Consider the following 72,089-nt stretch of genomic DNA (forward strand, 5'->3'; position numbering starts at 1 on the left):
TTGCTAAAGTTCAAGTGCTCCCTGTCTAAATTGTATTGGTGATTCGTTTATCCAAGATTGGCATATTTGATTTACTAGTATGTCCCTAATTTACTGCACCAGGTGTACCCAGGGCCTGTAAATCAAATGCTACTAGTGGGCCTGCAGTACTGATTGTGCCACCCAAATGAGTAGCCCTGCAAACATGTCTCAGGTCTTTGAATGCAGAGCCTGTGTGTGCAGTTTTAAACTGCCATGTCAACCTGACTAGTGTACCCACTAGCCAGGGCCAAACCTTCCTTTTTATTACATGTAAGTTACCCCTAAGGTGAGCCCAAGGCAGCCCCATGGGCAGGGTGCAGTGTATTTAAAAGGTAGGACATGCACTTGTGTGTTTTACATGTCCTGATAGTGAAATACTGCTTATTTCAGTTTTCAGTATTGCAAGATCTATCTCTCCCGTAGGGTAACATGGGGACTGCCTTGAAATATCTTTTAAGTGTAATTTCCTATTGGAAGCAGATAGGGATATGGAGTTTGGGATCTCTGAACTCACAATTTAAAAATACATCTTTTGGTGAAAATGATTTTTGAATTGTAGGTTTGAAAATGCCACTTTTAGAAAGTAAGCATTTTCCAGAATAACCATTCTGAGTCTCCGCCTGTCTCCTGAATACACATGTGGGTCAGGATGACAGTTGGGCTGTTTGTGTATTCACTCTAGACAGTCACACAAAGGCAGTGGATGTGTTCCCTGCATATCCTGATGGCCCATCACCAGGCTGATGGGTCTTCCCAGCTAGAGGGTAGGGACGAGCTGACACTTGCACCTGAATAAGGCTGTGTTGTCCTCACACAGAGCAGACTCCAACCGCCTGGAGTGTGTCTGGGTCCAGGGTAGGAAAAGGCAGGATCTTGTGCACTGCAAAGGTTTCTCTTTGAAGTTTGCCTAGTTAAAGACAGAAATGGGTATAAGTACTGGACCTCTGGCACCACAAAGTTAGAACCCTTCTGGACTGAGGACATTCTGCCAGGAAGTAGAGTTGGATGCTATAGGAGGGTCTGCTCTCTGCTTGTTGCTTTGTTACTTTGTTGTGCTTTCCTGCTATTTGCTACTTCTGTCCTGGGAATAAAAGGACTGAACTTGGCTTTCTACATCCTGCTTTCCAAGGTTCTCCAAGGGCTTGAGCTGAGCTTGCCTCCTGTTGAGAAGTCTCAGAGTCATCAAAGACTTCACCTGCATGCACCTGCATGTACCTCAGCTCTATTTCTAAAACTCCTGACTTGCCAAGTGGTGCCAAATCCAATTCCTGGGCCCTTGGAAGTGAGCTCTGGTGCAACCAAGAAGAAACCAAGCATATCAACTTTGGAACCGGCGCTGCCGTCCGACTCCGGGCCACTGTCTGCACCGGAGCTGTGGTCCCAGCTGAGTGCAATGACCGCGATCTGCAACATAGGCCCAACACCACTAAAGTGCCTCCGAAGTCCTGCCATAGCATAAGTCCGAAGCGCTGTGTCACCGACATCTGTGACACCCGACTCCAAAGTAACACCTCTGGCCCCCATGGTATGATCGTGACACCGCAAAGCAGACGCTTTGCAGCTTCACTTGCTGAATTCATCTACCCAGCCTTGTCGTAAGGAACTGATGCCTCGCCACCAACCTCGTATCACCTCCCCTGCAACCATAAGGAACCAACGCCCCCCGCCCAGCTGTGAAGAACTGATGCCTCACCTCCCCTGTAGCAGTAAGGAACCAATGCCGTACCAGTTCCAGCGATGTCTCAACTCCCCAACTCAGTGCAACGTCTTTGTTTCCTCATTGGTTTCCAAGGTATTCTCCCTGGGGTCCATGCAACTCTGTGACCAGCCTGCAGTCCCTCAAGAGTGGCATTAGACTTTTGGGAATGACCCCACCAAGACGCCATTGTGGAATTCCAATTTTTATGTGGTAAGGAATCCATCTTGTTTCCTCAACAGTCCAGTGATAATCAATACTAAGACGCTGGCTGTTGTTGAAGCAGATGACCATTGTTTTTCAGATTTTATGCTTGGAAAGCAATTTGATGCAAGTCTTGCTCAAGAGAAAGCACTCATGATATACCACAGCATGCTAGCTCAGCACTAATGTGTTAATGTAGTATCATGACACCTGCCCTTGCCTAACATATTTCTCAATCTTAAAAATGTCCCCAACTGATATTATGGGGAACACATTATTACTTCTATGTACTTGCTTATAATGCAATAATATTGTAATTTGATTGTATATTATATATAAATGTTATGAAATCTTGCCTGGAGATGGCTGGACACATGCCTGGGATACGTGTAATTGCTGAGAAATGGCTTTGTGCTAAATTTTCATTAGACATTTAATGAGACCACCCTTTGTGGTTTGGAGGAATAAACAATCCTGTTATAATTCTGCTATTTAAACAGTTGGATGTGAGGGTCAATTGTTTCCATGTCACGTTATTAAAAAATTATCTTTCTCACTTTAGCTGTGTGGTTTCTGTCTTTGGTCTGGCCTGGATTAAAGGAGACACTTACATCGTGATAGCCCCAGTTGAAGCTATTGTTTTTCTCAGTGGTTTACTAAGCTTTAATCTTTGAAACTTTGTATCTTTACTTGTGTGTGTTAGAATGGTGTTGTTTTGATCTTGTTTTACTTAGATAAATAATGGCTATTTTTCTAAACTGGTGTGGCATACTTTTGTGGTATTTTCACTATGTTGCTGTGTGAGTGTTGGTATAAATACTTTACACATTGCCTCTGAGATAAGCCTAACTGCAAGTGTGACGCTACCAAAGGGGTGAGCATGGGTTATCCTAGCTGTGTAACTCCCTCACCATGAATAGGGTGACAGTCCCTACTTAGGGTGCAAACCACTGCCAACTAGAGATGCCATTGCTAACAACTACTCCTTGTCAACAGCTCACATATTTCACCAGCAAAGAATATTTTATTTGTTTATTGCTCCCAGAGAAATGGATAAAATGTGGGACATTGTGATGTTCTATGAGAGACAGTTATCAGACCCCAGTGCTCTAACTGCTCTTCTGGCCGTAATGTTTAATTAAAGAAACTGTTTCCTGTTTTGCTTGATTCCTCTTATCTCTTGATTTTTAAGGCAAATCCTCATTCAAGCAAAAAAGTTATTTTCCTGCTTCAGTTGTCTAGAATGAACTGATTTGATGACTATGGGTTTCAGGCATGCCGCCAGTGTTGCTTTAGTAAAATAAGTTATTTTCAACCACTCCACAGTAAAAAGCCATAGAACATATTAGCAATCAGGCATACTATCACAGTCTATGCCACAGTGCACCCTATATTTGGTGCACTTGGTGCTGAATATTATGCTGCTCACTGCAGAAAGATGTTCTCCCTCAGAGCAGGCCAGATCTGTGACAATTTGGTTGCCTGCTGTGAGACTGCACTCAATAAAGTTGGAGCCACAGTTTGAAAGTGCAACTCCCTGTTACACTGTCAGAGAACCCACCCACATTAAACAAAAGGTGGGAATCCTCACTAGAGGGGGGTGAGATGTCACTGCACTGTCCTAAGGCACAATGCTTTGGAGCGTCCCTGGAACTCTTTTTCTCCCTTGCCAATGGGGTACCCCTCTAAGGCAGCACACTGACTATGCACCACTTCTAGTGTGGTGTACAATTAGTGTCTCCATATAACCTGTTTCCCCCGTGCCCATATCATTATGCAGGTGTATAAGGTACACAAGTGGTATCCATATTACAGAATGGTCCGCGTAAGAATCTGCTGTCAAAGTGCCCCAGGGGAGATAAATGCCTGGTCCGATCATTTACTGCACACCGGGGTGCATATGCTATATTGGGCAAACTGTTCAAGGAATTAAGGGCCTAATGTATACTTTTTTAGCGCCGCATTTGAAGCATTTTTATATGCAAAAGCGGCGCCAACTTACAAAATATAATTGGATTTTGTACGTTTGCGCTGCTTTTGCGTCAAAAAATGATGCAAATGCAAAGCTAAAAAGTATAAATCAGGCCCTTAATGTTTACTTTTGAGATGTACATGTCACCAGAAGATTGAAAGACTCTTTCATTCTTCTAAATGGTGAAATGAGTGTCACTTGGACACCCATTATGAGTAGCCTCTTAATTGTGATGGAGTCATTAATAGCAGTTACTGGTCCCTCAAAAAGATGAGACCTGTGAGAAAACTACAGATCTCTCTACTTTCACACATAGATGTAAGCTGCTGAAGTGTAAGTCTGGGAGAGAAATGAGGAATTACAGTGGATTAGATCCGGTATTACGGATCCACGTGTTAATTTATTCATTTTTAGTGGATTTGCAGGGTCTAAAATATTATAGGGCAGATTAACCTCAACTCTAAAGTTACCTGCAATCCCTACGGTGATAGCTTTGGGGAGATACCAGTCCATTTTCCTGGATACTCGTAATGAGGGTATCCGTTAAAGTTATAATTATTATTTATGGTGCTACGAAAGTGCAAAAAGCAATGCCATATAGAAACATAATTGTATGTTTTACATACCGGCTAAAACATTTCTTCAATGAAATTACTTCAGAGGCTTTACTAAACAGATTGGGACATATTTTCAGAGTTGCACAAATTCGAAATACGTCATGATTACCAAAAAGTGATGGACAGTGAAATTTACAATTCTCTTTGGAACAACATGTATAGGCATTGATTGATTATTTGTACCCTCTTTTGAAAGAGCTGGCAGGCTGCAGAACCAACATTCATTTATGCCAAGATAGAAAAGAATTATAATTTTTAATTCAAATATGAGCTCTTGTCTGCAAGAATAGTTTTGCAGCACAAGGGGCAGTAATGGAGACCCTGGAGGGCGGCCACGGAATTGAAGGACTCTGCACAATTCTGGCAAGTAGTTAACCACCGTTATTTTTTGGAATATGATAACAAACAGAGCGAGTGTTTGATACCTGAAGGGGTCTGGGTGAAACATTTCACAAAAGTATTTCAGCCTGCAAATGATTCTCATTATGAACAAGGGAATTGTAGTAATTCGAATGTGGTGGCAGTAAATTTGAATACAAATAATTTATCGTTAGAGCTACATGAGGTAATTGCAGCTATTAAACAATCGAAATTGGGGAAAGCCCCTGGTCCGGATCGGGTCCCGGTCGATCTTTTTAAATCTTTTCCAGACCTCTGGGGACCATTAATCACCAATGTATTGATCAGTGCAGTTAATAGTAACATCCCTTCTTCATGGAAATCGGCAATAATCGTTCCTATTTTTAAAAAGGGAGATAGACAAGACCCATTCTGTCATAGACCAATTTCCCTAATAGATTCTACTGCCAAGATTTTGGGAAGTATTATTTTGACCCGGCTTGAGGACTGGGCAGATAAGACTAAACTTCTCTCTTCAATCCAATATGGCTTTTGGCCTGGCATAGGTCCAGTGTAGCAGGCTTTAAATTTACATCTTATTCTTAGTAAATATGTCATGATTAGGAAAGGATCGATCCACTTAGCCTTTATTGATTTATTGAGTGTGTTTGATTTGGTGAACAGAGAGACATTTTGGCAACTTATGGATACAATGGGGGTTGACCAGGATGTGCTTGAATTGATTTAACGTTTATACACTGACCTTACAATCTCAGTTCAATATGGCCAGCGTGGAGAGAGATCTCTTCCTTTTCCATCCTTACGAGGAGTTAGGTAGGGTTGTATTTTAGCACCGTTTTTATTTTTATTATATATTAATGGTCTTTATAGTTTTTTAGTACAAGATAATAAGGATTTCCCTAGGATGGGATCCAGACAACTCCCAGTCCTATTGTATGCTGATGATGCTGTTTTGATTGCCCTCACAGCAAATGGTCTGCAGAATTTATTAGACCTTTTTTTACTTTTATGCAGGATCTTGACTTGGGGGTTACATCAAATCAGCCCGCCTACAATGAATTGAGAATGCATTTTTACATAGGCTGCTTCTGGTACCTAAGAATGCAGCAAATATTGTTTGCCATGAGAAGCTGGGAGGACGGTAAATCGAGGATTTGGTTGGTATTGCCCCACTTTTGTTATGGTTAAAAGTTTGGTCAAATCCTGCGGCCAGCTTGGTTCAAGATTGCATTGTAGATTGTATCCAATCAGCTAAAATTCTGTGACTTACTTATGTTCAAAATTCCTTTCGGACTTTAGGGTTAGAGAACATGTTTACTAATCCAGGGACTATACCTACTAATGCTAAGGAAGTGCTTAAATTACAATATATAGAGTATGCCTCAAATGGCAGATATCAAGAGGCAGCAAAATTGAAAACATTTGAATCCTACGTTCAAATCTCTACCTCCACGGTGATAGAACCATATTTAACTTGGTTTTCGAGCTCAGTATCATACTCTCTCCTTGTTTTATTCAGATTAAATTTGATACATTCTAGAATGGCTTTTCCAAAGAAATTTACCTGGCATAAAATGCTCCCAAACTGCCCTTGTGACAATCTTTCAAAGCAAAGCTTTCTTATTCTGTCCGCTTTACTCTGCACCAAGACAAATTTTTATTTTGACAATTTTACATAAATTGCAAATTACATCTTATCAGGAGGCACTGATTGATATTCAAAAACTCTCCTCAATACAATTGTGCCATCCTGTCTTACGCTTCATTAAATCGCTTCATTAAATCGGCTATGGCCATTAGGAAACAATATGAATTGATTGAAGTAGACACACATTAGTATAATATGGCAATGTATGATTTTACTCTGATGCTGGGCTTTTACCTTTGTATTGTACATGTTTGTATCTTATAGGGTTGTCGGGTTAACTGATTATTGCTTTGTATAGAATTTTGTGACACAGTTGATTGAGGATGTCTTTTGTATCTGCTTTTAATATTTGTATTGTATTTTAATTATTGAAATATTTAGTCTGAAATGCTTTGTACTTTTATGGCACTTGCCGGATAAAGATTCTGTGACTGACTGACTGACTGACCTTGGAGGGACTTACATTATTTCATAAATTTTCTGTGATGTCAATCTTTTGGGAAAGTTTACATGTTCACTTAGACTTGGTTACTTTCAGGCATGATATATGTTTTACCTCTTTAGTACAGACAAAGAGTGTACCAAAGGGAAATGTACATTAACTCTTGATGATAATAATGATAAAACTTGTAAAGTGCCTGAATGCTCGGAGGCGTCTTGGCGCTGTGTGAATGATGCAATAAGAAGTGGTAAGAGAAAAGAAGCATTGGCATAACCAGTAAGACTCGCCTTTGGGGCCTTATAAGCATTTACCCAGAGCTATTTTCTTTGCCAATGTTGTAGGAAAGTACCCTCTTTTTGCCATGGTTACCCACACTTTTTCCCTGATGTCAGTATGTTTTGATTCTGTTCACTCGGATCCTGCTAACCAGGACCCCAGTGACTGTGCTCTTTCCCTCTGAATTTGGTTGCTGGGACTTCACACATCCCACATTTGGCATACTGGTGCCCCCTTATATGTCCCTCGTATATGATACCCTGGTACCCAGGGCATTGGGGCACCAGGAGTTCCCCATGGGCTGCAGCATGCATTATGCCACCCCTGGGAGCCCATGTAAAATGTGTCTGCAGGCCTACCATTGCAGTGTATGCACCCTTTCACTTCAGGTCACTGCACCAGGTCACTATAAGTCACCCCTATGATAGACCCTCTTAGGCCAGAGGGCACGGTGCAGGTACCTGTGTCTCAGGGCAACCCTGCATGAGCAGAGGTGCTCTCACGAGCTCCAGCTCACGTGTTCTGGTCTTTGTGAGTGTGGGGACGCCATTTCACACGTGTACTGGAAAAAGGTCAGTACCTATGTCCAACTACATAATGATAACTCTGGGGCATATTTATACTCTGTTTGCGCCGGAATTGTGTCGTTTTTTTTTACGCAATTCCGACGCAAAACTAACTCCATATTTATACTTTGGCGTTAGACGCGTCTAGCGCCAAAGTCCATGGAGTTTGCGTCATTTTTTAGAGTGGACACCTACTTTGCGTTAATGATATGCAAGGTAGGCGTTCCCGTCTAAAAAATTGACTCCGAGGCATGTGCGTCGTATTTACACTCCCGGGCAAAATTCACGCACAGGAGTGGGTGGGTCAAAAAAAATGACGTCCAGCCGCTTTTGCGCCGTTTTGTAGCGCCTGTCCAGGGACACCCCCTGCCACCCTTGCCCACCCCAGGAGGACACCCAAGGATGGAGGGACCCATCCCAGGGACATTAAGGTAAGTTCAGGTAAGTATTTATTTTTTATTTTTTTGTGGCATAGGTGGGCCTGATTTTTGCCCCTTTACATGCCACTATGCTCAATGACCATGCCCAGGGGACAGAAGTCCCCTGGGCATGGCCATTGGGCAAGGGGGCATGACTCCTGTCTTTGCTAAGACAGGAGTCATTTCAATGGGGGTTGGGAGTCGAAATAAATGGCGCAAATCGGGTTGAGGCGAAAAATTTGCCTCAGCCTGACTTGCCCCATTTTTGGGCGCCCAAGCTCCATATTCCCCTACGCCGGCGCTGCCTGGTGTACGTCATTTTTTTTCACGCACACCAGGCAGCGCCGGCGGCTAACGCCGGCTAACGTCATTGAATAAATACGGCGCCCGCATGGCGCTTCAGAATGGCATTAGCCGGCGCTAATTTTTTTGACGTAAAACTGCGTTAGCGCAGTTTTGCGTCAAAAAGTATAAATATGGCCCTCTGAATCTGAGCATGTTTGGTATCAAACATGTCAGAATCATACACCAGTACTGTTGCCAGTGTTGGTTGTTTGATTCCACGTACTGTGGGGGCTCCTTAGAGGGACCCCAGCATTGCTCCTACCAATTTTCTGGGGGTGTACAGGCAGCCCACGCTGCTGCCGCCCCTCAGATGGGTTTCTGCCCTCCTGCTGCTTGACCAGCTCAAGCCCATGAAGGCAATGGATTTCCTTTGGGAGAGGGAGGCAACACCCTCCCCCTTTGAAAATAGTTGTTACATGGCGGGGTAGACTCCCCAAGCCACTGGTAGGCATTGAATGGCACATCTGGTGCCCTCCTTGCATAAACCACTCTGCACTAGTTCAGGGGCCTCCAGTCACTGCTCTGGTGCAAAACTGGACAATGGAAAGGGGGGTAACCACTACCCTGTACATCACCACCCCAGGGGTGGTGACCAGAGCTCCTCTAGGAGGTCAGAGGCCTCTGGGAGCATCTGAGTGGCCAGGACAGGCAGGCGATGTCACAGCCCCCTCCTAATAGGTGGTCACCTTGCTAGGTGACTGTGGAAGCGATTGGCGGTACAAAGGACTCCAGGCCGTATGAAGGGAAATAGTAAAGGTTTTATTTGTTTAAGAAGGTGAGATGATAAGCAATGGCCATTTAACGTGGTTGCAAAAATATAAAAGTCTGATGGCAATAGTTCCAACTGGGTTCTTCCTCTTTTTAACGTCTCTGTTCTTTCTTACCCTTTTAGGTGTCTTGAAGTGTTGGGTCGCGTAACTTCCCCAGTAGAACCGGAAAAACAAAACACAGGAGCAAAAACAAAAGGTAAGTGCGGTTTTGACGTTCTGACGCTATTTTATTGTGAGAACATGCAGGTGGGGACGAGACTAGTGATATAGAGGAGGAGAGGTATAGAGGTGTGCCCGATAGTGAGGGGTGAATGGGTTTTAGGTGCTTGTGATATTTTCTCTCTTGTGTGCTCAGCCCACGGTATTCTCCGTTTAGTTTCTCTCCCGTAGCTCCCTCTCTTCCACCCCCTCCCCTCTCTTGTCTACCTCCCCCCTTGTGCCCACCAGTAGCTATATGCTGCCGCCGTCCTTGTAAAAAGGACCGTACCTTGTTAAACCATGACCCTTCAGGGTCGTGGCGGAGAATGCTCTCGTCCGTCTCTTGGCTCCCCGACTCGTTGTCCCTGCGGGAGGCGGGATTCTCCTCTGCTCCGGTTCCTCGTTCCTCCGTCCATGGCGTCTTTTCTTCTTTCCTCGGTCGACTCGCGTTCCCAGGGAACTCCTCCTCCTTTCCTCCGTCGTCAGTTTTGAACTCGGAACCCGGAAATCCAGGTACGAAGTGGCCGAAGGCGTTCGCACGTCACCAAGGGAACGCACGAGGGTTCCGGGTGATGTGCACGGAAGGCGCCAGTCCGAAGAGTCAGAAGACGCGGTCGAAGAGACCCGTCTACAGTGACCAATTCCCCTTCCAGGGTTATTTAGGGTCTCCCTCTTGGGTCGGTCCCCAGATTCAATTTGCAAGACTCCAGCAGGACTCCTCTGCAACATTTACTTCAACTTCTGGCTATTGGAACCACAACTGGACTTCACAGGAACCAGCAATCTGCAGCTACAGCGACGACTCTGCTCTGCAACATTGTTTCTCTGGCTCCTTCCAGCAACTGCAACATTTCCCCAGCTGTGCATCCTCTGACAGCAACGAGTCTTCAGCTTGCACAAGAAGGAAGAATGAATCTCCCTTGGAGTGAAGGAATCACTCCAGTGCATCCGCAGGCACCAACTGAAACAAATACCAGTTGCATGGATCTCCTCTCCTCCAGAGCTGCGTGGATCCTGCATCATGGGTGGTGGTCTGGAGTGGTCGGAGAAACAACAAAGGAGGGGCAGAAAAATTGGATATTCGGAGTGCAACTCCTGGTCCCGTGTGTAAGGTTCCCAATAGACAGTAAATCAAAAAAGATTACACATGGTTCCACATAGTACTGTGGGTTTCTTACAAGTAAATGGTTCAATCAGTAGATGAAAACCGAAGTTCTTCGAAAAACTTCGGTTTTCATCTACTGATTGAACCATTTACTTGTAAGAAACCCACAGTACTATGTGGAACTGTGTGTAATCTTTTTTGATTTACGGTCTGGAGTGGTCCCCTTGCTCCTCTGTGCCAGCTGTCCAACTTTGGAGAGGGTAAGTCCTTGCCTCTCCACATAAGACAGTACCCCGTGCACTACATCTCTTGCAACTACCAAGGCTTGTTGGCATTTACTCCAAGGGATCTTTAGGGTCCTTGTAGCCCAATCCCCCAGCACTCTTCCCTGCGATGCTCAGCCCTCTGCGTGCTTCTCCTGCGAAGTGGGACTCCTTTTTAAGTGTGCTGCCTGGGCCTCAATGGGACTCCTCTGCTTGCTGCTTGTTGGTCGTCTGTAGGGGCTGGCTCCTCTTCCTGTGACTATCTTCACTGCGGAGGGTCACCTGGGACTCCCCTCCATGGGTTGAGTCCCCCCTTGACCTTGCTGGTCCCCAGCAGCTCCACATTTCTTTATCCATAACATCTGTCTTTGTCAAGGCTTGTTGGTGGCTTTTCCACACTACTGACCGACTGTAATCATTGTTCCAGCATGGGATGTGGACTGCATCACTCCAGGATCTCTTCAATGCTCCGGTGCTGCACTTCTGACTGTCTTAGTCCACCGTCGACCTGGACCTGCATCACAGACTGGTGGGTAGTGGCTCCTGCCACCACTGGACACTCCAATGTGAACTGGACTTGGTCCCCTTCTTTTCTAGGTCTTTCTCTTTCAGGATCCACCTTTGGTTTCTTGCAGTCTTGTTTGGGTCTTGCAATATCCTTCTCTGAAGCCCTTTCGGTGGATTTGGGGAGAACCAGTTACTTACCTCTCTTCTCCTGTGCTCTAGGGGGCACTCTGTTACTTACCTTGTGGGTTTCCTAGTTCCTCGAGATTCCCTCTACCAATTACACTTACTTGGGTGGGGGCCAGACTTTCACATTCTACTTACTTAGTATAATGTTTGGTCCCCTACCAGGCCTCAAGTATTGTCTGTTGCTTTCATTGTTTTCCTCTTGCCTTTTTATGCTAATTCCTGACTTTGAATGTACATATAATAGTGTGTTTACTTACCTCCAGTTAGGGCATTGCCTCTATGGTATTTTGGTATTTGTGTAAAAATAATAAAGTACCTTTATTTTTGTAACACTGTGTGGTTCTTTCAAGTGTGTGAGTGCTGTGTGACTACAGTGGTATTGCATAAGCTTTGCATGTATCCTTGATAAGATTTGGGTGCTCATCCACAGCTACCTCTAGAGAGCCTGGCTTTGTAGACACTGACTACACCTCACTAATAAGGGGATACCTGGTATAAGGTGATAACGCCATAGGTGCTCACCACACACCAGGCCAGCTTCCTACAAATGTCTTTAAGCTATGTTGTAGAGCAGCGTGGATGCTGTGCAGCATGTTAAAAAAAAAAAAAAAAAAAGTTATAAGCATTTTTGTTACTTTTTATATAACCCAGAAGATATTATGTGCAACTACCGACCCTATAAAAAAACAATTAACAATGAGGGTAGAGGGGACATAAAGAATGGTAGGGTGGAGGCTGGAAAATAGTACCTGAATTACAACACAAGCAGAGGATGCACACTAGGGGAGGACCAACAGATGCCAGATTCCGAGGGAAGATTGCACTTATGGCAATGGAGCACATTGGAGACTGAAGAGTCTGAAATCATTATATAAGATATATATATATATATATATATATATGTATATATATATATAGAAGCGTTGAGTCTAAATATAGAGAATAAAAAAACAGGTATGAGGGTGTGTGTAGAAAGAAAGAAATAAACATGTGAGAAAGATAGACTGTATTAGTATGAGAGGAGAGCAATAGAATAAAAAGAATTATACCCACAGGAAGGACAATGGGTGAAAGAGAAAGAAGGGAGCGACAAAGAGGTAGAAAGTGTGTGTGTGTGTGTGTGTGTGTGTGTGTGCGTTTGAGAGAGAGAGATAGATAGAGGTAGCAAGAGAGAGAATGAGTGAAACTGAGAGGGACACTAGTGTTGGTACACTGATGCAGGTGCACTGATGGTGAGGTGGTGCTGTGCTGATGATGAGATGGCGCTGTGCTAATGCTGAGGTGGTGCTTTGCCAATGCTGAGATGGTGCTGCACTGGTGCTGAGGTGGTGGTGAACTTGTATGAGGTGGTGCTGTTACTGAGGTTGTGCTGAGTGATGCTTCGGTGGTACAAAGTGATGCTTCTGTGGTGCTGAGTCATGCTTCAGTGGTGCTGAGGTGGTGCTGAGCCATACTGAAGTGGTGGTGCTGCACGGGTGCTCAAGTGGTGCTGTGCTGGTGGTGAGATGGTGCTGTGATGTGCAGAGGTGGTGCTCAGATGGTGCTAAGTGGTGCTGTGCTGGTGCTGCACTGGGGCCGGTCGATACTGAGGTGGTGCTGTGCTCATTTTGAGGTGATGTTGTGGTGGTGATTAGGTGCTGCTGAGTGATGCTCAGGTGGTGCTGCAGTAGTGCTGCTGAGTGATGCTGCAGTGGTGATAAGTGACACTGTTTGGTGCTGAAGGGGTGCTGCACTGACACTGTAGTGGTGCTGAGTGGTGCTGTACTGATTGACTGGTACTGAGGTGGTGCTGCGCTAGTGCCGAGTAATGCGCAGCTGGTACTGTGCTGGTGCTGCGGTGGTGCTGTGGTGGTGTTGTGGTGGTCAGTGGTTGCTGAGTGATGCTCAGGTGATGCTGCTGAGTGATGCAGAAGTGGTTCTGAGTGGTGCTGGCTGGTCCTGACGTGGTACTGTGTAAATGCTGAGGTGATGCTGAGGTGGTATTGCAGTGATGCGCTGGTGCTGAATTATGCTGAGGTGGTGCTGAGATGGTGCTCTGCTGGTGCTGGGTAATAGGAGGTGGTGCGGGGTGATGCTGAGTTGGTGCTGAGTGATGCCTCACCTGCGACAAGCTCTGCAGTAGGTGCCAGACATGGGCAATGATGTCAAGGTGCACAGTACACTCAAAGCATCTGAATGCATAGCCTACAGATATTAGCTGGTTAACCCATGGGCATTCTATCCAGCTCAACAGAGGAAGCCTAGGCATCTGTAATCGAGTTAAACTTAGACTCTGAACTCAACATTTTAAACAGGCTGTTGGTTGTGAAAAATGAACTCTGAACATGACCCTGCTTCGATGGAGAGGAGGAGCAATGTGAAGTGCAAATAAACAACCAGCAGGCTGGCTATAGGGAGCCTGCACTTCTCACCATTCCTGAGAATGGAGGATGGCAAGGCGGAGGAGGGAAGACAGGCAATGAGAATTCAACAAAAGATATTTTACCATCAAATATAAATCCTGCTGGGTTGGGAACACATAATGTTAAATTTCCTAAACTTAATCAGTTTAGTGGAGATGTACGCATGATATAGACACACTCATGGCAACAAACGCTATATTTGTGCACATATAGGGGGTCATTCTGTCCCCCGCCGGCAGCGGATGCCGCCGGCCTGGCGGGAACCGCCAGAAGACCGTACCGCGGTCGAAAGACCGCGGCGGTCATTCTGAGTCGCCCGCCAGAAGGCCGCCCGCGCGCCCAGCGGGAAACCCCCTTCCACGAGGATGCCGGCGGAGTGGAAGTGGTGCGACGGGTGCAGTTGCACCCGTCGCGATTTTCAGTGTCTGCCACGCAGACACTGAAAATCTATTTGGGGCCCTGTTAGGGGGCCCCACGACACCCGTTCCCACCAGCCAGGTTCTGGCGGTGGAAACCGCCAGAACCAGGCTGGCGGGAAGGGGGTTGGAATCCCCATGGCGGCGGGAAACCGGCGGGACACCGCTGGTTTCCCGTTTCTGACCGCGGCTGTACCGCCGCGGTCAGAATGCCCATGGAAGCACCGCCAGCCTGTTGGCGGTGCTTCCGCGGTCGTTGGCCCTGGCGGTCCATGACCCCCATAGTGTGTGTACGTGATGACTACAAACACAAGATTTACATTTGGCTACACAAGTGCCATTTCACATGCATACACAGACATGGCGTACTGCTCACACACACTAAATGTATACACATGTATACAATCCTGGCAATACACCGTACCTTGGCAACAATAAACATATTGTATTGCTCTTGGCTTGTCTTGCTGCTTGCCTGGTTGTTTAGCCACAGGAGGGTTGACGTCATCATCTCACTGCTGTTGTGTACACAGGGTGAAGAGAGGGCCTCCTTTCTCCTCAAACCAGCGAATCTCGGAAACGAGAGAGAGACACGTCTAAATAAATAATCAGATACTTGGGCTGCCTCTCAGGTTGCTTATGTGACACCGCGGGTGCCAATGAGAGGCGAGCTAAGCTTCAGGATGCCTTGGAGTTAAAGACTTGCACCTTAGACAGCATGGCAATGAGACTGTTTAGTATTGCTTTATATTGCGCTTAACACTGGGCCCCATGTTGCAATCATGATTAGTAGATGCAACTTGGGTAAAATTATGTTTTTGCTCCAAAGGCTAGCTGCGGGCTAGCACTCCGAATGGAATTAGTTTTAGCTACAAAACACTTCGGAGGTAAGATTCTGCTGTGCTGTGCCAACCAATAATATTTTTAAAAGTATTGTTTGGGATAAGCACCATGGATCAATAAACTTGGCACCCATTCCTACAACTTACACAATCTAACTCTATAGTTATGCCAATGAAAATCAGAAGTTCACTTACAGTTTACCAGCTCGCGGGCAGGTTTGAAGGGGAGGCCTACACTACTATAAAAAATGTAGTGTCGGCCCTACAAATTTAGGCTTTTGGTTTATAATATAAGATAAATAAGGTAAATGGACTTTAGGAAATCTGCCAAGGATCTGAAGGAAAAGTAAATGTTTGAAGCCCCGGTCCACGGTGTCTGAACACTGAGGTTTAGGCGGCACTGCATAGTCTCATGATACTACTTAAAAAGATAGCCAGCATGCATAAATCGAGGCAGTGTTCCAGATGTGGGGAAGGGGCTGGGCTCAATTAAATAAACACACCAGCATGCCAGAGTCCTCAGTGACTGAGAGAGGTCTGAGATATGCTTTTTCAGGGTAATGAACATGGCAGGCATCATACATATGTGAACCGAGGGGGAGGCAGTGGGGTGACACAGAGGCATCAGCAGCTCGAAGACGAGCCCATTATGCACACAGAGGGGGCAGACGTCATTTCTGGCACACCAAGGAACAGCGCACAGACAAAATGATCGGCAAATTGCTACCCTCGAGGTAGAATGCAGACTACGTCTCCCTCTGACCCCCAGCACTCATCCTGTCCCGGCACTGTTATCTAATAGGAATTGAACTTCACTGTACCCCGTTCCTCACGAAGCTGAGAGAACTTGGGCACAGCTGCATCTTGCCCCAGTACTGCGATAATGAGATGCAGATGCCCAGGAATGAGGTGCATCGGCGGAGCTATAATTTGGAACACAAAACTGGAATATCCAGGGCAAGGAGCCAGGAAGTTATGATTAAAGTGCATAGGCAGAGCACTATATGTGGAATCCACTAATGGGATAAGCCAATGTAGTTTATTAAGGGCCAGGGTTGCAAATTGGATCTTAGGAATGTCAAACAACATTTGAGCTGCAGAGTTATGCAAGCTTTTTAATGTATTTAATTAATTTTTGTTCAGATTCAAATAAAGGCCATTACTGTAGTCTATCTTGGCTAAGACTAGTGCAAAGACCACTGTCTTCCATAGATCAGGAGCAATAACCAATCTTCTTTATAGTTTTTAGCATATAGAAAGAGGAAGTGATCATTGCATTCACTCTGTTTTTAAAGGTAGGTTTCTCACCAAGATTGACACCCAGGTTCTTTACCTTCTTAACAGGTGTGGGTAGAACTCCAATATCTTGTAGCTACCAAGAGGAGGACCAAAATGAGACATTGTTCCCTAATATAAACACTAATTTGTTAGAGGAGTTCAACTTCAAAAAGTTGTTACTCATCCAGTTGCTGACTGCCGAAATGCAGTTCTGAAAGGTCTCGTCTGAGATCTGATTGTTGTTGAACAGGGAGACAACAATCTGGGTGTCGTCGGCATATGAGACCAATGAAAACCTAAATGATTTGATTAAACTGGCAGGAGGGGTAACACAGAGATTAAACAAGGTTGAACTCAGGGAAGAGCCTTGAGGAACCACACAGGGCAGAGAAAATGGCTCAGAGGTGAATACCCCCAGGGAGTCCTTTTACACCCTCTCAGACAGAAAAGAGCAGAGCAGTGATAAAGCTGTACCTTTTATCCCAAGCTTGTGTAGCTGGTCAGCCAGAAGGTCATGGTTGACCGTATCAAAGGCCGCAGACAGGTCAAAGAGGATAAGGGCTGCTCTACCTCCTCCGTCCGAGGTTGGCCTGATTTCCTCAATGGCCACAATCAATTATGTCTCAATACTATGGCCACTTCTGAAGCCAAATAGAGTATCACCCAGAAGGTGATTAGACTCTATGAAGGATACCTATTTTTGATTCAAGGCTTTTTCCATGATTTTAGCTGAAAAAGTGAGATCGAAGATCGCCCAATAATTATTGGTGTCTAAGGGATTAAGGTTGGTGTTGGATGTGAACGTGCATGTCTGCATGCATTAAGTGATTACGCGGAGTGTGTCGCGCGAGCATACAATGTGATAGTTGTATTCAGGTGCTCATGCAGCCTGATGCAGCTTTCAAATCATGCATGAGGCACGAGTGCTAGATTGAATAATGCATGCTCATGTCTCGTGTCATTAGGACTAGTAGGTTGAATGAGCCGGACGATTTTGAGCTGGGTTATGATTTGAGACTGTAGTGGTGAAGACATATAGAGGGATTTTTTTCAGTTGGTAGCATTAATTGTGTTGATGTAACTTTATCACTGCTGTATCTCCAATTAAGAATACTTATTGCATGGAACAGTTACTGATTTGAGGGTTCATTTTGGATGAGCACTCATTGGCTTTTGTAACACTGATGACGAGCGGGCAAGGATCGAGGTGTGAAGAGGATTACATCTTGAACATCAAAGTGTATTAAGTTGTTGCTAAGGAAGCAATTCTGCTGTTTCATGGACTGCTGCAACAAAACACTGTATTGGTTGTTGTCATCGACATTTTCATTCGTCTAGTACAGGATTCTGACTGACCACTCACACAAGGAAGTTTTCAAGCGATTACCGATTGGGAGAAACTTGTTTCTGCTTCCTCCATAGTAATGCCTATTGCTTGGTGAGACCTTTTCTGTTACCTTGTGCATTGTGGATGTGACTTATCTGTTTCCATGTCAACTGCTACAGAGGAGGCAATACGGAGCTCTTGGCCACGGTGGAGAGAAGAGACATGGAGTGCTATACTGGTATCAGCAAGCTCTCCATTTGTCAGCGCATCCTAACTGTGACGCAGAGCAATGTGCATACATTTTACAGTATATCATTAGGGTGACATGCACACCTTATACAGTTTGTCACATTGAATTCAGCTTATCACGTTTAAAATGAATTTGTTTCAAGCGCATTCATATGGTGATGAGCACACCATTAAGTACATTAAGTTACTGTGACTATATTTAATAGTTACAGGACAACATTACCATTTGTGGTTGCCATGAATGCATGCTTGTTGACTGACAACAAAGGTGACTTTACTGTTATTCAAACAACAATATCTAGTTCATTTTTAATGTATGCTGCATTGCAATTAGGGCATTATTGTTTCTATAAAGAAAATACTTGAGTACAAGAAAGGAAAATGAGCTACAACTAATGCTTACTGTTGTCCACAATATAGAACAACCAAAGAATAATGATAGCAGAAATACAGAAAATGATATTTATTACATATGTATGTACAACAACAACAAAATACAATGGTCAAAATTAGATATATAAATATTTACATATTCACGACGAAAGACAAACACTTATTTCTTTCAAATATACATACACTCATATACAGTAAATAGACAGAGACAAAGCGTCACACAAGACGAAACAAAAAAGATAATAGAGACATAACAGTGAAAAAAGAAAGTCCAAATTGGCCAAAGTACAATAAGGTATAAACTAAATATACACTATCTCTTTCTGGAGCTTTAATAATATTCGTTTTAATAACATGTTATAACTCAAATTTTGATAACTTCTCCACCTAACTAATTCATAAAGGAAATTTTATTACTTTAGCCCTAAAATTCATCTACTTAATCACTCGATACCTGATCTTCCACAGGAGAGGACCTACACTGCAAGTGCTGCTGTGACCTCGGTCTGGAAGAGACAATGGCTGCTGCGACTGGGGAAAGGGCCCCTGCCTTCACTTCTGAAGAATTGGAGAAAATCGTGGATGGGGTCCTCCCCCAGTATGCGCTACTCTACGGTCCTCCAGACCAACAGGTAAGTACACTGGGAGCATGCTTTGTGGGCAATGCCTGGGTTGATTCGGGTGGATAAAAGATGGTTGTGAGGGGAGCGATTAAGGCATGCATCAGACGACAGATGAGAGCATGTGCCACATGGCAAGGGTGGGGATGGGGGGCCACTCACATCAAGTATGCAGAAGGTGATGATTTTTTTTCTCCCCCTGTACATGTCACATAGGTCAGCGCCCACCAGAAAATCGCTATTTGGCGTGCCATCGCCAAGGACGTCTGGACCCTGGGGGTCCACAACAGACGGGGCACCCACTGCCGGAAGAGGTGGGAGGACATCCGACGCGGGAGCAGGAAGACGGCGGAGGCTCTGCTGGGGATGGCCTCCCAACGTAGGCGGGGTGCCAGTCGTCAATTGACCCCCCTGATGTCCCGGATCCTGGCGGTGGCCTACCCCGATTTGGATGGGCGCTTGAGGACATCACAGCAGACACAAGGGGGTGAATACACTCTCATTCTGGTGACTTTGCGCGCAGTGGAGGTGTCTGGGTGGGGGAGGTGGGCTGTGGGTATCTCTAGGCCAGGGCGATTTCTGTAGGCTAGGCCCCTCCGTAAGGCATGGCCCTGTGCCCCCACCTCTGTAGGGTGGCAAGTACAGCTATTCATGGCCCTGTGTCATCTATGTGTGCAGTTGTCGTCCATAGGCTTGTAGGCCATGTCCCACTGATTGAGTAGTGGACCCCAAGTGCGCAGCGTAGTGCAGGGGGCTTCTGTGTCTGTCCTCTCCGCCAACGGTAGCGGTAATCCATGCACTCAACATGTCTTTCTTTCTCCCCCTCCCCTTTTTTGTGGTCTTCCTGTTCATGTGTGCATTAGCATCATCAGGCGGAGGAGAAGTGGCATCGGAGCACAAGGGAGCTGCATCCCACATGGCCCTGGAGGGCCATGCAACGGACTCTGAGTACACCAGTGGGACGGAGGGCGAGGGGAGCTCCACAGCGGGGACTCGTGCTGATGTCAGTGGCAGCTACTCGTCCTCTGAAGGGAGATCCCTTGTGGTGGCGGCAACATCCGTGCCCCCTGCAACAACAGGTACAGCCGCCACCCAGCGCACCAGCACCACCCTCCCAGCAGCCCTTCAGCGTTTGCCCCGTGCCCGCACACCCAGGAAGGGGGGCATCTCCTTCGCACCAGGCACCTCAGGCCCTGCCCCTGTCACCCCTGCTGCCCTCAGTGAGGAGGTCATTGACCTCCTGAGGACCATCATTGTTGGGCAGTCTACCCTTTTGAATGCCATCCAGGGTGTAGAAAGGGAGGTGCACCGGAGTAATGCATACCTGGAGGGCATTCATTCGGGTCAGGCTGCCCATCAGCGATCGTTCAACGCTCTGGCCTCAGCACTGACGGCAGCAATTGTCCCTGTCTCTAGCCTCCCCCCTCCAACTTCCTCCACCCAGATCCAATCCCCTGTACCTCTGCCTATCCCAGACACACCTACAGACTAGCCTGCACACACCTCAACACCCAAGGGAAGCTCATCCAGACATAAGCACCACACTTCACACAAGCATTCACACAAGCAACATCCACATGCAGACACACCAACACCCACTGCCTCCACTGTGTCCCCCTCCTCCTCGTCTCCCTCCTCCCTCCCTGTGACGTCTCCACTCACACTTGCATGCACAACATCTTCAGCCACTACGTCCATCACCAGCACACCCACCAGAACACTCCGCACACGTGCAGTCACCACCCCCACAACCATTTACACATCACCTGTGTCCTGTCCCAGTGTGTCTGTCACCCCCTCTTCCAAACCACACAAACGCAGGCAGCCACCCACCCAACAGCCATCCACCTCACGACAGCCTCCAGCCCAAGCACCTGCACCCAAAGACACCAGACTTCACACTCCTACAACCACATCCTCTTCCTCCAATCCCATACCCACTACACCTAGCCGTCCCTCTCTTTCCAAATTGATTTTCCTTTCCAAACTTGACCTCTTTCCAACAACTCCCCCACCCCGTCCATCGAATAAGACTGCAATCAGCACCTCAGCCACCACCAAACCAGGACCTATCAGGACTGTTGTCCAAGGACTGTGGAGTCCCCCACACTCAAGGGCAACTAGTTCTCGTAGGAGCCAAGGCACGGCCAGCCCACCCCCGGAAAAACACCCAAAGATCACCAGTGCCCGGCGCGAGAGGCCAAGGACACCAGGGACCAAAATCCCTACCCTGGCTCCGCCTGGAGGTGGGGTGCCACCTGGCACACCGCCAAAGGTGGGAAAGGGCCACAGACGACCAGGGAAGGGTGGGAAGGGCAGCATGCCCGACAAGTCCGGCAGCAGGCCAGCTGCCCAGGAGGGCCCCACCAGACCCATCCCAGGTGTGCAGGAGGGCCCCGCCAGCCACAGCCCAGCTGCCCTGGATGGCCCGCCAGCCACAGCCCAGCTGCCCAGGAGGGCCCCGCCAGCCTCAGCCCAGCTGGGCAATGAAGGAGTGCCAGCCACAGCCCAGCTGGGCAATGAAGGAGCGCCAACTCAAGCACCGCTGAACAGGGCAAGGACCGCTGAACAGGGCAAGGACCGCCAAGGCAAGCACCGCTGAACTGGGCAAGCACCGCTGAACAGGGCACGGACCGCCAACTCAAGCACCGCTGAACTGGGCAAGCACCGCTGAACAGGGCAAGGACCGCCAAGGCAAGCACCGCTGAACAGGGCAAGGACCGCCAACTCAAGCACCGCTGAACAGGGCAAGGACCGCCAAGTTAAGCACCGCTGAACAGGGCAAGGACCGCTGAACAGTGCAAGGACCGCCAAGGCAAGCACCGCTGAACAGGACAAGGACCGCTGAACAGGGCAAGGACCACCAAGGCAAGCACTGCTGAACAGGGCAAGGACTGCCAACTCAAGCACCGCTGAACAGGGCAAGGACCGCCAAGGCAAGCACCGCTGAACAGGGCAAGGACCGCTGAACAGGGCAAGGACCGCCAAGGCAAGCACCGCTGAACAGGGCAAGGACCGCTGAACAGGGCAAGGACCGCCAAGGCAAGCACCGCTGAACTGGGCAAGCACCGCTGAACAGGGCAAGGACCGCCAAGGCAAGGACCGCTGAACAGGGCAAGGACCGCCAAGGCAAGCACCGCTGAACAGGGCAAGGACCGCCAACTCAAGCACCGTTGAACAGGGCAAGGACCGTCAAGGCAAGCACTGGTGAACAGGGCAAGCACTGGTGAACAGGGCAAGGACCGCCAAGGCAAGCACCGCTGAACAGGGCAAGGACCGCTGAACAGGGCAGGGACCGCCAAGGCAAGCACCGCTGAACTGGGCAAGCACCGCTGAACAGGGCAAGCACCGCTGCACTGGGCCCTTCATCTCAAGCACCGCTCCGCTGGGCCCTTCATCTCAAGCACCGCTCCGCTGGGCCCTTAATCTCAAGCACAGCTGCACGGGCCCTTTATCTCAAGCACTGCTCCGCTGGGCACCGCCGTCTCAAGCACCGCTGAACTGGGCCCTTCATCTCAAGCACCGCTCCGCTGGGCCCTTCATCTCAAGCACCGCTGCACTGGGCCCTTCATCTCAAGCACCGCTCCGCTGGGCCCTTCATCTCAAGCACCGCTCCGCTGGGCCCTTCATCTCAAGCACCGCTCCGCTGGGCCCTTCATCTCAAGCACTGCTGCACTGGGCCCTTCATCTCAAGCACCGCTCCGCTGGGCACCGCCGTCTCAAGCACCGCTGAACTGGGCCCTTCATCTCAAGCACCGCTCCGCTGGGCCCTTCATCTCAAGCACCGCTGCACTGGGCCCTTCATCTCAAGCACCACTCCGCTGGGCACCACCGTCTCAAGCACCACTGCACTGGGCCCTTCATCTCAAGCACCGCTGCACTGGGCCCTTCATCTCAAGCACCACTCCGCTGGGCCCTTATTCTCAAGCACCGCTCCGCTGGGCCCTTCATCTCAAGCACGGCTGCACTGGGCCCTTCATCTCAAGCACCGCTCCGCTGGGCACCGCCGTCTCAAGCACCGCTGCACTGGGCCCTTCATCTCAAGCACCGCTGCACTGGGCCCTTCATCTCAAGCACCGCTCCGCTGGGCACCACCGTCTCAAGCACCGCTGAACTGGGCCCTTCATCTCAAGCACCGCTGCACTGGGCCCTTCATCTCAAGCACCTCTCCGCTGGGCCCTTCATCTCAAGCACCGCTCCGCTGGGCCCTTCATCTCAAGCACCGCTGCACTGGGCCTTTCATCTCAAGCACCGCTCCGCTGGGCCCTTCATCTCAAGCACTGCTCCGCTGGGCCCTTCATCTCAAGCACCGCTCCACTGGGCACCGCCGTCTCAAGCAGCGCTGAACTGGGCCCTTCATCTCAAGCACCGCTGCACTGGGCCCTTCATCTCAAGCACCGCTCCGCTGGGCACCGCCGTCTCAAGCACCGCTGCACTGGGCCCTTCATCTCAAGCACCGCTGGCCCATTGGCAGAAGGGGCAGTGCCGCATCTGTGTCGGGCAGGGCTACAAGAAGCACTCTGGGCACCAGTCCCCCTCCAGAACCAGTGGACACTGTCATCCACTTGAGAGACTGTGGCTTTGCACTCCCCAGGATGTAACAGTGGGCAAACCACCCACTGTAGAGACTTGAGAGACTGTGGCTTTGCACTCCCCAGGATGGTACAGTGGGCAAACCACCCACTGTAGAGACTTGAGAGACTGTGGCTTTGCACTCCCCAGGATGGTACAGTGGGCAAGCCACCCACTGTATGGACTTGAGAGACTGCGGCTTTGCACTCCCCAGGATGGTACAGTGGGCAAACCACCCACTGTAGAGACTTGAGAGACTGTGGCTTTGCACTCCCCAGGATGGTACAGTGGGCAAGCCACCCACTGTATGGACTTGAGAGACTGTGGCTTTGCACTCCCCAGGATGGTACAGTGGGCAAACCACCCACTGTATGGATTTGAGAGACTGTGGCTTTGCACTCCCCAGGATGGGACAGTGGCCATGGAGGCCCCTCGTGGATCTGGCGTCGTGTACTCATGTGGCTGAGGTGCCCCCCCTTCCCTTCCCCCTGAGGTGCCTGTAGTTTTTCTATCTGATGCCCCTGCAGTGTTCTCTCCGTTGGTGTCAGGTATCCTGTGTGGGCCTTGCCCATGTGATTTGGGCCCAGTGGTCCACGGACAATGACAGCTAAAATTATCGGACTTTTAATATTTATGTATATATTAGTTTTAAATGTGTGATATTTTTATATGCCGATAATACAATATATCTGACTGTTTATGATCATTTCATTTTGTCTTTGCATTCTTCCGGGGGGTTTGGGGGCTGTAACAGTGATGTATTGCTATGCATTGATGTGTGTGTTGTAGTGGGTGAGGGTGGTGGTGGGTGTGTAGCGTATGTGTGCCCGTAATATTTTCTCCTCCCCCCTCCCCTGTGTCGTAGGTGCAGTACTCACCGTAGTCTTCTGCGCCGGCATTCGTGCTCCTGGTAGAGGAGCAGGAAGACAATGGCTGGTAGGATGTGTAGTTCGGGTTCCATGCTGTCCAGATTCCTCGTGGGGTGTATGGAGGTGAGCGTTTTCCGTTTGAAATGTCTGTTTCCGCCGTGTTTTTATCGGCGGGGCTACCGCCCCGGAAAAGGTGGCGGATTGGTGGGTTGTGATAGGGTGGGCGGTACATTGACTCCTGCCTGTCTGTTGGCGGTGACCGGCGCGCTGTTTGTTTGTCCCGCCGTGGCGGTCGGAGTGTTAAAGTGGCGATCTCTGTTGGCGGTTTCCGCGAGGGTCAGAATTCCATTTTTTACACCGCCAGCCTGTTGGCGGGTTAGCCGCTGCTTTAACACCGACTGCCAGGGTAGGAATGACCCCATATGTGTCTGTACTCAGGTCATAGGCTATGACTTGTGATTTTGAGCGTATCACATATGAGCAAGTTTTGAGAGATGACATTTTAATGAGGACCAATAACAAGAAGATACAAGAGAGGGTATGGACTACATCTGATATGTCCCTGAATGCTGCTATTTAAATCGCAAAAGCTATTAAACTTTGGAAAAGTTTGTTCAGGAGAGAAGGGGAATATCAGAAAAAGATCTTCATATTGTGCAAAACAATGTGCAAAAAAATGGTGGGGAAAAGGCCAAGAGAACTATGGGACAGAGAAATGAACTGAAATTTATGTGGCAAAGAAATGATGCGAAGAAGGGTGCAACACTATGCTATAAATGTGAAAGTGGATCACATTTAGGTAACGCAAAGTTTTGTTCTGCTGTGGATAAATTTTGCTCAAAATGTAATAAGAAGAGCCATTTTAGTAGCGTATGCAGATCTATGTTCAGGAAAGTAAATTTGGTGCATTGTGGTAATAGTGAGGAAACTGAATATGACAGTTTTGATCAGGATCCCAATACAGTTTGGAACATAAATGATGGTAAGGAAGTGACACAATTTCTAGCATGTGACATTACTGTTGATGGAGAGAAGATACCTGTACTGGTTGACTCGTGTGCATGGTATACTATTTTATACATTATCATTGTTCAGGAGAAGTTGCCTAACAAAAATTTATTAGCACTTGATTGAGCACCTGGAGGATATACTGGCCATAAAATAGATCTAGTTGGTTATTTTTGGGCTGATCTAAGTTTCTCCAGACAACATACACACAGAAAGGTGTATTTAGCAAGAAATGGACAATCCTCATTAGATTGGCCTCACCAGGAAGAAATGGGTATAAAACTGGACCATAGGGCAGATCCTCCTGTGTCCACAATTAGGAATTCAGTTGAGTCCCTTAGAAAAGTTGCAGAGACGCAAATTGACAAGTATATTCAAGAACTAAGAGTACAATTTACTGAGGTTTTTGGTGACAAACTTGGGAAATAAAAAGGATTCAAACATTGCATTACATTACATGATAATGCTATTCCTATATGACACTAAGCAAGAAAGGTACCACTGACTTACATAGATAAACTTAGGTTTATGCTGCAAGACATGTGTAGCAAAGGTATCATTGGACTGGTGGAGTCTTCACCATGGGTTTCCTTGGTGGTCATTTCCATTACGGCCTCTGGCAATCTGAGACTCTGAGTGGATTTACATAGTCTTAATAGTGTTATATGGGTGGATGCCCATTCCCTTTCCAATTGACATGAAATGGTCACTATCTTGGCTGGAGTACAGTTTTTTTCGTGTATAGATTTAGCTAGCGTGTATCATTGAGTCAGATTTGATGATGAATCTAAAGATATAACTGCTTTTATTACGGCAGAAGGTCTATTCAGATTCTGAAGTATACCCATGGGTTGGCCAGTTCAGCATCAGTTTTCTAAAGGCTGATAAAAGAGACATAGGAAGGAAAACAAGGGGCAGTAGCTTTCCAGAATGATATTCTTGTTTATGGCAAAAATGAGGAGGACCATTACAACAATTTGAGGAGAGTTTTAACAGCATTGTCTTCTAAGTGTCTCACTTTACGTTTAGAGAAATGTAACTTTAAGGTTCAAGAAGTAGAGTATGTGGGGCATAGCTTAGTGGTGCGGGCATTAAACCCAAGGGCAACCACGTGAAGAATATTTCTGAGACACTATTTGTAATTGAAAGGAACAACTTGTAGCATTTCTTGGATTGACAGAATTCTACGCAAAATGCCTTCTGAATTATGTGTCCAAAGTAGACCCTTTCATGTCTCTTAAAAAATGCAATCAGTGTTGACTGATGATATGACTTATGCATTTAACACACTTAAGTTAATGATTGTTGAGGCACTGTGAGAGAGGGTCTATTTTTTGACATGGTTATCCCCCCACTTTCAGCCCGATGTTGATGTGTCCTACAAATTGTTGTGCCCAGGGCCCCTGCTAAACCAGATTCCCTGGGCCAGAGCTCTTTCCCTAAATCTATTGTGATGCATTGGCACAATTGGATATATCCTTAGCTACCACTATAGGTACCCAGTAAAGGAGCACCCATGTGCCCAAGTGCATTGGCTACTATGGGTAGCCCCCTAGGGGCAGCAGCACTGATTGCACCACTGATTGTGCCACCCTCAGATGCGTCCAGCATTGCCATTGCAGTCTGAGTGACCTGGTGCAAACCTAAAATACAAACTCCACATGGCACATTGCCTGTGTGCCCTGTCCACTGTACACTGCATTTACTATGGGTAAGTCACCCCTCTGGCAGGCCTTTCAGCCCTAAGGCAGGGTGCTCCAAAGTATATGTGAGGGCATACCTACATGAGAGATATGCCCCCTACTATGTCCTTGCCAAAGCTGGGACATGGTGAGTGAACAGAGCAGCCATTTTAATACATGTGCTGGACACTGGTCAACACGGGTTTCTCAGCTACATGAGGGCCACTCTGAACACTGGGTTGTTTGGTATCAAACAACCCAGAATGATAAATCCAAACAGATGCTAGTCTTGGATTTGTTACTATATGTGCACAGGGGCTACCTTAGAGGTGCCCCCTGCAAAAGCTAACTATCCAGGCATGGTTGCTGTCTGGTCTTAATCAGCTGCCACCTCCAGACAGCCAACATACAAACCATGGGGGAGAGGCCTGCCTCTCCGATTTGTAAGACAATTCTCTTCCTGGGTAGAGGAGCTAACCCCTCTCCCTTAGGAATGTGCACTGTTCTGGCGGTGAGCTTCAAAGGGCTTACAGCCCTTGAAACTCGGCCCCCAAGCCTGCTGCTAGCAGTTTTTGGCAGGAGCAAAGGCGGGAAACCTAACAAAGGGTAGGAGGAGTGGCCAGACCTGGCATGGACCACCCCTAAGGTGTTGCCTGGAGGTGGACCACCTTTTTCAATTTCCTCCATCTTGGGATAGAGGAAAATAGCCAATGACGTTTAGGGTAGTGACCCTTCCCACAGGAAGTGGTAACTATATTGGGTGTAGCCACCCAAAGGTAAGTGTCCCATTGGACACTACCAGGTTCCCCCTAAAATGCCCGCTAAATTCTGAATTTAGTGGGCACCCCTAGACCAAGATTCAGATTCAAAAGTACAAAGAAGACCAGCACTAAATAAGATCCAAAGTAAGAGAACCATGACGTGGTGCACCAAGAAAAGGCGCCAAACCCTGCTTGCTGCACCCAGGACCAGAAAATCGCCGCTGTGGATGAGCTGGACACTGAATTGACCCAAAGAAACCCAGGAGACTTCCATGCTTCACAAATCACCCCTGATCTCCCTTCTGAGTGGAGGCACCACTCTGCAACAAAGCAGTAACTAAGAAGCCAGAGACAGTCACTTCACTGAATGGCCAATACCTCCCAAACAGAAGTCATAGCTGGACCTAAGACACAACAACAACTGCCAGGACACACACCATAAGTGTGTCCAGTTTGGTGGCACTGTACCCTCCAGTGGCCGAGTTGCGCCAATACCCCAGGTACTGGTCAGTGGACCTCAGAAACCAAGTAAAACAGCTCTCTCTGAGCTACAACTGGACCACAAGGAAGCCCCAGTCAAGGGTCTTCATGAACACTGTGGATCTCCTGCCAGGGTGCCCCTGTTGTCTTGCAATTGACCCTGACTGAGACCTGCATCTGGACCAGGGAGAAATCCTTGCGCACAGCCCTTGGATCAACAACTCACCCTGCACCCGGCAGCCATGCACCCTGGAACCAGGAACCAGTTGTGCCCTAAGGGTCCCTCACCCCTTACGACCTCAACACCCAAGGCCCCACCTTTAATCCTGCCACTGCAGACTTTTTCCAAGTGGTCCGTCACAGTGGCCCTGCACCAACTCCAAGAGTCTTTCCAATGCTGCTCCCAGAGAGAGCCACTCGTACTTCTCCTGCTAGCACAGCATGCCCACCAATGACTGTGACCAACCTGCCAAAGCTGAGCTCGGTAAAGGAACTGTGTGATTTCATATGCATTTTTTAAAGTGACTGCCTATTGATTCCGATGGTGCGTGATTACGCACAGAAAGACTGCATTTATTAAAACCTGTAAAATTTATAACTTAAAAAGTTCTTCACCAATTTTAATAATCTTGGTCTTAAACATATAAAAATCTAAAGTATTTTTATAAATTGGTCTTGAGTTATTCCTTTGAGTGTGTGAGTTGCATGATTCATACTGTCAGTACAACCAATGCTTTGCACTTCTCCAAGATTAGCCTAACTGCTCCACCAAGCCACCTAAAAAATGTGAGCATTAGGTGATCTAGTTTTGCCTCTGGAAACCAACGTGTGGTTGTCTGGACCCCATACACAGTGTACCTAGTTTTGTGTACTATATAGAGGGCCAACGTCCTACAGGCACTTGTTTTAAACCCTTTGTTATTGGAAAGTAGTATGTGGTGATGGTTGATCGAAGTAATAGTGGACTGGGATGAGTGTTAATATGAAGAGAGCATGGTAAGCAATGGGTTGTAACTTATGCATCACGTGCACTGAGAGATGCTGAGAAAAATTACTCAGTCACAGTGAGAGAAATGCTTGCATGCGTGTGGAAAGCAGAACATTTTAGGACCTTTTTGTGGGGGACTAAATTCACCATAAAGATGGACCACAAACTATTAGTACTTATCATGGCACCTGGTGGAGGGCACACTATGTCAGCAAGCTTAGCTAGATTTGCTTCAAGATTACAGAATTTTCAATTCTGTTTGGAATATGTGCCAAGAAAAAATACTGTCATCCTGATTGCATGTCTAGACTCCCTTTAGCTTTAACTAGTGATGAAGCAGTTGCGGATGAGGATGACGAATGTGAAGTTGCATTCACATTGCATGATGTCAAATTGTTAAGTTTGAAACAGCCCATCATTCATGAGAAAGAGTGGGAAAAGAAATGGACAGTGATAGTGAATTGAATAGGGTTGTACAGTGTATCAGGAATGGTTGACCAGAGGAAAAGAAAGTTCAAGGAGAATTGTTGAGTTTTTTTAAGGTGTAGGAGGAGTTGGCAGAAGAAAATGACAATGTTGTGGGAGGTGACAAGTTTGTACCACCTTTTAAATTGAGAAAGACCATTGTAGGTATTGAACATGGAAGGCATTTAGGTATGTAAAGCACATGAGGCCAGATGTAGGTAGGTAGGAAATTGCGACTTGCAAATTGCGAGTCCGTGCGACTCGCAAATTGCAAGTCGCAATTTGGTATGCAGAAAGGTGTCTCAGACACCTTCTGCAACTCGCAATGGGGTCGCAAAGACCCACCTCATTAATATTAATGAGGTGGGTCGCAGTTTGCCACCCCATTGCGAGTATGGGCACTCACGGGGATGGTGGCCTGCTGGAGACAGCAGACCACCATGTCCGTGACTGCTTTTTAATAAAGCAGTTTTTTTTCTTCTATCTGCAGCCCGTTTTCCTTAAAGGAAAACGAACCGCACTTTGAAGAAAAACCGAAACCTTTTGTTTCGGAATTTTTCAGAGCAGGCAGTGGTCCCTTGGTCCACTACCTGCTCTGAAAAATTATTTTTATTTCCATTCACAAAGGGTAAGGGGTCCCATGGGGAAACCTTCCTGTTTGCGAATGGGTTACCATCCACTTCAAGTGGATGGTAACTGCGATTTCATTTGCAATGCGAGTTGCAAATAGGAAGGGAACACCCCTTCCTATTTGCGAGTCAGAAATGCATTTTGAGAGTTGGATCCGACTCGCAAAATGCATTTCTGCATAGCAAAGAGGCTTTTGCGCCTCACAAATGGCGTTTTTTCGCTGTTTGCGAGGCGCAAACGCTTTGCTACATCTGGCCCTAGAAGACAAGTAAAGGAGAATTTCTGGGGCTGGTAATTAATCGTAAGGAAGTGTGAAAAATGTGCGGTGAGAGACAAAACAGCAAGAGCATTGAATCCTGATCCCCAACTGGTTGAATTACTGGTAACACTGTGGCGGAAATTAGGTTTGGACATTATTGTCCCTTTTACAGTATTACGCAGACAAGAAGCATTTGGTATAGTCATGGTGGACTATTTTTCAAAACGTCTTGAGATCAAGATGGTTAAGGAAGTCACCAGGGACAATATTGTGGAATACTTGACTGAGGTATTTTGCAGGGAAGGCATTACTCAGGAAACAGTTACTGACAATAGTCCACAATTCGTTAGTGAATATATGAAAAAAATTGGGAGAAATGTGGAATATCACGTCAGCGCACTGATGTGTTCCAACCAGAGGCCAATGGTCAAGTGGAAAGGTTCAACCGTGTTGTTAAGGAAGTGATTTAGGTGTCAGTGAAAGGTGGGTTGAATTGGAGGAAAGCTTTACAATCAATATTGTTGGCATATAGGACTTCTCTTTATTCCGTGACATTGGAAAACCCATTTGAGCTATTAGGGGACAGAAACCTAGTACCAAACTAGTGTCTTGGTGGTTTGGGAATTGGAAGGTAAATAGGGATGATGTGGCAGAGCTTGATTCTTGGGCAATAAGGTGTAGAGAGGAGTATAACATCAAAATGGACACATTAGGTAAATGTAAGTGGACTGGTAACAAACAGAAGGTGAATATTAATGACATGGTGGTTCTTATGAAAGAGAGGACAAGTGTTAAACGTTATGAGTCTTGTTGCCATCCCACACGTGTTATTGAAGTTTAAAAAAATGATGTACATGTGGAAGGAACCTTAGTAGGGTGTCTTTGTTCAAAGGGAAATCTCTAGATGTTGATGAAAACAAAGATAATGTTTTCTTTGATGTGACAGAAGCTGAGTGTATGAATACCACAGGTGCAGTCAAAAAATATGCAGTCAAATCACAAAACAGAAGCTATGGGTACAATTAGAAGTGTTAGAGCACTCAAAACCCCCTTGAAGTTCAGTGCTAATGGCCCTCATTATTAACTTGGCGGTAATCACCACCTACCGCCATGGTGACGGTAAACAGAAGACCGCCAGTGGTGGTAGACTGCACACCGCTGAATAATGATGCCAAAAAGTAAAACCCCAAAAAATCCTACAACCTCCACCCATAGCCAGGGCCTACAATGGCGGAAAGGCAGTACACTCCATCCTGCCACTGCCATGCAGGCAAATCCTCCGCCCACCAAATAATGAAGCACAAATCAGCGTGGCGGATAGTGAATGCAGAACGACCATTGGTGGTACGGACTGCCATGGACAGCAATGAGACCCACCAACAACAAATGCACACATTGGCAACTTTGAAACCCACACACCTGACACACATTCACAACACTTTAAAACACACACATACACACCCCACAATCCTTTGCAATGCCAATAGCACGACAGATATTGACAACACTACATTCATACACTGAACACATCACACAAGTCACACACACAAATACACCACCAAAACTCATACAAACCCCAAACACCTTTATAAGCCACACACACAATCACACAACAGCACCCTCACCAATACACCCACAACACACCACCCAAAACACAAACCATGGCACCCCCTAAGCACCTCCACTTCACAGACAGGGAGCTAAGGACCATGGTGGATGAAGTACTCAGGGTTGAGCCACAACTATTCGGGGCACAGGTGCAGCAGACACCCTTGGCCAGGAAGATAGAGCTATCGCAGACAATAGTCAACAAGGTCAACGCAGTGGGAAACCATCCATGCACAAGGGACGACATCTGGAAGAGATGGAAGGACCTGCATGGGAAGGTTTGGTCAATGGCATCCAGGCACAACATCGCCGTACAAAATACTGGTGGCGGTCCCCCCGCTTCACCCCTGAATACACCGTCTGGGAGGAGAAGGTCCTCGCTATCCTGCACCCGGAGGGCCTCACTGGATGCACTGTGAGGACTGGACTCGAGTAAGTCAACTACAATACCTTAACAGTCACCACACCCATAATGCATGTATCACCCCACCCCTCTCACTACCACCAGGACCCATCCCCACACAGTCCACAACACCCACATCCAACTACCCTGCATGCCCACTATCCCACAAACAGACCACCATCCAGCCCCTTGTGCACTGTCATCTGCACTTGCATGGATTCCCAGTGGCACGACAGCACCCATAATGCACCTCCACTCCCCACATAAAATGCAAAGAAATGTACACGAAGGGCCATTGCATGCCACAACAGGAGAATATAACCATCAAATGGGCAGAGCAGTGCAGCTATTGCCAAAAAAGTAACTGACACCCACATGTCCATTCTCCCCCCCACAGGCACCACATGCCAACTGGACGGAAACACCAAGGAGTTCCAGCGCCCCACCTGAAGACAGAGGTCCCACTCAGGAGAGTGCAGAGTGATGTCTAGAAATTGAGGAATACCTTGGCCCATCACACAGGCGGTCATTCTGACCGCGGCGGGCGGCGGTAGCCACCCGCCATGCGGTCAAAAGACCGCGGCGGCCATTCTGGCTTTCCCGCTGGGCCGGCGGGCGCCCGCCAAAGGAGTACCCGCCGGCCCAGCGGGAAAGGCCCTGCAACATAGAAGCCGGCTCCGAATGGAGCCGGCGGTGTTGCAGGGGTGCGACGGGTGCAGTAGCACCCGTCACGATTTGCACTGTCTGCTAAGCAGACAGTGAAAATCATGCTGGGGCCCTGTTAGGGGGCCCCTGCACTGCCCATGCCAGCGGCATGGGCAGTGCAGGGGCCCCCAAGGGCCCCACGACACCCGTTCCCGCCATCCTGTTCCTGGCGGTAAAATCCGCCAGAAACAGGGTGCCGGGAAGGGGGTCGGAATCTCCATGGCGGCGCTGCTTGCAGCGCCGCCATGGAGATTCAGCCCAGACAGGGGAAATCCGGCAGGAAACCGCCGGATCCCCTTTTCTGGCCGGGGCAGGGAAGCACCCCCAGCCTGTTGGCGGTGCTTCCGTGGTCCTCCACCCTGGCGGTCGATGACCGCCAGGGTTGGAATGACCCACACAGTCTTGGACTGTCACCCTCCAGCAGCTCCAGGCAGGATACCACTGACACCCCTACTGCCCAGCCACCACCATCAGCTCTGGCCAAATGACCCCACACCAGTGTCTCCCGGCCACGGTCTGGCGGCCCACATGTACAGAGGCCAGAGTCTCCACCCACCAACAGGTAGGATGACGAAGGGCCCATTGCAAGTGGGACTGCCAGACCTGTGCAGGGGACACGGGCACAGGGGGCTAGGCCAGTAGGAGGGCATCAGTGACCCAGTGGGGTGGCCAAAGGATGGATGCAGCAGCCCAGGAGGTGATATCTGAGGTCCTGGGTGCATACCACCATACCCAGGACAGGATGGGCCCGATCCTGGCTACCTTGGAGCAAAATCAGGGGCTGCAGGTAGCACACCACCAGGAGGCCATGGAGCAATGGAAACATCTCATTTCCACCATGGCCTCATTTGCAGGGGTGCTGCAACACCAGTACCACAGACAGCCTGAGTCCTCCACTCACCTGCAAGCCCTGACCACTAGCCAGGACACTGCCCTGACCTCAACATCTGCAGCAGTTACTGGACTGGTGGCACTGGCAGAGGACACAGAGGAAACCAGCACCCCTACCCCTGCAGCCCAGCTCCAGCTACGCAAACGTGCCCTCAGACCCAGACATGCCACTGAAACACCAGCCAAGAACAAGCCCATCGCTATGAAGTGTCTCTGCCCTGAACTGTCTCCCTTGTATACCACTGTGCTCCCTTGTTGACATGCCACTGCCATAACACCATCTTCCCATGTCCACATGGACCAAAACCCAGTGCTACCAACAGCTGAGCATATGTACCTGAGTATGGATTGGCACCATGTGCCCCTTCCCTATCACTGACCCACAAAATATATACATTTTGCCATTTAATAAATACACCAATGCACTAAAATCGTATGTCCCTCATCAATATGAGATGCCAATTATGAATGTGTATGCATTAGCCAGTCAATTACATAATCATACCTTTATTACAGGAGGGGATCCAAGCGACTGTAGTGTCTGAAGTATGTCACCCTGTACATAATATTGGGTTTCCTGGCACATGCCACTTCAGTCATCATTCAACAGTGTCAGTGATTATAGACACCACTTCACCAATTACATGAGTCAGACTGAAACTATGCAGTGAAGACATCACCATCATTGAACAGTACCTTAGAGTCAGTGGAAGTAGGGGCAGATTAGCTGGGTCCTGGAGTTGAGATCTTCCACCTCTTCTTTCTCACCATCACTCTCACCCCCTCTCTGAGGTTGCAGGGCTGGATGGACAGCACCCTCCTCTTCCAGAAGGGGGATAGTTTTCCTCACAGCCAAGTTGTGCATCATGCAGCAGGCCACCACTATCTTACACACCTTATCAGGAGCACAGCACAGGGATTACCCAGAGAGATGAAGGCAACAGAATCTAGCCTTCAGGAGACCTATAGTGATCTCAATCACCCTCCTAGTACGTCCATGGGCCTCATTATAATTCCTCTCTGCTTCTGCCGTGGGATTCCTCACAGGTATCAGGAGCCATTGCAAGTTGGGGTAGCCAGAATCACCAGCAAAAGTGGGCGAAACAGGACCTTAATAAACTGACTTTACTTGCATATAGCCTGGCGGTCAGCTATGTACAGATCCAGTGTAATACACACTCACCTATGAGCCATCCTCTGTCCCCTTATAGTTGTTCCAACATGTGTGGTACACTGCTGTTTCTCAGGACAAAGGAATCATGGACTGAGCCTGGGAAACTGGCATTGACTGGTCAGCAGTACACACCAATTGTACATTCATGGAGTGATAGTTCTTCCAATTCCTGTGCACCTGTTCATTCACTCTTGGGGGTATGAGAGCTATGTGGGTTCTATCAATGGCACCTATCACATGCGGGATGTTAGAAAAGGCTTAAAATCCAGATTTGATGGTGGGAAGTTCAGCCCTTTGGGGAAACTGGACATATTTTTGCAGGTGTTGGACGAATGCATCCAGGAAATTTGACAGGATGAGGCTGAACATTGGCTGATAAACCCCTGCACCCAGGCCCACTGTCACCTGAAATGAGCCTGTAGCCAAAAATGGAGTACAGATGGCACTTGCACAGATGTAGGGATGGCATGCTGAATATGATTTGCTGGTTTCAATACAGGATCCATTAATGCACAGAGGTCATGGATAGTAGCTCTATTGAGTCTGTAGGTGACAATGATGTGACGTTCCTCCATAGTTTCCATATCAACCAGGGTGTTTGTAAACAGATGGGGCCCTCCATCACCACATGGGTCTGTACCTATGGGGGAGGAAAGAACTCATATTGGGGGTAAACTTACACTTGCCTCCCATGATGTCACTGTCTCTTTATAAGTTCGACACGTAGGTAACACACACAGATGCAAAGTATGAATTACACCGTCAGGCATATGTGTGCTGAGTTAACTCTGTCATAATGGCATCCCAGTGTGGATACACTTCCAAAGATGGGTACATGTGAGGATCCTAGACTCATGTCAGCAAGCAACTAAGGGTGGAGATTTTGAGGCCCTGGATGAGGCCCCTGGCCAGCCTATGTTGACGTGGTGGTAGTAAAATGGCAGCCGCCTGCCATCCAGGTATGAGAGAGTGGAAGTGACTAAATTCCGCTGGTGTTAGTTATCATGGCGGAAGGCGGTGTTCACCGCCATGCACACGATCATTGGATTACATGGTTGTCAATGGGGAACCTGGGCCAATCATGATCACCCCCAGTGGTGATGGAGCACACCGCTGCAGTACCTACGCTATTTCACCAGACCCTTGACACTTGGCTTCTGATTCCCATGCAGGCTAGTACTCCACTGCATGTGCTGCTGTGTCCTGACTCTGGTCCCTGAGATGGAGCGGGTTACAGGGGAACGGGGCCCGGCCTTCACTGCGGAGAAGCTGGTTGACGGGGTCCTACCCTTGTATGCCAAGTTTTATGGCCAACCAGAGGAGCAGGTGAGTTGGCATCTGTCATCCTTAGATGTTTGTGATTGTGGCGGATGCCTTTATGCATGTGGGTTCGATGTGTAACTGCCCAGCCATAAACTGTCTGGCATGTACTGTTTGTGAGTTGATAACATGGCTCTTAACAATGGCCGTTCTATAGGGAACGACATGTCATCTGTATTTGGTGCACACATACTGATGTCTTTTTTTCTTGCTCTGTGTGTCCCATGCAGGTCAGCACCCATCAAAAGAGAGGCCTGTGGCAAGCCATCACCAAGGAAGTGCGGACCCTGAGGGTCTACAACCGGCGGAGCACCCACTACAGGAAGCGGTTGGAGGACCTGAGGTGCTGGGCCAGGAAGACCAGAGAGGCCCAGCTGGGGAAGGCCTCCCAACGAGGAAGGGGTGCTTGTCGGACCATGACTCCCCTGATTGCCCTCATTCTGGTGGTGGCCTATCCAGATTTGGATGGGCGCTTGAAGGCAGCACAGCAGCCACAAGAGGGTGAGCATCAACATTGTTGTGATACTGCTAAGATGGATGTATGTTGGTGCTGTGTTATGTATGCATTCTAGTGGCAGGCACTTGGACAGGTGTGTTCCTGCAGTCCTGCCCCCTCAAAGTCCCTGGCATGGTGTGAGGGCTCATTTGGGAAGTCTCAATAGGCTCATGGGGGGTCCCCTTTCTGTCATCTGGTATGCTTTGTGGCCTCATGAACTTGTAAGGGCATTGGCTGGGCATGGTCTCTGATGGATGTACTTCGCACAGTCTATTAGGTCCATGTTTCATGCGGGTTATGTGGTGTATTCTGGGGTACTGGCCACTGGTCAGGGGCACAGTCATGACATATGCTGTATGTGCTGTGTGTAAGTATGTGACCTGGATGGGAGTGTGTGTGAGCCAGAGACGTACATATATTCAGGTTTTGAAAAAGTTCTCCCTTGTTTTTTCTCTCCACCCATGTGCTCTTGTGTCCTTTATGTACATCAGCATCATCTGGCGAGGGAGCAGTGGCACCAGCGAGTGTGGATGCAGCAGCCCACGCTTCCAAGGAGGCAGAGTTGAGCGACGCCAAGGAGACCAGTGGGTTGGAGGGTGAGGGGAGTACCACAGGGGAGTCAACCACCACTGGAGGTAGTGACTCTGATACCTCCTCTAATGGCAGCTCACTCGTGGTGGTGGACCCTACTGGGCACACCCATTGTATGCCATCTTCCGCCACCCTTCATGCCATCACCGTTCTTTCAGTTGCTCTGTGCCCACTCACCCAGGAGTGTGGGCGTCTCTGCCCCGGGGAACCTCATCCCCTGCCCCTGGCAGCCCTGCTGCCCTCACGGAGGAGGCTATTGACCTCCTGAGGACCATTTCTGTAGGGCAGACAACCACCGTGAATGCCATACAGGGGCTAGCATCCCAGTTGCAGCAATGCAATGCATACCTGGAATGCACTCACGGTGCCATGTCTGACCTACAGAGATCTTTTCAGGCTCTGGCCCCCTCTGTAATGGCATCCAGTGTCCCTGGTCTTTCCGTCCCTCCTGTCACCACCTCTGCTCCTTCTAGCACCCCACTCACTTCACCCATCCCAAGCACACGTACAGACAGCCATCCACACAGATCAACACACAAGAAGCACACTGACAAACACAAGCCCCACACTTCCCACCACAGGCAGGCACACACCCAACATACCAAAGCACACACAACAACATCCATTTCCCCCAGTGTGCCAATCTCCCCCGCCACCCCGTCTGTCACCTCACCATGCACACCCACATGCACAGCATCCTCAGTCACTGCTGCTGCCCTCATTCATGCAGTCACAACAACATCTGACATCCAGACATGCACCCCAGACACCACACCTGCACTCACCACAACTACATTGATAGACACTAGCAGCACACTCACCAGACCTGCAGACACCCTGACAACATCCATGTACACTAGCAGCCTGTCTTGTCCCACTGTGTCCACCCCCCTCCTCCCAAAACACTCAAACATTCGTAAACATCCACACCACACACATCCACCACACACCAGCATACTTTACAGGCACCTACATCCACGACCGGCACATCTACAGCTGGTACAAGCACTCCCTCAACCTCCACTCCCAGACCTGCCCCCATTGATGCCCCTTTCAAGTGGAGTACCCTTTGCACATGTGGGAGTCACGTTCGGCCTGTTTTGGCCCTTCAGGCTATTTGTAATGGACTGGCCAATGGCCTTATTTAGACATGACGTAATGTCTTTGTAAATAAAGTTTCAGTGCCCAGTAGTGCTGTCGGCACAATATGGTGACGTTGTACAGCCTTTCACTATGGAGGGGTGATGTGCACGTGTGTACTCTGGTGCAGGCCTATGTTGCCTTGTAACTGGTAAGTACATTATGTTATGATATGTTTGGCTTGGGATGTGGGAGGGGTTGGGGGTGCATTCCAGGGTGGGTGGGGTAGGTGTGTAACTGTGCCCTTTCATCCCATGTGTACTAGGTTGTGGTACTTACCGTCATTGTTGTTTTCACCAGCGGTCACGGTCCTGGAGGTAAATAGCAAGGAGCAGCACTGGCATTATTTCCAACTCTCTCTCCATGTCTGTGTTGGCGTTTTGTGTGTGCCTCTGGTGAGTGTGTCCTTTTATATTGTTCATTTCTGCCACGCTTTGCCTGGCGGTGGTTCCCGCCCTGTAACTGATGGTGGTCTTGTGTTTCATTATTTGGTGGGTGGGTAGGACCTTTCCGCCGGTATGTGGGCGGCCTCCTCCATCCTCGTCAGGACTACAAAGATGGAGGTGTGTGGATGGACTGCTACTTGCTTTTCATTCACTTCATTATTTGGCGATACGGACCGCCAGCCTGTTGGCGGTAGTTACCACCACCGTCGGCAGGGCAGTGTTCACAGCCATGTTCATAATGACCACCTGTGTCTTGTCTTAAAAAAAAAGGGGAACATGTGTTGCATGTGAACGTGCATGCCTGTATACATTATGTGATTATGTGGAGGTGTGCACGTGAGCATACAATGTGATAGTTGTATGCTCGCACTCCTCCTGCGTGATGAGGCTTTCAAATCACACATCCTTCAACACATGAGACACGAGTACTTCATTTCATAGATATGCTGACTATACCCAGCAGATTGCAAGGTTAGACAGCAACTTGATTTATAATACTCGGAATGTTAGAAATGGCCTACATCAGGCTTCTCCAAAGAGTAGCTTGAGAGCTACTAATGGCTCTCTACCTACCTGTGAGTAGCTCTCCTATGTGTGGCCCAGCCTCCTAAATTTGATGCTTTTTAGTGTTTGTATTAATATATGTAAAACAAAAATGAGAGTTTGTATTTCAGGTGAAAATGTGTGTATTTTGAGGACACAGTAGCTGATGTTTAAAAACAATTGCTACATTTTCAAAATATATTTAAAGCTGACATTTGAGCAATACATTAAGTGGACTTGCGCAGACTTATTCCTAATATCATAACCTTGGTGCCATGGGCATTTCCTTTATTGCTGCTATGTGATATACCATCTGAGGCATCAGAAATTGATAAAGTATTTTTCACATTTCTTCTGGTACTCATGCCTGATGTACCGAGGTGATCATTGCCAGTAATCTTGTATATGGTGGACACTAATGTAATCTTGTCTGGTGCGGTCACTTTTATAACACTAACATCATTAGTAGCGGACTTTCACTGAGCATAAGTAGCTCGTGTTACAGAAAAGGTTGGAGGCCCTGGTCTATATGAAAACTCCAGCTGACTGAATAAAAATTATTTGTCCCGAAACAGTGATAAAACTGAAGTCATCGTGTTTGGGTCTGATAAGGCCTGGCAAAAGACAGGTGTCCTGAGAATTTGGGACCTTTGCACTCCCCCTGGCATCAGACAAGACATCTGTGAGTTATTATTGCCACCAACGTGTCCTTTGTGGAACATATTAAATCCACTGTACCAATGTTTTTTGTATTCTGAACATCATTAAAAAATACTCTATTTTCTATCACCCGTTTCAAGGAAAGATCTCATGCAAACTCTCATTCTTTCAAGAATGGAATATTGCAATTCCCTGTTGGTTGGTATAACAAAATATTTTGCAAATACTGCAGATACTTCACTACACATTACAAGGATCATTTTGGGACTAAGGAAAAGCTTCTCCATTTCAAACCATTCAGTGGTGAGAATGGCTTGTTTTACTTGATCAGAGATAAGAGATGCAAAGTCCTCTTTTTAGAAATGGGGTCTTTGGTTGGCAGTCAGGTTACCCCCTGTCCAAGCAAGGACCCTCACTCTAGTCAGGGTAAGTCACACACAATTGAAATTATTCTGTGCCCACCCTCTGGTGGCTTGGCACTGAGCAGTCAGGCTTAACTTAGAAGGCAATGTGTAAAGCATTTGTGCAATAAATCATACAATAACACCATATAGCACCACAAAAATACACCACACAGTGTTTAGAAAAATATATAACATTTATCTGGATAAATGCAGCTCAAAACGATTAAAATGCAATAGGTAAATGTTGAGATATCACTGAAAAGTGATCTAAAGGGGGTCATTACAACCCTGGCGGTACAAGACCGCCAGGGCTGTTATGACAGACACACCGCCAACAGGCTGACGGTGCTTCCCAGGTCATTACGACCGCAGCGGAAGCGCCGCAGTCACACCGCCAGGGCTGGCGGTATCCCGCACACAATGGCCCTGGCGGTAGTAATCCGGCAGGGCAGCGCTGCTTGCAGTGCTGCCCAGGGGATTACGAGTCCCCCTACCGCCAGCCCTTTCCTGGCGGTTTGAACCACCAGGAAAATGCTGGCGGTATGGGGAGTCGCAGGGCCCCTGGGGGCCCCTGCACTGCCAAATCCACACATCATCCCCAGGGCATCTGAAAATCCCACAACCCGAAGAGGTTCACGATTGAGTGTCAGAAATCGACGCACAGCCTCGACGGGTGCAGTTGCCACTGGCATGGGCAGTGCAGGGCCCCCTGACAGGGCCCCGTGCAGCTTTTCACTGTCTGCACAGCAGACAGTGAAAAGCGCGACGGGTGCAACTGCACCCGTCCCACGTCCGCAACTCCGCTGGCTCCATTTGGAGCCGGCTCCTGTGTTGCGGCCGAGATCCCCGCTGGGCCGGCGGGCGGAAACCAGGTTTCCGCTCACTGGGCCAGCGGGGATCTCCAAATGGCCGCGGCCGGGTGGGGCCGCATTGGCGGCCGTCCGGTGGTCCGATCTTGGTGGACGGCTTTAATGAGGGCCAAAGTGTCTTAAATCTTTTAAAAGCAAAGTCTCTTTCAAGCACAAAGTACCTGGTTCGCGTGAAAAATATCGGCCCGCACACAGCGATGTGTCGTTTAGTTTTCATGCAGGGAGGGCTGTGCGTCGATTTCTGACACTCGATCTTGGAACCTCTTCGGGTTGCAGGGTTTTCAGATGCCCCGAGGACGATGTGTGGATTTCCTGCACTGGCAGGACAAAGTCACAGGAGCTGCATTGATTCGGTGAGCATTGCTTCAAATCTTTTACCGCACGGCAGGTGCTGCGTCGATTCCTCTCAGGAAGACGGGCTGATCATTCCGGTTCAGCAGTGCGTCATTCCAGTGGGCCGTGCGTCTAATTTCTGGTCGCTACTCTGGCACTGCATTAATCTTCTCAATGCGAAGTTGGGCTGCGTCGTTCCGGTTCAGCGTGCGTAGAAATTTTCACTGCAGTGCGGGCTGTGTGTTGTTTCTGCCAGGCTGTGCATCAAATTTCGTCGCACAAGGAGTCCTTCTTGTAGAGATTAAGGCCCTCATTACAGCCCAGACGGCCGCCAACATACCTTGTCAGCGGCGGAAATCCGCAACAGGTATTATGACCTACACTGAGAATTCTGCCACTATACAGACACCCACACAAGTCCGCCTGACCAAAGGTCAGTGATAAACTGGCGATAGCAGAAGCCACACCATTACGCCAATAGGAATACGTCCACAGTATCATGACCCACAAATCAACGCAGCGGTCTTTCAACCGCGGCAAACCATTGGCAGTACACACCGCTGTGCTCAAAATACACACACATTTAGAAAACACCACCACATTGGACAATTCAAACTACACACACCTGACACACATACACATACCACACCCACACACTCACACCACTATAAAACACACACCCATGTTACCCACAATCCCTTACAGCGAACAATTTGGAAGAAGAAGAGAGAGAGAAAAGCAAAAACCACACCAGCATCCAGAGGCACACAACACCATCACTCATACACCATCCACGCACATCACACCACACACTCCAACACAGCACCCCATACATCACATCAACCATCACCTCACACATCACTCACACCACATCATGGCACCTCAAAGACATCCCAGGTTTTCTGAGGAGGAGCTCAGGATCATGGTGGAGGAAATCATCTGGGTAGAGCCACAGCTATTCGGATAACAGGTGCAGCAGACCTCCATTGCTAGGAAGATGGAGCTATGGCGGAGAATTGTCAATAGGGCAACGCAGTGGGACAGCATCCAAGAACAAGGGATGACATCAGGAAGAGGTGGAACAACCTACGGGGGAAGGTGCATTCTGTGGTATCCAGACACCAGATTGCTGTACAGAGGACTGGCGGTGGACCCCCATCTCCTCCCCTACAACTAACAACATGGGAGGAGCAAGTCTTGGTGATCATGCATCCAGATGGCCTGGCAGGAGTAGCAGGAGGACTGAACTCTGATAAGTCAAACTTTTACTACTATCACCCCCCTACCTGCATGCCATCACATATCCCTACCCCTACCCTCACCCCCATCACCCCACCACCTCACATACATCCCAAGAGGACTGGACTCTGATAAGGCAAACCTTAACTACTTTATAGCCCCACCCTACCTGCATGCCATCACATGCACCCACCCTCACCCTCACTGCCATGACTTCACCATCTCCCACACACCCCACCATCTCTCTCCACCACTCCCACAATCAATCCCTGCATGCAACAACAAAGCATGGACACCCATCACAGACATGCATGGACACCCATCACCAAAGTATGTCCAATAGAGAGACTCACCAAGGGCACACAATCACCACTCACACAATGGCCAGGCGACAGTGCAAGCACAGTAATAGGGGGGAACACACCCATTGCACAGGATGGCACACACAGATAAAATAACAATGCATTTACAACCCAACAGGACCCCTACCCAACGTCACCGGACAGGAGGTGCCATCCATATCCAGTCCCCCCCCAGAAGAGGCCCACAGTGACGACAGCAGCTCTGCACGCCTGGATCAAGATGACCAGCCTGGCCCATCAACGACCTCTGGACAGTCGGTTCCCCTGTCACAGTCCCAACCCACCACAGAGCCTCCCCCCTCAGGAACCACCAGCACAGCACCCACCCAGCTGGCCCATGACACCCTCCCCAGGACACGTCAATCAGCAGTGTGTCTACCACTACAGGGACCCCAGGCAAACCCACAAACCCACAACGATCAGGGACCTGTGGTCAGTGGCAGTGGGCACACGGTTCAGGGGACGGAGGCACAGGACAACAGGGAAGCTGGCAGGACTGCTGTGTGACAGGGGGAGGACAGGCCCAGGGAACTGACCCTCCACGAGGCACTATCAAACATCATGGGAGCATACCACCATTCCCAGGAGACCATGGGCACGGTACTGGCCAAGTTTCAGGAGACCCAGCGGCTGCAGGAGGGACAATATATGGGGATCAGGGAGGACCTCACCAACATATACACCATCCTGCTCACCATTGCAGGGGTGCTGGCTGATATAGGCAAGACCATGAGGGAGGCAGTGGCACAACAAAGGGCCCCTGACACTAGCCACACCAAAGAACAGCCTTCCACCTCTGCTGGCGCTAGTGGACAGGAGGCCCCGCCACAGGAACAACAGCCCAGCAGCACCCCACCCCCTGCAGAAGGAAAACCACCCCGCAAACGGTCCCTGCTATCCAGGCAGAAGACAGAGAGCATTGCCAAGACCCCCTCCAGGAAATAAGACACTCCTGATTGTCATCCTTCTGTCCCACTGTGTCACCTTGTCCACCTTGAACTGCTATAACTCCCCTTCCTATGCCTCATTGGACAATGCACATGTGATACCAAGAGATTGGACTCTACTATGGACCTTCCTCCACCATCACCCCAGCCCCTTGCACATCCCCCTATATGTATGAGCACCTAAATAAACTCCCTTCAATCACAAACCAATCTGGAGTCAGTCTGTTCTTTCACAAATGTATTATTACAACATTACCAACAAATATCAATGTAAATATTCATTGGCTCATACCAATGTATGACAGTTGTTGGGCAGCAGTATATATAGCAGAAGGCAGAATGAGATACCCAGATCTGTAAAAAGGAAAGCTAAAGTGAACTGTCAGTGTCCATAGACAGAGGTGAAGAGGCAGACTTATACAGTGTCCTAGAGTATTCAGAAATGTGAGGTGCAGTGACAGTCTCTTACCTGTGTGTCACTGGAAGTACTGCATGATGATGTTGGTTCGGTTGTCAATATCTTCTTCCTCTGCCTCCTCTTCCTCACTGTCCACAGGCTCCACAGCTGCCACAAGACCATCATCAGGCCCATCCTCCTGCAGAAAAGGCACCTGGCGGAGCAATGCCAGGTTGTGCAACATGCAGCATGCCACGATTATCTGGCACACCTTCTTCAGTGAGTAGTATAGGGAGCCACCTGTTAGATGGAGGCACTGGAATCTGGCCTTCAGGAGGCCAAACGTCCTCTCAATAATACGCCTAGTTCGCCCATGTGCCTCTTTGTAGCGTTCCTCTGCCATTGTCCTGGGATTCCTTACTGGGGTCAGTAGCCATGAAATGTTGGGGTAGCAGAGTCAACTGCAAATGTTGAGTGAGAACTGTTAGACACACACTAACCCTTAGGGACTACCCCATACCCAGGCACCTACTCATACTGTGTGGGGACCCTGGGCTCAGGCTCACCTCTTAGTCACCCCCAGTGCCTCTGGAGTTGGCCATCACATAAGGGATACTGCTATTCCTCAAAATGTAGGCGTCATGCACAGAGCCAGGATACTTGGCATTCACATGAAAGATGTACTGGTCCGCCAAACACATCATCTGCACATTCATCGAATGGTAGCTTTTTTTATTTCTGTACACTTGTTCATGTCTGTAGGGGTGGGACAAATGCCACATGGGTACCATCAGTGGCACCAATGATGTTGGGGATATGTCCCAGGGCACAGCTTTCACTGTGGGCAAATCCTCCACCTGTGGGAACATGAAGTAGCTGCGCATGTGTTTCAGCAGGGCAGACAACACTCTGGTCAACACTTTAGAGAACATTGGCTGAGACATCCCTGATGCCATGGCCACTGTTGTTTGAAAGGACCCACTTGCCAGGAAATGGAGCACTGACAGGACCTGCACTAGAGGGGGGATTCCGTTGGGATGGCGGATAGCTGACATCAGGTCTGGCTACAATTGGGCACACAGGCCTTGGATGGTGGCATGATCAAGTCTGTAGGTGATAATGATGTGTCTGTCTTCCATTGTCGACAGGTCCACCAGGGGTCTGTATACCCAAGGATGACGCCATCTCATCATCTGTCCCAGCGGATGTGCCCTATGGAGGAGAATGGTGAGCAGAGGGTCAGGTAACACATAGGTTGCACAAGTGTCTTTGCAGTAATGTGAGTAAATCTGTGTGTGGCGTAGTTTGTCAGTATATCTGCCAAATTGTGCTGTGACGCAGATAGGTGCCATGCCATGAGTTCCCCTGAAATGGCGGCTGCCTGACCTTTGAGGAGGGACAAGGGGAAATGAGGTAACTGCGCTGGCGTTTTGCAGCGTCGTGGTAGGCGGTCGAAGACCGCTGCGCAATTCACCATTGGTTATCATTGGGCTGAATGGGTTCCAGGAGCCAATGCCGATGTACGCTGGCGGTGAGGGTACGCACCGCCGCGGACGTGACCGCCATTTTCTATCTGTTCACTCACGTGATACCTGACCTTCAACAGGAGAGGTCCTACACTGCAAGTGCTGCTGTGACCTTAGTCTGGAAGCAACAATGGCTCAAGTGTCTGGGGAAAGGGCCCCTGCCTTCACCGCAGAGGAGTTGGACAAACTGGTGGATGGGGTCCTCCCCCAGTTCACACTATTCTATGGTCCTCCAGACAAACAGGTGAGTACACTGTGAGCATGCTGAATGGCCAATGCTTGTTTTGAGTCGTGGGGATGGAAGATACATGGCGGGGGGCTGAGGCCTGCATGTGAGGATGGTGAGTGTATCTGCATCATGGCATGGGTAGGACTTGCTGGCCAATGAGTCTGATGGTCGGGACGGCTGAGTAATTTCCTTTATTCCTGCACCTTTCCTCTAGGTCAGCACCCACCAGAAGAAGGGTATTCGGCGTGCCAGAACCAAGGAAGTGCGGACCCTGGGGGTCTATCATAGACGGAGCACCCACTGCCGCAAGAGATGGGAGGACCTGCACCGCTGGAGCAAGAACACGGCGGCCGTGGAAGGGGTGCCCATCGCACCATGACCCCCCCTCATGATCCCGATCCTGGCGGTGGCATATCTGAAGTTGGATGGGCACTTGAGGCCATCACAGCATCCACAAGGGGGTGAGTACAGTGTTAATATGCTGACTCTGCGCGCCTTACTAATTGTCTGGGTGGGGGATGTGGAATGTGGGTTCTCTAAGGCCAACAAGGACTTGGTAGGGTAGGTTCCTTGTTGGGCAGGCTCAGAGGCACTCCAACCCCAATATTTTAAGTGGCCGTCTACTACTGGGCAGGCTCCTGTGGGTTCCAGGTGTGCAGCACATGGTGTTAGGCATAGTGCCCCATGGGCTGGTGACTTTCCTACTAACTGCTAGTGCATGGCTAGTGTGTTGTGTCCGCCAACGGTAGTGGTGTTGCTGGCATTGACCAGGTGTGTTTTCTGTCTTCCCCCTTCTTGTTTTGTCACCCTGTCCTTGTGTGCATTAGCATCATCTGGCGGAGGAGCTGAGGCACCAGCGACGGAGGGAGCTGCATCCCACATGGCCCTGGAGGGTGAAGGCACCAGTGGGACGGAGGGCGAGGGGAACTCCGTGACTGGTACAGGAGCAGACACCAGCGACAGCAACTCCTCCTCTGATGCGAGCTCTCTTGCTGTGGCGGGCACCTCTGGGCCTATCGCAACAACAGGTACAGCCGCCACCCCACCCCTACCAGCATCGACCTCCCAGCAGCCCCTCATCGAGTTTCCTGTGCCCGCTCACCCAACAGGGTGGGCATCTCCTTTGCCCAAGGCACCTCAGGCCCTGCCCCAGTCAGTCCTGCTGCCCTCAGTGAGGATTCTATTGACCTCCTGAGATCCCTCACTGTTGGGCAATCAACCATTTTGAATGCCATCCAGGGTGTCGAGAGGCATTTGCAGCAAACAAACGCATACCTGGAAGGCATTCATTCTTGCCAGGCAGCCCAACAGAGAGCATTTCAGGCTCTGGCCTCAGCACTGATGGCAGCCATTGTCCCTGTGTCCAGACTTCCCCCTACATCCTCCACTACCCAGAACCAATCCCCTGTACCCCAGCCTATCCCAAGCACACCATCAGACCAGCATGCACACTCATTAACTCACAAGAATGGACATGGCAAACATAAGCACCACACGTCCCACAGGCACTCACACAAGCACCATCCCCATGCAGACACACCAACATCCACTGCCTCCACTGTGTCCCCTGCTCCACGTCCTCCTCCTCCCTCCCTGTCTCGTCTCCACTCACACCGGCATGCACTACATCCTCAGCTGCTACCTCCATCACCAGCACGCCCATCACCACACACCGCTCATGTGCACTCACCACCCCCACTACCATGCACACTTCCCCTGTGTCCTCTCTCAGTGTGTCTGTGAGCCCTCCTCCCAAAGTACACAAACTCAGGCACAAACCCACCCAACAGCCATCCACGTCACAACAGCCTCCGGCCCATGCACCTTCACCCAAATTCAGCAGACGTACGCCTCCTACAACCACTACCTCTTTTTCCACTCCCAAACCCCCTCCATCTTCCCATCCCAGTGTGTCTAAAAAACTTTTCCTGGCTAAAATTTACCTCTTCCCTAGACCTCCCCTCCCATCCTTCCCCTAGGGCCAGGATGTCCAGGTCTCAGCCCAGCACCTCAGCCACCAAATCCTCCAGCACTGTGGTCTCAGCAAGTCCTGTCACATCGCAGGCGGCACCCATCAGGGCTGCCAGTGTGCCACCTAGCGAGGCCAAGGATCAGCCAATTCCGCCACCTGCCAAGGTGAAGAAGGTGCCCACATGCCGTAGGGAAAAGCCGCAGCAACCACCCAGCAAGGCCTCCTCCAAGCCAAAAGGGGACAGTGCCAAGGGACCAGCAGCGACATCCAAGGTGCGGAAGGGACACAAGGCTAAGGGGAGGTCACCACAGGGCATGGACCCTCCAGCTGGCAACCAGAACAGCAACCTGTACGGCGGCGGACACCGCCACCTGCACCGCCACTTGCACCGTCACCTGCACGTCTGCTGCCTCAGCAACAGTCCCCAGCATCATCCCAATTGGGCAGCCATCCGAGGCTGCTGGAGATATCCTGCTGTCTCCCTCCACAGGTGCTGACACATTCACCACCGGCAGCATCTCCGCCACAGACACCGTCGCAACCACCGCCACCAGCCCCGCGACATGCTCAGACAGTGCCACCACAGCCGACATGGCAAAGATTCCCAGTGGACAGCTGTCCGAGGCTGCAGGAGACATCATGGACCCTGCACAGCGTACATGAGGCACGACACCCAGCACTGTTAGTACCAGCAGGTGGCAGGCAAAGTCACAGCAGGGTGGAGTGTGTCTCTGCCTCCATGGAGTATCATGCTACCTGTTCCCAGCCAATCTCGTGGCACGCACACCGAGGTGAGGGAACGGGACCTGCCACACTGCATGTGCAGCACTCTGGGCACCAAGCCCCCTCCAGAACTAGTGGAGAAAGGCATCCACTACCCCAATCCTTGGCAGGATGAAACACTCTGGGCACCAAGCCCCCTCCAGAACCAGTGGAGAAAGGCATCCACTACCCCACTCCGTGGCAGGATGAAGCACTCTGGGCACCAAGCCCCCTCCAGAACCAGTGGAAAAATGCATCCACTATCACTATCCTTGGCAGGATGATGCACACTGGGCACAAAGCCCCATCCAGAACCAGTGGGTGAACCACCCACTTGAGAGACTGTGGCTTTGCACTCCACAGCACCAATCAGTGGGCAAACCACCCACTTGAGAGACTTGAGAGACTGTGGCTTTGCACTCCCCAGGACCAATCAGTGAGCAAACCACCCACTTGAGAGACTTGAGAGACTGTGGCTTTGCACTCCCCAGGACCAATCAGTGGGCATGGAGCCCCCTCGTGGAGCAGTGGCATTGTCCGTTCATCTGGGTGAGGTGCCCCCCTCCCCTTGAGGTGCCTGTTTATTTTCGATCTGATGCCGCAGTAGTGTTCTCTCCGTTTCGAGTCATGTATCATGTGTGGGCTACGCCCATGCATTTTGAGACCACTGGTCCACGAACAATGATTGCAACACTATCCGGACTTGTGTAGTTGCTGTACATATTTGTTTATACTGATGATTTTAAGTTATCTTGGCTTATCTAATTTTTCGATGATTACACTTGTTACAATCATTTCATTTTGTCCTTGTATTCTTCCAGGGGGTGACGGTGTGTAAATGTCATGTTGCTGCAAGTATTTGTGTGTATGTTGTTGTGGGTGAGGGTGGGGGATTTGCGTGTGTATGTATCATTCTCTCTTTCCTCCCCCTCTCCCCTGTGTGCTAGGTGCAGTACTCACCGTGGTCTTCGCCGGCGTCTTTGCTGCTCCTGATAGAAAAGGAGGTAATTCAATATGGGTAGGACCTGTAACTCGGGCTCCGTGGCATCCTGGTTCCTCGTTGGATGTCGAGAGGTGAGTGGTTTCCGTTCCAAGTCCTGTTTCCGCTGTGCTTTTGATGGCATTGGTGCCACCCCGGAAAAGGTGGTGGATAGGCCTGTTGTGATACAGTGGGCGGTACATTGTGTTCCGCCTGTCTGTTGGCAGTTACCGCCACAGTGTTTGTTTCTACCACCATGGCGGTCGGAGTGTTAAAGTGGCTGTCTATGTTGGCAGTTTCCACTATGGTCGTGATTCCATTTTTTTAACCGCTGGCCTGTTGGCAGTATTACCGCCGCTTTAGCACCGACCGCCAGGGTTGTAATGAGGGCCTAAGTCTTTTTGGTCCTGAGACTTCAGGGAACAGGAGGCAAGCTCTATCCAAGCCCTTAGAGACCACTTCTTCACCACAGCCAGAGAGCAGCAAAGCAGCACGACAACAAGAAGGCAGCAGTCCTTCACAGAAAGCAGACAGGTGAGTCCTTTGGGCAGCCAGGCAGTTCTTCTTGGCAGGATGCAGGTTCTGGTTCCAGTTTCTTTTCCAAGAAGTGTCTGAGTTGGTAGGGGCAGAGGCCCTGTTTAAATACCCAAATGTGCCTTTGAAGTTGTGGAGACTTTAAAGAGTGGCTTAGAAGTGCACAAGGTCCCCTTTCGGTTCAATCATATCTGCCAGCGTCCCAGTAGGGTGTGTTGCAGTCCTTTGTGTGAAGGCAGGCCCTCCACCCTCCCATCCCAGGAAGACCCATTCAAGATGCAGATGTATGCAAGTGAGGCTGAGAATCCTGTTTTTGGGGGGTGTCTGAGTAAATGCACAAGGAGCTGTCAACTAAACCCAGCCAGACATGGATTGTAAGGCACAGAAAGATTTAAGTGCAGACAAATGCTCACTTTCTAAAAGTGGCATTTCTAAAATTGTAATATTAAATCCAACTTCACCAGTCAGCAGGATTTTGCATCACCATTCTGGCCACACTACATATGACCTTCCTACTCCTTTCAGATCAGCAGCTACCACTCAAACAGTGTATGAGGGCAGCCCCAATGTTAGTCTATGAAGGGAGCAGGTCTCACAGCAGTGTAAAAACGAATTTAGGAGTTTTAAACTACCAGGACCTGTAAACTACACAGGTCTGTATACCCGAGGATGACGCCATCTCATCTTCTGTCCCAGCGGATGTGCCCTATGGAGGAGAATGGTGAGCAGAGGGTCAGGTAACACACAGGTTGCACAAGTGTCTTTGCAGTAATGTGAGTAAATCTGTGTGTGGCGTAGTTTGTCAGTATATCTGCCAAATTGTGCTGTGACGCAGATAGGTGCCATGCCATGTGTCCCCCTGAAATGGCGTCTGCCTGACCAATGAGGAGGGACAAGGGGAAATGAGGTAACTGCGCTGGCGTTTTGCAGCGTCGTGGTAGGCGGTTTAAGACCGCTGCGCAATTCACCATTGGTTATCATTGGGCTGAATGGGTTCCAGGAGCCAATGACGATGTACGCTGGCGGTGAGGGTACGCACCGCCGCGGACGTGACCGCCATTTTCTATCTGTTCACTCACGTGATACCTGACCTTCAACAGGAGAGGTCCTACACTGCAAGTGCTGCTGTGACCTCAGTCTGGAATCGACAATGGCTCAAGTGTCTGGGGAAAGGGCCCCTGCCTTCACCGCAGAGGAGTTGGACAAACTGGTGGATGGGGTCGTCCCCCAGTACACGCTATTCTATGGTCCTCCAGACAAACAGGTGAGTACACTGTGAGCATGTTGCATGGCCAATGCTTGTTTTGAGTCGTGGGGATGGAAGATACATGGGGGGGGTGGTCTGAGACCTGCATGTGAGGATGGTGAGTGTATCTGCATCATAGCATGGGTAGGACTTGCTGGCCAATGAGTCTGATGGTCGGGACGGCTGAGTAATTTCCTTTATTCCTACACCTTTCCTCTAGGTCAGCGCCCACCAGAAGAAGGGTATTTGGCGTGCCAGCACCAAGGAAGTGCGGACCCTGGGGGTCTATCATAGACAGAGCACCCACTGCCGAAAGAGATGGGAGGACCTGCGCCGCTGGAGCAAGAACACGGCGGCCGTGGAAGGGGTGCCCATCGCACCATGACCCCCCCCTCACGATCTGGATCCTGGCGGTGGCATATCCGAAGTTGGATGGGCACTTGAGGCCATCACAGCAGCCACAAGGGGGTGAGTACAGTGTCAATATGCTGACTCTGCGCGCCTTACTAATTGTCTGGGTGGGGGATGTGGGCTGTGGGTTCCCTTAGGCCAACGAGGACTTGGTTGGGTAGGTTCCTTGTTGGGCAGGCTCAGAGGCACTCCAACCCCAATATTTTAAGTGGCCGTCTACTACTGGGCAGGCTCCTGTGGGTTCCAGGTGTGCTGCACATGGTGTTAGGCATAGTACCCCATGGGCTGGTGACTTTCCTACTAACTGCTAGTGCATGGCCTAGTGCATAGGGCTGCTCCCTGTGTGTTGTGTCCGCCAACGGCAGTGGTGTTGCTGGCATTGACCAGGTGTGTTTTCTGTCTCCCCCCCCCTTCTTGTTTTGTCACCCTGTCCTTGTGTGCATTAGCATCATCTGGCGGAGGAGCTGAGGCACCAGCGACGGAAGGAGCTGCATCCCACATGGCCCTGGAGGGTGAAGGCACCAGTGGGACGGAGGGCGAGGGGAGCTCCATGACGGGGACAGGAGCAGACACCAGCGACAGCAACTCCTCCTCTGATGGGAGCTCTCTTGCTGTGGCGGGCACCTCTGGGCCCATCACAACAACAGGTACAGCCGCCACCCCAAACCTACCAGCACCGCCCTCCCAGCAGCCCCTCATCGAGTTTCCCGTGCCCGCTCACCCAAGAGGGTGGGCATCTCCTTCGCCCAAGGCACCTCAGGCCCTGCCCCAGTCAGTCCTGCTGCCCTCAGTGAGGAGGCTAGTGACCTCCTGAGATCCCTCACTGTTGGGCAATCAACCATTTTGAATGCCATCCAGGGTGTCGAGAAGCATTTGCAGCAAACAAACGCATACCTGGAAGGCATTCATTCTGGCGTGGCAGCCCAACAGAGAGCATTTCAGGCTCTGGCCTCAGCACTGATGGCAGCCATTGTCCCTGTGTCCAGCCTTTCCCCTACATCCTCCACTACCCAGAACCAATCCCCTGTACCTCAGCCTATCCCAAGCACACCATCAGACCAGCATGCAAACTCATCAACTCACAAGAATGGACAAGGCAAACATAAGCACCACACATCCCACAGGCACTCACACAAGCACCATCCCCATGCAGACACACCAACATCCACTGCCTCCACTGTGTCCCCCGCTCCACATCCTCCTCCTCCCTCCCTGTCTCGTCTCCACTCACACCGGCATGCACTACATCCTCAGCTGCTACCTCCATCACCAGCACGCCCATCATCACACACCTCTCACGTGCACTCACCACCCCCACTACCATGCACACGTCCCCTGTGTCCTCTCCCAGTGTGTCTGTGAGCCCTCCTCCCAAAGTACACAAACTCAGGCACACACCCACCCAACAGCCATCCATGTCACAACAGCCTCCGGCCCATGCACCTTCACCCAAATTTAGCAGACGTACGCCTCCTACAACCACTACCTCTTCTTCCACTCCCAAACCCCCTCCATCTTCCCATCCCAGTGTGTCTAAAAAACTTTTCCTGGCTAAAATTGACCTCTTCCCTACACCTCCCCTCCCATCCTTCCCCTAGGGCCAGGCTGTGCAGGTCCCAGCCCAGCACCTCAGCCACCAAATCCTCCAGCACTGTGGTCTCAGCATGTCCTGTCACATCCCAGGCGGCACCCATCAGGGCTGCCAGTGTGCCACCTAGCGAGGCCAAGGATCAGCCAATTCCGCCACCTGCCAAGGTGAAGAAGGTGCCCACATGCCGTAGGGAAAAGCCGCACCAACCACCCAGCAAGGCCTCCTCCAAGCCAAAAGGGGACAGTGCCAAGGTCCAGCAGTGACATCCAAGGTGCGGAAGGGACACAAGGCTTAGGGGTAGTCACCTCAGGGCACGGACCCTCCGGCTGGCAACCAGAACAGCAACCTGCACGGCAGTGGACACCGCCACCTGCACTGCCACCTGCACGTCTGCTGCCTCAGCAACAGTCCCCAGCATCATCCCCACTGGGCAGCCATCCGAGGCTGCAGGAGACATCCTGCTGTCTCCCTCCACAGGTGCTTACACATTCACCACCGGCAGCATCTCCGCCACAGACACCGTCGCAACCACTGCCACCAGCCCCACGACATGCTCAGACAGTGCCACCACAGCCGACAGAGCAAAGATTCCCAGTGGACAGCTGTCCAAGCCTGCAGGAGACGTCCTGGACCCTGCACAGCGTACACGAGGCACGACACCCAGCACTGTTAGTACCAGCAGGTGGCAGGCAAAGTCACAACACTGTGGAGTGTGTCTCTGCCTCCATGGAGTATCATGCTACCTGTTCCCACGCAGTCTCGTGGCACTCACACCCAGGTGAGGGAATGGAACCTGCCACACTGCATGTGCAGCACTCCTGGCACCAAGCCACCTCCAGAACCAGTGGAGAAAGGCATCCACTACCCCAATCCTTGGCAAGATGAAACACTCTGGGCACCAAGCCCCCTCCAGAACCAGTGGAGAAAGGCATCCAGTACCCCAATCTTTGGCAGGATGAAGCACTCTGGGCACCGAGCCCCCTCCAGAACCACTGGAGAAAGGCATCCACCACCCCAATCTTTGGCAGGATGAAGCACTCTGGGCACCAAGCCTCCTCCAGAACCAGTGGGAGAAGTCACCCACTTGAGAGACTGTGGCCTTGCACTCTCCAGGACCAAGCAGTGGGTAAACCACCCACTTAAGAGACTGTGGCTTTGCACTCCCCAGCACCAATCAGTGGGCAAACCACCCACTTGAGAGACTTGAGAGACTGTGACTTTGCACTCTCCAGGACCAATCAGTGGGCAAACCACCCACTTGAGAGACTTGAGAGACTGTGGCTTTGCACTCCCCAGGACCAATCAGTGGGCATGGAGCCCCCTCGTGGAGCAGTGGCATTGTCCGTTCATCTGGTTGAGGTGCACCCCCTCCCCTTGAGGTGCCTGTTTATTTTCGATCTGATGCCGCAGCAGTGTTCTCTCCGTTTCGAGTCATGTATCTTGTGTGGGCTTCGCCCGTGCATTTTGAGACCACTGGTCCATGGACAATGATTGCAACACTATCCGGACTTGTGTAGTTGCTGTACATATTTGTATATACTGATGATTTTAAGTTATCTTGGCGTATCTGATTTTTCGAAGATTACACTCATTACAATCATTTCATTTTGTCCTTGCATTCTTCCAGGGGGTGACGGTGTGCAAATGTCATGTTGCTGCATGTATTTGTGTGTATGTTGTTTTGGGTGAGGGTGGGGGTGGGAGTGTTGCGTGTGTGTGTATCATTCTCTCTTTCCTCCCCCCCCCATGTGTGCTAGGTGCAGAACTCACCGTGGTCGTCGCCGGAGTCTTTGCTGCTCCTGATAGAAGAGGAGGTAAACCAACATGGGCAGGACCTGTAACTCGGGCTCCATGGTGTCCTGGTTCCTCGTTGGGTGTCGAGCGGTGAGTGGTTTCCGTTCCAAGTCCTTTTTCCGCCGTGATTTTGATGGCATTGGTACCGCCCCGGAAAAGGTGGTGGATAGGCCTGTTGTAATACAGTGGGCGGTACATTGTGTTTCGCCTGTCTGTTGGCAGTTACCGCCACAGTGTTCGTTTCTACCATCATGGCGGTCGGAGTGTTAAACTGGCTGTCTATGTTGGCACTTTCCGCTATGGTCATGATTCCATTTTTTTAACCACCGGCCTGTTGGCGGTATTACTGCCACTTTAACACCGACTGCCAGGGTTGTAATGAGGGCCTAAGTCTTTTTGGTCCTGAGACTTCAGGGAACAGGAGGCAAGCTCTATCCAAGCCCTTGGAGACCACTTCTTCACCACAGCCAGAGAGCAGCAAGGCAGCAGGGCAACAACAAGGCAGCAGTCCTTCACAGAAAGCAGACAGGTGAGTCCTTTGGGCAGCCAGGCAGTTCTTCTTGGCAGGATGAAGGTTCTGGTTCCAGTTTCTTCTCCAGGAAGTGTCTGAGTTGAGAGGGGCAGAGGCCCTGTTTTAATACCCAAATGTGCCTTTGAAGTTGTGGAGACTTCAAAGAGTGGCTTAGAAGTGCACAAGGTCTCCTTTCAGTTCAATCATGTCTGCCAGCGTCCCAGTAGGGCGTGCGGCAGTCCTTTGTGTGAAGGCAGGCCGTCCACCCTCCCACCCCAGGAAGACCCATTCAAAATGCAGATGTATGCAAGTGAGGCTGAGTATCCTGTGTTTGGGGTGTGTCTGAGTGAATGCACAAGGAGCTGTCAACTAAACCCAGCCAGACATGGATTGTAAGGCACAGAAAAATTTAAGTGCAGACAAATGCTCACTTTCTAAAAGTGGCATTTCTAAAATTGCAATATTATATCCAACTTAACCAGTCAGCAGGATTTTGTATCACCATTCTTCCCATACTAAATATGACCTTCCTACTCCTTTCAGATCAGCAGCTACCACTGAAACAATGTATGAGAGCAGCCCCAATGTTAGTCTATGAAGGGAGCAGGTCTCACAGCAGTGTAAAAACGAATTTAGGAGTTTTACACTACCAGGACATGTAAACTACACAGGTACATGTCCTGCCTTTTGCCTACATAGCACCCTGCCCTATGGGTTACCTAGGGCATACATTAGGGGTGTCTTATATGTAGAAAAAGGGGAGGTTTTGGCTTGGCAATTACTTTTAAATGCCACGTCTAATTGGCAGTGAAACAGAACACAGGCCTAGCAATGGCAGGCCTGAGACAAGGTTAAGGGGCTACTTAAGTGGGTGGTGCAATCAGTGGTGCAGGCCCACTAGTCTCATTTAATCTACAGGCCCTGGGCACATATAGTGCACTCTACTAGGGATTTATAAGTAAATTAACTAGTCCAATTGGGTATGATCCAATGTTACCATGTTTAAAGGTAGAGAGCATATGCACTTTAGCACTCGTTAACAGTGGTAAAGTGCACAGTCTTAAAACCAACAAAAACAGCATCTAAAAAGTGGAGGGAGGCAGGCAGAAAGTTGTGGGGTCCACCCTAAGGCTGTCAGGTCTAACACCTCTAAATTGATATTGGCTGGACCAGTCGATGTACTACTGCTGTCTACAAGAACCATAGGCTTATTTGAGGGGAATTTGTTAAATATATACTCAACTTTCTTTAGAAAAAGATTGGTGAGAGAATCACAAAAAGACTGACTACCGCCTTCCACCTTACAAGTGGGTGTAGAGCTGAGTCTGTTAATAGTCTGAAATAATTATGTGGTAGAGTTCTTCAATGCCTCACTAATATTACAGAAGCAATTTTCTGTAGCTGACGCCCCCATATTGTTAGTGATCGTCCTATGGTCTTGGGTTTAATTACAGAATTACACTGTGTTAATATTAATCATAAAATGTTATGTATCATGGTTTGCCATACCTTTGGACTAAATATTCGGCTTTTCACGTCTCATTCTAACAATATAACTGCTAGCGAAAAATAAGTTGATGGGGTAAATCAGACGAAGAATTTCTTAAGCACTGAGGTCCAGAATACACACTTTTTTATAAATAGGTTTTTGAAAAATAGGTACGCACATATCTAGGAGTTGGCATAGGTTTCGCCATATTTTTTTTAAAAAGATTGACACTATCCCATTTCGTTAAGTTTACAAAGTTCCCATGTTTTGACTTCACTGAAATTTAGTTTTCCTCCACAGTACCAGTTTATCGTGTCAAGTTGTGATAAAGAGAGTAAACAGATGAAAGAGTTTACTACTGAAACTGGAACATTTTCTCATGACCTTACAATAGCGAAATCACAACAGCACTTGCAGAGCAAGGTTTCACTCGAAACAGGATGTCAGCATTTTCTCACAGCTTTACTATAGTGAATTCAGATGCTGCTGTTGATTTCGACAATGGGAACAGAACATAATAGGATAACTCACACTATATTTTGTTTGCAGAATCCTCTCCATTAGTGGGAAGAAATCATATACTTTTTTGATTTTTAAAGTATTTTTATTAGATTGTTGGATGGTAACAATGTTATTTTGGTGTCTCATTTTTCATTTTTGTTTGTTGAACTCCCAGCATGAATTGCAGGCCCATTCCGCGGCGTAATCGAAGTGAAATATTATGTTGAGTAATTGTGTACCGAATACTCCAAGCTGCGCTTGTTTGTCAGTAACATTTTAGGATAATTAATGAAAAAATACCCTCTATAGTTTTGAAATGATTTTCACCGCACTGTTTCTCATTTTCGGGATTTCTTTCTATTAATGATCACAGTTTGTGTGAACTATTGAAAGGGAATGATCCCTGATTATGGGTATTATTTGCTCTGAGTACAATTGCTCTTGAAGGTGTTATGATTGTGAGACTATGTGGAACGGTGGAAATTGTTACTATGATATTTGTGTCTGTTATGACATTAATTTCTGTACCACCCTTTGCGTTTACTGGGTCTGGATGTTATGACTTCCATGCTCTTCTTCTGTATGTGTAGTCTGGTAGCTATGGCACCTGCTGTCTACAGAATTCTCACAAATCTAGTGTAAAGTTTCTTGACATAATTGGCTGTGATGGGAGTGCTGCTCCCAGACTGCTTTTAATTCTTTATATTTTTCTTGTCATATGTGCTAAGGATCTTGAGGCCCATTGAAATATGAGGGAGCTAAATAACTATCCTTAAGTTTTGGGTTGCAAAAGGCAGCAACTGATTGGGGGACCCCAATGGTTTTCCTGTCTTGTCCTAGCTCATCATGCAAGATTAGATGTAGCTTTGAAAGAAATTGTCAGAAAACCACAACAGAACAGCACTAAATACAGCACTAATTCCTGATGGCACAGGAGGCCAGGTAGCATTTATTAGAGTCATAGGTGGTCATTACAACCCTGGCGGACGGTGTTAAAGCGGCGGTAAGCCCGCCAACAGGCCAGCGGTAAAAAAATTGGAATTATGACTGTGGCGGAAACCGCCAACAAAGACAGCCACTTTAACACTCCGACCCCCACGGTGGTATAAACAAACAGTGCGGCGGTCACCGCCAACAGACAGGCGGAAGACAATGTACCGCCCACAGTATCACAACCTACCAATCCGCCACCTTTTCCGGGGCGGATTCACCGCGGATAAAAACACGGCGGAAACAGCCATTTCAAAGGGAAAACGCTCACCTCTACACACTCCACGAGGAAGGAGGGCACCATGGAGCCGGAACTCCATATTCTGCCAGCGCTAGTCTTCCTGCTCCTCTACGGGGATCATCAATGCCGGCGGCGAAGACCACGGTGAGTACTGCAACTACGACATAGGGGAGGAAAAAACACAGGGACACACACAACCAACATCCCAACCCCCACCCGACCCTCACCAACTACAACACACACACCAATGCATATCTATACATTACAGTAACACCCCCCAAACCCCCCGGAAGAATGCATAGACAAAAGGAAATGAGTGGAACCATTGTAATATATCAAAATACAGTAAGCAAATTTATACATATATATATACACAATAAACAAAATATACACCACGATTAGCAGTGCAGGTATTGCACCATTCATAGTCCGTGGACCACTGGGCCCAAAATGCATAGGTGAGGCCCACACAAGATACCTGATCCAAATGGAGAGAACACTGCAGGGGCATCAGATAGAAATACAACAGGCACCTCAGGGGGAAGGGAAGGGGGGGCACCTCAGCCGGATGAGTGCACCACGCCAGATCCATGAGGGGGCTCCATGCCCATTGATGTATCCTGGGTAGTGCAAGCCTCAGTCTCTCAAGTCTCTACAGTGGGTGGGTTGCCCACTGTTCAGTCCTGGGGAGTGCAAAGCCACAGTCTCTCAAGTCTATATAGTCGGTGGCTTGCCCACTGTTCAATCCTGGGGAGTGCAAAGCCACAGTCTCTCAAGTGGATGCTGTTCTCCACTGGTTCTGACGGGGGACTAGTGCCCAGAGTGCTTCATCCTGCCAAGGACAGACGGAGTGGATGCTGTTCTCCACTGGTTCTGGAGGGGGACTGGTGCCCAGAGTGCTTCATCCTGCCAAGGACAGACGGAGTGGATGCTGTTCTCCACTGGTTCTGGAGGGGGACTGGTGCCCAGAGTGCAGCACACACCCTGTGACGGTCCCAGTTGCGTCACTGCCCCTGCCGCAAATGGGCTAGCTGTGCTTTCCATGGCGGTCTTTGCCCTGTTCAGCGGTCCTTGGCCTGTTCAGTGGTGCTTGAGTTGCCAGTGTCAGACCTGTTCAGCGGTGCTTTCCATGGCGTTCTTTGCCCTGTTCAGCGGTCCTTGGCCTCTTCAGCGGTGCTTGAGTTGCCCGTGTCAGACTTGTTCAGCGGCGCTTTCCATGGCGGCCTTTGCCCTGTTCAGCGGTCCTTGGCCTGTTCAGCGGTGCTTGAGTTGCCATTGTCGGACCTGTTCAGCGGTGCTTTCCATGGCAGGCTTTGCCCTGTTCAGCGGTCCTTGCCAAGGCGGTCCTTCTTTGCCCAGCAGGGCTGTGGCTGGCGGTCCTTCATGGGTCAGCTGGGCTGTGGCTTGCGGGGCCCTCCTGGCCAGCTGGGCTGTGGCTGGCGGTGGCCTCCTGGGCAGTGACTCTGGCAGTGGCCTCCTGGGCAGTGACTCTGGCGGTGGCCTCCAGGGCAGTGACTGTGGCGGTGGCCTCCTGGCCAGTGACTCTGGGGCTGGCGGTGTTCTCCTGGGCAGTGACGGTGAGGCTGGCGGTGGCCTCCTGGGCAGTGACTTTGAGGCTGGCGGTGGCATCCTGGCCAGTGACTCTGGGGCTGGCGGTGGCCTCCTGGCCAGTGACTCTGGGGCTGGTGGTGGCCTCCTGGGCGGTGACGATGAGGCTGGCGGTGGCCTCCTGGCCAGTGACTCTGGGGCTGGCGGTGGCCTCCTGGGCAGTGACAATGAGGCTGGTGGTGGCCTCCTGGCCAGTGACTCTGGGGCTAGCCTCCTGGCCAGTGACTCTGGGGCTGGCAGTGGCCTCCTGGCCAGTGACTCTGGGGCTGGCGGTGGCCTTCTGGCCAGTGACTCTGGGGCTGGCGGTGGCCTCCTGGGCAGTGACGATGAGGCTGGCGGTGGCCTCCTGGCCAGTGACTCTGGGGCTGGCGGTGGCCTCCTGGGCAGTGACGATGAGATTGGCGGTGGCCTCCTGGCCAGTGACTCTGGGGCTGGTGGTGGCCTCCTCGGCAGTGACGATGAGGCTGGCGGTGGCATCCTGGCCAGTGACTCTGGGGCTGGCGGTGGCCTCCTGGCCAGTGACTCTGGGGCTGGTAGTGGCCTCCTAGGCAGTGACGATGAGGCTGGTGGTGGCCTCCTGGCCAGTGACTCTGGGGCTGGCGGTGGCCTCCTGGGCAGTGACGATGAGGCTGGTGGTGGCCTCCTGGCCAGTGACTCTGGGGCTGGCCTCCTGGGCAGTGACGATAAGGCTGGCGGTGGCCTCCTGGCCAGTGACTATGGGGCTGGTGGTGGCCTCCTGGCCGGTGACTCTGGGGCTGGCGGTGGCCTCCTGGGCAGTGACGATGGGGCTGGCGGTGGCCTCCTGGGCAGTGACGATGGGGCTGGCGGAGGCCTCCTGGGCAGCGGGGATGATGGCTGTCTTCTCCGCCGTGCTGCTCCTCCCAGACTTTGGAGATTTCTTCTGCCCCTTCCCCACCCTGGGAGGAGTCACAGCTGAATCGACACTCCCCCCAGGACCCCTGTGAGCAGCTTTGCTGGCTGGAGTCTTCCCCCTCTCCCGCTGGGCACTGTCCATCTTCTGGTGCTTCACAGGGGGGGGACTGGCTGTGCTGTGGCTCCGTGCCACACTTGCTGGCCTGGTGGCCGGTGTACTCCACATACCTGTAACAACAGGCACCACTGGTCCCGGAGATTTTTGGGCTGAGGTGCTAGTACGGGACCTATGAGTTGGACGGGGGGAATAGGTTAAGGGTGGACAGGAAAAGTTTTTGGAAGACACTGAGACGGGTAGCTGGAGGGGGTTTGGGAGTGGAGGAAGAGATGGTGGTTGTAGGAGGTGTAACATTTGTGGATTTGGGTGCAGGTGCATGGGCTGTAGGCTGTAGTGAGGTGGATGGCTGTTGGGTGGGTGTGTGCCTGCGTTTGTGTATCTTCGGAGGGAGCGTCACAGACACACTGGGAGAGGGCACAGGGGACGTAGAAATGGTAGTGGGGTGGTGACTGCACGTGAGCCGGGTGTGGTGGTGGGTGTGCTGGTGCGGGACGTAGTGGCTGTAGTGGTAGTGCATGCAGGTGTGAGTGTAGACGAGACTGGGAGGGAGGAGGGAGACGAGGAGGAGGGGGACACAGTGGAGGCAGTGGATGTTGGTGTGTCTGTATGTGTGTGATGCTTGCGTGAATGCCTGTGGGATGTGTGGTGCTTATGTTTGCCTGAGCTTCCCTTGTGTGGTGAGGTATGTGCAGGCTGGTCTGATGGTGTGCTTGGGATAGGCTGGGGTACAGGGGATTGGGTCTGGGTGGAGGAAGTTGGAGGGGGGAGGCTAGACACAGGGACAATGGCTGCCATCAGTGCTGAGGCCAGAGTTTGCAGGGTTCGATGAAGGGCAGCCTGACCAGAATGAATGCCCTCCAGGAATGCATTTGTGTGTTGCAACTCCCTTTCTACACCCTGGATGGCATTCAAAATGGTAGACTGCCCAACAGTGAGTGACCTGAGGAGGTCAATGGCCTCCTCACTGAGGGCAGCAGAGGTGACAGGGGCAGGGGCTGAGGTGCATGGGGCGAAGGTGATGCCCACCCTCCTGGATGAGCGGGCACGGGCGAAGGCTGAGGGGCCGCTGGGAGGGCGGTGCTGGTAGGGGGGGTGGCGGCTGTACCTGTAGAAGTGGGGGCACAGATGTTGCCACCACCACAAGGGAGCTCCCATCGGAGGATGAGTCCGTGTCGTTGGCTGCAGATCCTGTGACCGCCGTGGTGCTCCCCTCTCCCTCTGTCCCACTTGTGTATTCTGAGTCCGTGGTGTGGCCCTCCATGGCCATGTGGGATGCAGCTCCCTCGTGCTCCGGTGCCACTGTACCTCCGCCTGATGATGCTAATGCACACAAGAACAGGGAGACCACAAAAAGGGGGGGGGGGCGACAGAAGAAAGACAGGTTGAGTGCATGGCTTACCGCTACCGTTGGCCATCCCCAGCTGAGCCTCTGCCGTCTTCTTGCTCCAGCGGCAAATGTCCTCCCATCTTTTCTGGCAGTGGGTGCTCCGTCTGTGGTGGACCCCCAGGGTCCGGACGTCCTTGGCGATGGCACTCCAAATATCCTTCTTCTGGTGGGCGCTGACCTACATGACATGTACAGGGGAAGAAGAGAAGTCATTACCAACTGCACCGTCAAATTGAGTGGCTCACATCCCTACCCTTGCCATGTGGCACATGCATTCACAGTCCCTCATGCACGCAGAACTATGCCCCCTTCCTTCTTACAACCAGCCCTCTCCACATAGGCATAGCCCATACAACATGCTCCCTGTGTACTTACCTGTTGGTCTGGAGGACCGTAGAGTAGCATGTACTGGGGAGGACCCCGTCGACGAGCTTCTCCAACTCCTCTGCAGTGAAGGCAAGGGCCCTTTCCCCAGACGCACAAGCCATTGTCTCTTCCAGACCGAGGTCACAGCAGCACTTGCAGTGTAGGTCCTCTCCTGTTGAAGATCAGGTATCGAGTGATTGAACAGATAGAAAATGGCGGTCACATCCACAGCGGTCACGTCCGCGGCGGTGCGTACCATCACCGCCGGCGTAGATCGTCACTGGCTCCTGGGACCCATAGGGTCCAATGTTAACCAATGCAGCATTGCGCCGTGGTCTTCGACCGCCTACCGCGACAGTGTACAACGCCAGCGCAGTTACCTCACATCCCATTGTCCCACTTTAGAGGTCAGGCAGCTGCCATTTCAGGGGCCCACATGGCCTAATTACCAACTGCGTCACACATACCTAGGCCTTGTCTCACAACACAAATACAGGCCACATTTTGTGTATGAATGGTGTTCTGTGTAGACTGTGCGTACATACCTCTGAGTTGCTTGACTCTGTGCTCGCTGTTGTCCTTAATAGGCACCGTCCGCTGGGACATGTGATGAGATGGCGGAATCCTCCGGTGTACCGACCGCTGGTGGACCTGTCGACAATGGAGGAAAGAAGTTTGATAATCACCTACAAGTTTGACCGTTCCACAACTGTGTACCCAGTTGGAGCCTGACCTGATGTCAGCAATCCGCCATCCCACAGGAGTCCCCCCTCAAGTGCAGGTGCTATCAGTGCTCCATTTCCTTGCAAGTGGGTCATTTCAAACAACAGTGGCCATGGCATCAGGGATGTCCCATCCTATGTTTTCCAATGTGTTGTCCAGGGTGTTGTCTGCCCTTCTGAAACACATGCAGTCTACAGTGAAAGGTGACTTCTATGCCATGGGACACATCCCCATCATCATAGGTGCCATTGATGGGACCCATGTAGCTCTGCCCCCCCCCACCCCCCCACAGGAGTGAACAGGTGTACAGGAACCGGAAGAGTAATCATTCCATGAATGTACAGATGGCATGTTTGGCAGACCAGTACATCTCCCAGGTAAATGCTATGTTCCCTGGCTCTGTGCATGACGCCTACATCCTGCGGAATAGCAGCATCCCTTGTGTGATGGGTCAACTCCAGAGGCACCGGGTGTGGCTATTAGGGGACTCTGGTTACCCCAACCTGTCATGGCTACTGACCCCAGTGAGGAATCCCAGGACCAGGGCAGAGGCTCATGGGCGGACTAGGAGGGTGATCGAACGCACCTTCGGCCTCCTGAAGGCCAGGTTCAGGTGCCTCCATATGACAGGTGGTTCCCTATTCTACTCACCAAAGAAGGTGTGCCAGATCATCGTGGCCTGCTGAAATGTTCCCTCTAATTTTTTTCCACAGAGTGCGGCAGTGTGCGGTCTCTGTGCGCTGCAGCCAAGGATACGTGCGCCAAGAAATTGACCATTCATGCGCGCACAGTGCATAACTAGCTAAGATCTTTGGCATTAGCCTCTCCATACCACTAAAGCAAAAAAGGGATATCATTGCTCCATGCAATAGAGCATCAAGGCAGTTTTGTGACCTGGTTGCACACCCCAAGGACATGACCTGTTAAGTGCCACCTACACCCCAGTTAGAGAAAACAGAGGAACATTGCCCGCGGCCTTTAAACGCTGTTTTCATTGACTTCAATCCAGATTCAAATATGAGCATTTTCTGCAATAGGAGAGCACGACTATCGCTCTAACAGGCTTATTTGAGCTGAGAAAGTGATAATGCATATAAACAACTATGAAGTATGACAATGATGGAAAAGTTGATAACAGCACATTTCCTACTGTTCTGAAGCATTTCCTAGCTCATTAACCATTAATTTTCAACATAAATATCACTTGCTCGCTTGTATGCTAAAGTACGCCAAATGATGTTTAAAACACTCCCCGCGGCCTTAAAACGCTGTTTTCATTGACTTCAATCCAGATTCAAATATGAGCATTTTCTGCAATAGGAGAGCACGACTATCGCTCTAAAAGGCTTATTTGAGCTGAGAAAGTGATAATGCATATAAACAACTATGAAGCATGACAATGATGGAAAAGTTGATAACAGCACATTTCCTACTGTTCTGAAGCATTTCCTAGCATTATCTGCCTTAGGGGAGCACGTATATAACTCTAAAAGGCTTATTTATTAATGTGCGCGCTTGCCGAAGGGGCCTGCGCGATGGGGGAAGGAAAGGTGCGCCTTACAGGGAACATTGGCCTGCTGTATGCTTAGCAACTTGGCTTTGCAACGCCAGGTGCCTTTTCTGCAGGAGGATGGTCCAGATGGCGGTGTTGTGGCAGCTGTGGAGCCTGTGGACAGTTATGAGGAGGAATCAGAGGAATAAGGCATTGACAACAGGGACTCAGTCATCCAGCAATATTTCCAGTGACACACAGGTGAGAAAACATTCCTGCCTACTACAAGTACTTTAACACTTCTACCTCTATACTGTTTGTCGATTTCAACCAGTATATGGTCACTGAGTTGTACTTTTCCCTTACGGTTTCACAGGTGTGGTTTCCAACGTGTGTCATCTGCTTTGTTTCCTCATGGACTAGAGCTGTGTGACATAGGTATGTTGACATTACATTTGAAAAAGCATTTTGTCACTGTCATTGCTAATACACAATTTCGAAATCACAGACTGACTCCAGATTGTTTTGTGCTTCAAGGGTGTTTATTGAAGTGCTCAATGTTGGAGGGGGTTGTAAAATGGTGAGGGGTGATGGTGGAGGAATGTCCATGGCAGAGTCCAGTCTATTAGTCTCACAGGTGCATTGCCCATATGGGCATAGGAAGTGGAGCTGGGGCAGTTCCAATATAGACAGGGTTACAAAGTGGGACAGTGGTTTGACAATCAGGGTGGTCTCATTTCTTGGCGGGGGTCTTGGCATCGTGCTCTGTCTTGTTCCTGGATCTCAGGGACCGCTTGCGTGGTGGTTCTCAGTCTGCAGGGGGGGGTGCTGGTGTGGTGGTCCTGTGGCGGTGCCTCCTGTCCACTAGCGCCGGCGGAGGTGGTGGGCAGTTCATCGTCCATGCTAGTGTCAGGGGCCCCTTGTAGTGCCACAGTGTCCCTCCTGGTGTTAAGTATTTCCTTCAGCACCCCAACGATGGTGCCCAGGGCGGAGCTGATGGTCTTGAGTTCCTCCCTGAACCCCAAATACTTTTCCTCCTGTATGGGCTGGGTCTCCTGAAACTTGGCCAGGACCATTGCCATCGTCTCCTGGGAGTGGTGGTATGCTCCCATGATGGAGGAGAGGGCCTCGTGGAGAGTGGGTTCCCTTGGCCTGTCCGCCTCCTGTTGCACGGCAGCCCTCCCAGTTCCCCTGTGTTCCTGTGCCTCCGTCCCCTGGACCGTGTGCCACTGCCCCCAGGTCCCTGTTGTTATTGGGGTGGTGGGTTATCCTGGGTTCCCTGAAGTGGTGGACACACAGCTGATTGACATGTCCCGGGGACGGAGGTATGGGCCCGCTGGGTGGGTGCTGTGCTGGTGTTACCAGAGGTTGGAAGGTCTGTGGTGGGCTGTGCCTGTGTAATGGGAACCAACTGTCCCGAGGCCCACGATGGTCCGGGCTGGTCATCTGGATCCAGTTGAACAGAGCTGCTGTAATCACTGTGGGCCTCTTCTGTGGGTGCGGTGGAGATGTCTGGACCCTCCTGTCTGGTGACGTTGGGTAGTGGTCCTGCAGGGGTGGAAAAGCATGATTATTGCATCTGTGTGTGTCATTGTGTGCAATGGGTGGGTGACCGTGCACCCCAGTGCTAGCATTCCTGTGTGGGGGCTTGTGTGATGATGGTTGAGGGGGTGTTATGGGTATGTGCAGTGGGCATGCTTTAGTGATGGGTGTCCATGCTTTGTTGTGTCATGCAGGGCATGGTGTTGGGATGTGTGGTTTGTGTTATTAGTACATTTGTGAGGAGTTGGAGTGATATGGGAGGGGGTGAGGGTGGGGGTCTGTGATAGCATGCAGGTAGGGTGGGGGATATGATAGTTAAAGGTTTGACTTACCAGAGTCCATTCCTCCACCGACTCCTGCGAGGCCCTCAGGATGCAGAATCGCCAAGACCTGCTCCTCCAATGTTGTTAGTTGTGGGGGAGGAGGTGGGGGTCCGCCGCCAGTCCGCTGTACCGCCAGGTGGTGTCTTGAGACCACGGAACGCACCTTCCCCCGTAGGTCATTCCACCTCTTCCTGATGTCGTCCCTATTTCTTGGGTGCTGTCCCACTGCGTTAATCCTGTCGACTATTCTACGCCATTGCTCCATCTTCCTAGCTATGGAGGTGTGCTGCACCTGTGCTCCAAATAGCTGTGGCTCTACGGGGACGATTTCCTCCACCATGACCCTGAGCTCCTCCTCCGAGAACCTGGGGTGTCTTTGCCGTGCCATGGGGTGGTGTGGGTGATGTTTGGAGTGGTGTGTGTGGTGATAAGTGTGGTGATATGTAGTGGTGTGGGGTGTTTTGTGCGTGGAAGTTGTGTGGGTGATGGTGTTGAGTGCCTGTGGCTGCTAGTTTGTGGTTGGTGGTGTCTCTCTCTTTCCTTCTTTCGGAATTTTTGGTCGTAGGGGTTTGTGGATGATGTGGGTGTGTGTTTTATATTGTATTGAGTGTGTGGGAGTGGTGTGTGTATGTGTATCAGGTGTGTGTATTTGGAATTGTCAAATGTGGCAGTGTTTTTGTAGAAGTGTCTGTATTATGAGCGCGGCGGTGTGTACCGCCAATGGAATACCGTGGTTGAAAGACCGCCGCGTGGATTCGTAGGTCATGATAGCATGGGCGTATTTCTGTTGGCGTGACGGTGGAGGTTTTGTTTTCGCCAGTTTATCACTGACCTTTGGTGTGGCGGACTTGTGTGGGTGTCTGAATTTTGTTGGATTTTGAGATGTGGGTCATAATAGCTGTGGCGGAATTCAGCAGCCGGGGCGGTGTGTTGGCGGTCTTCTGTACAGCAGCAAGCGGCTTTTACCGCCAATGTTGTAATGACCCCCATAGTATCTAAATCAATAGACAACTAGTAAAGCTAGGTCACAGATGGACAGTTAAACATGTGCTTTAACAGGTCAAAATGACCAACGCAAAAATCCGATGAGAGAGATATTTTTGCTACATAACACTCTTGGCCTGCCCTTTGGCTGAAGGAAATATGAATACTCCATCTCAAGAGTTGTATGATGAGCTGCTATCTGACTTTTTCAGAATAAAATTGATGATTTGCCCAAATACATTTCACAGGTACCAGACACTACTCCTTTTGTACTAATACTTTCTATTAATCCTGTATGGTTCTCCTTTGAGCAAGCTGTGGAAGCACAGACCTTTAATGCCTTTATTTTAATGACCACCTCTTTCCCAAATGATGGGTGCTCAGTCCAGCAAGCAAAGGCAGTTTCAAAGTCTACCATACCCTCTTTGACAGCTCTCTGCAATTCTTCACTTCCATATAAAGTTGTTTCAACAAAAGAGAAGTCTGCTAAAGCCCTGCCTTTATTAAAGAAACCTACATATGACCCCAATGTAATTTCTAACTATCACTCTATCTCACTCCTCCCCCTTCTAGGCAACTTAATTGAAACACTGGTCAATAAACAACTCTCATACTTTCTGGAAGCCCACCAACTCTTTCACTTGACACAATTGGGCTTTAGTAAGGGCCTCTGCACAGAAACAGTATTAGCCAAAGCAACTCATGACATATGGAGTATCATGGATGAAGATGGAGTAGCAGCCCTGATTTTGTTAGATCAGTTGGCAGCCTTAAGTGTGATTTCACACTCCATCCTACTGCAATGCCTATCTTCAACCGGAATTACAAGCAACATCTTCAAATGGCTATCTTTATTGTTTGCAGGACCAGATTCAAGTGGTGGCTCCAGCTAATTACAGATCCTCACCCAAGCTCATTGTCACTGGGGTACACCAGGGCTCTGTTATATAACCTACACTATTTATTCTCTATGCTGCCACTCTTTTGAATCTCATCTAACCTTTTGCACTTCATTTCAGACCTATGCTGACTATACCCAGCAGATTGCAAGGTTAGACAGCAACTTGATTTATAATACTCAGAATGTTAGAGAGTGTCTATATCAGGCTTCTTCAAAAAGTAGCTTCTGAGCTATTAATGGCTCTCTACCCACCTGTGAGTAGCTCTCCTATGTGTGGCCCAGCCTACTAAATTGGAAGCTTTATAGTGATTGAATTAATATATGTACACCAAAAATGAAAGTTTGTATTTGAAGTGAAAATATGTGTATTTTCAGGACACAGTAGCAGATCTTTCAGGAAAAATGGCTACATTTTCAAAATACATTTAAAGCTGATATTTGAGCAATACATCAGGTGGCCTTGGGCAGACTCATTTGTGATATCATAACCTTGGTGCCATGGGCATTTTCTCTATCCCTGCTATGTAATACACCCGCAGAGGCATTAGAAATTGATAAAGCTTTTTTTTAAACATTTCTTCTGGTACTCATGCCTGATGATATACGGAGGTGATCACTGCTAGTAACCTTGCATGTGGTGGTCACTAATGTAATCTTGTCTGGTGTGATCACTATTACAAAACTAATATCATTAGTAGCTCAGGGTGATTTTCATTGAGCAGAAGTAGCTATTGTTACAGAAAAGGTTGGAGGCCCAGGTCTATATGTAGTCTCCAACTGACTGAATTCAACTTACTTTTCCCTGAACAGTGATAAAACTGAAGTCATTATGTTTGGGTCCGATACAGCCTGACTAAAGACAGGCAGCCTGAGATTTTGGGACCTTTGCACTCCCTCTTGCATCAGAGATCTGTGAGTTATTATTGACACCAACGTGTCCTTTGTGGAATGTATTAAATCCACTCTTCTACTGTTTTTTGTTTTCTGAACATCATAAAAAATACTCTCTTTTCTACCCCCGCTTCAAGGAAAGATCTGATGCAAACTCTCATTCTGTCAAGAATGGATTATTGCAATTCCCTGTTGGTTAGTATAACAAAATATTCGGCATAGACTGTAGATATTCCACAACACATTGCAAGGATGATTCTGGGACTAAGGAAAAGCTTCTCCATTTCAAACCATCCATAAAATCGCCATTGGCAGCTGGCAATGAAAATATGCTACTTTAAAACGCTGTGTCTCTGTCACAAGACAAACTGCAACATAGGTTAAGAATTTTATTTGGGATTGTTGTTCTCTTGGAATCAACCTTTGCATGTTGTAAGGTGTAATTTTTGGTAAAAACTTTAAAATATAAGAAGACCAAAGTCTGTTCTTTACGGTTGTGACATCTAAGGCATGGAATTCATTGTAAGCCCAATCAAACCTCACCTTTTTTAGGAAGCAACATATGGCCTACCTGTTTACTAATACCATCTGTTTTTTGTTTGGCCTTGATTGATTTCTTTTCAGGCTTCTTTTTTCTCCCTTGTATAGTCAACTGTTTTCTTGTCTTCCTCCATAGCACCAGGACACTTCTTTCTGAATTATTGATTGCACTTTACAAAAGGTCTCAATCAATCTCAATCA

Source organism: Pleurodeles waltl, chromosome 1_1 (genome assembly GCF_031143425.1).
Source record: "Pleurodeles waltl isolate 20211129_DDA chromosome 1_1, aPleWal1.hap1.20221129, whole genome shotgun sequence".
Lineage (NCBI taxonomy): Eukaryota > Metazoa > Chordata > Amphibia > Caudata > Salamandridae > Pleurodeles > Pleurodeles waltl.